At 39.0% G+C, this 60,948-nt stretch overlaps 2 protein-coding genes across 4 annotated transcripts in view; one reads left to right on the top strand and one right to left on the bottom strand.

The window, feature by feature from the left end:
• On the top strand, nt 4,724-43,459 carry ZFC3H1 (zinc finger C3H1-type containing). The gene is made up of 35 exons (XM_021385181.1): nt 4,724-5,448; nt 9,754-10,173; nt 12,564-12,628; nt 12,895-13,093; nt 13,292-13,518; nt 15,564-15,687; nt 17,298-17,398; nt 18,302-18,505; nt 19,097-19,261; nt 22,234-22,371; nt 22,760-22,878; nt 23,197-23,343; nt 24,051-24,225; nt 24,400-24,531; nt 25,233-25,781; nt 25,859-25,968; nt 26,394-26,525; nt 27,587-27,708; nt 28,096-28,197; nt 28,575-28,691; nt 29,581-29,764; nt 31,143-31,329; nt 31,780-31,971; nt 33,643-33,880; nt 35,029-35,134; nt 35,213-35,411; nt 35,885-35,979; nt 36,925-37,035; nt 37,437-37,541; nt 37,630-37,795; nt 38,497-38,597; nt 39,706-39,807; nt 40,402-40,441; nt 42,432-42,494; nt 42,620-43,459. The coding sequence occupies exons 1-35, from the start codon at nt 4,863-4,865 to the stop codon at nt 42,755-42,757; spliced, it is 5,961 nt and encodes a 1,986-aa protein (XP_021240856.1). The 5' UTR covers nt 4,724-4,862; the 3' UTR covers nt 42,758-43,459.
• LGR5 (leucine rich repeat containing G protein-coupled receptor 5) overlaps nt 60,627-60,948 on the bottom strand; it is an 89,426-nt gene continuing 89,104 nt past the window's right edge. For all 3 annotated transcript variants that reach the window (XM_021385179.1, XM_021385178.1, XM_021385180.1), the window contains one exon: nt 60,627-60,948. This exon is cut by the window's right edge and continues 3,701 nt beyond it. The gene's annotated coding sequence lies outside the window, so the exon portion shown is untranslated.

Genomic DNA, 60,948 nt, shown 5'->3' with positions numbered 1-60,948 from the left:
GAGTTCCTCAATTGTTGATCTCATGATAAAGGAATGAACATTAGGTTCTCTGGAGGCAACTGGAATTCTTTTTAGGAATATATAACTGGAAGAAGTTAACTGCTACTTGAATATGTGTATTCCATTTAAAGTTATCTGCAGTAACTATTCTCTGTTCCTAATAATAAAGCTTCTTTCAAAAGAAAAATCTTCTTGTCTACATTTAGTGAAAGGCTGAACTTGCAGCTCTCTCACCAGACACTGTTATTACCTCATGTGAAAACCTTGACATCTCCATATTTTAAATAAGTCTTCATTAGTAACTGTTAGGTAGTGAATAATTTAACAGTCCCCAAAAATAGATTTCTTGTCACTGAGTATCAATATGGCTGATTCATTTTTAATATTAATTCAGCAAAACAGGTAAAGATTATTGCCTACCCTCTGATTTGAAAAGCTTTTTTAATCTCCCGTAAATTATCTCATTTTTGTCTCATGTTTCCTAAAAATATCTTATATTTTTATCTTGTATTTTCAACTCACCCAGAGGAAAATTTCTTAAGGCATTTAACATAATTCGCTCAGATATATCTCATGGTGAAATATTTGATTTTAAGCTTTTCATGAGGCAAGCAATTTCTACCTATCATTGTGCAGCTATGTCTTCTTTTTCTCTTTTTCTCAATTTTACTATCTCCTGTGATGTATACTTCAATTTTGCATGTATTTTGAAGGTATTAATTGCGTTCAGTAAGAACTTGTTTACACTTCATGATCATTTTGAAGTTGGATGTTCCTTCTTAGGTATAAACCTCTACACCTCTTCCATCTTAGGAAGATTTCTTCACATAGGTGTCAGTTTAAATAAATAAACAAACAAACTGAAAACACACCAAACAGAAGTATGCTAGGACAGAACTACAAAGCAATGTGAAATTGTGCATTTTCCACTTTGTCAAATTGTGGATTAGTCTCACAATCCTCAGCAATTAAAATACAATTTATACAATGTTCAAATCTTTCTGCAGAATCCCTTCATCATAAAATTCAATACCCCAAATTTTATGAAAGAAATATTTAACAGCCACATACTCTTCCCTCACCCACTTCCCAAAAACCAGTTTTTAGTCAGTTCGTGTTTTCTTAAATTAGAAGAAAACCTAATCCTCATTATTTACATGGAGCCCATCATATTTAAAATTACAATTACTGAGTACCAAGAAGAAAACAATCAATCAATCACAAAGCATTGCACTCCATTCATTCCAGAAATGTTTGTTGGAAGGCCATACAGAAATTATTAGAGTTCAAACTGTCACAAGTTTGAGTAGGAAAAGCCAATGAATATGAATAAGCACTAATTAGTAACATGTGGATACACTGCACACATAGTTCATGTATCCTGCTGCACTGGGGTGACCCTGGCCAACAGCTATACACCCATACAGCTGCTCACTCACCTCCCCCCCCCCCCCCCCCGCCCCGTTGGGAAGGGTGTTTATAGGAAGAGCAAAAGCAAGAAAACTCATAGGTCATGAGGAAAACAGCTTACAAAAACAAGCAATGCAAAGGAAATCACATGCCACCTTGCATAAGCAGACCCATGTCCAGCTTGTCTTCAAGCAATGGCCAGCTTGGAAGACAAAAAGGCAAACTACTCTTCTTCTTCCTCTACTCCATTTTTTTATTGCCAAACATGATGTTATATGGTGTGGAGTATCCCTTTAGACAGTTTCTGTCACGTGTCCCTACTGGGTCCCCTCCCACTCTCCTGCCACCCCCAGCTTGCTTATGGGGAAAGGGCAGAGAGGAAAGAAACTGAGTGCCTCGACATTGTGTAAGTGCTGTTCAGCAGCAGCCGAAACACTGTGGTGTTACCAGCACCACTGTAGTATCAAATCCTAAGTTCAGCACCACACGGGCTGTGACAAAGGAACTCCATCCCAGCCAGACCCAATACATCAGGAAAATTTTCAATTTTCAGAGTGAATTAAGCTTAACTTTGGTGAGATAAAGTCTTGTATTAGTATCAGACAATTTTAATTGACACTTAGAAGGCAAAAAGAGAACAAAAATATGAATGTAAATAGCCCTAACTAAGCACTGTAGTACTAGAAGATATATAATATCCTTTATTTTTGGAAATGTGGCACAGTCCTTAAATCTCAGGTTGTGCTTCCAAAAGACAAGATTCCACTCTGCTTGTAATAATTCCATTTAATTAATATGGTAAACATGTTACCATTTTTTTACCTGAAACTTTGAAATATACATATTTTTAACATTTTGCGGACCAGAAATGAGGCATATCTAATTTGAAGCTAAAATGTCATTGGAGACCACTGATTCTAGCATTGTTTTTTTTTTTGTTGTTTTGGACAAGTAGTTTGAGATACCTACCACAAGAAAATAATAATATGGTAATGTTTTATGTCACGGATACTTAAAAATTCATGAGAAATAAGACTAGTAGGATTAGGATTGCTGCACTAATTGTCATTCTTCAGATGTGTAAAATATTCAAACAAGTCTTAGCTGCACTAAAGCTATTTAACCATCATGTGATCTTTGCTACCTTTGTTTAAATACAAAACTTGTTACCAGCTGCACAAGCTGAGTCTGACAAAGAGATCTGGATGCTATCTTTTAATTCAATCAGTCTTAGTTGCTTATGCACATAAATTTCAGTAATTCATTTTCATAAACATACTAGTTCCGCAATGCTTTTTTGGCCTTGTCTAGAGGTGCAGAAAATAAGCAGGAAATATGATAAATATTAAGACATACGCTTTCTGATGTATTAAATTGTTCCTTTTGACTTTATTGAAAATATATTCAGTATTTAAAACAAAAATGGTGCTGCAACAGCTATGTTAGATATCCTTCAAATGTATGAAGTCAAATACAGCAAACAGAAAATTTATTTATTTTGGATTTCATCTTAAATTTACAAACTGCAATAAAACCTCTCAGAAATTCTCAATCTATTACCCATGGGACAAATGTGGAAGATTCTTAATGCTTTCTTTCTGAAAGGCTGTTTTCAGATGTTTGTGTGCTCTTGTGTAAATACGTAGATACCAAACACATCAGATCAACATGTTCTTTTTACTCATGCAATTTTATTCCCTTTATAGTAGAGAACATAATCAATTGATCAGTTTATTAATAGTGATGAATACACTGGAAGAACCAGCTTCTTCCTGGAAATTTAGAAATAAAATTGTTTGCCTCATAACCCTATAATGGAGAAAAAAGCAGACAGTATCAAATAACTGAAATAAAATATCATACCACATAATACAGTGGGATCATATAACACCAGATGATATGCAAAGCCACTAGAAGATTCTCAGGAATCTTTTTTCAGATGCTAAATACCTCAGGTAGAAATTTACAATGCAGATCACATACTGGCGTTGAATAAATTTGGCTCACTTGTTGGATGAACTCTGAGCAAACAAACAGCAACAGTGAAGGGAGTGGCAACACCACATGGGGTTAACTTCCCATTGAGCTGCTACTTCTCTGCCAATTCCTTACAGTTTTGTAAGCACTTCCCTTCCCCTCTGAAAGATGCCAAAATTGGTATTTACTGCTGTGTGAAAACACTTAGAAACAGAGTTAGTTAACTGTATGCAAAGGAAAATGGAACCACATACATGCAAAGCTCTGGGATGCCCAAATAAACAAATGGCTGTTCGGAGGGAAATTTCTGCAGTTTGCAACACTAGAGGTGGTGATATTGAAACATTTGTAACCGCAGCAGATTAGATTTCAGACACAGGGAACTGAATGTTTCAGAAGTTCTACCTGACTTTAGCAGCTGCTTCAGAAAGCTCTCAGCAGGTCTTGTGCCTGTCTGCCAGCCCTTTGGAGACCTATTGACCATGATGTGTAAAGCAGTAAAACTCACCAATTAAACACGATTTCTAGAAGTTACATCCACATGAACAGAATTGACACAAAATGCACATCACTGTGTTATGATGGATGACCATCAAAAAGAAAGAGAAAAAAAAAAACACATTTGCACTTTCTTCATTCTCCTATGAAACTATTTTAATAGATTTAGTACTGTTTTAGATAGAACAGATTCCATTACTCTGAATTTGTAAAACACCACGTCACTGCAAGGGCACCTGCTCTTTGTCATGTATTTGTCCCCTTGGATCAAAAGAAGAGGATGCAAAGGGCCTTAAGCATATAGCTTTGGACTTCATAATGCACAGGCATTAACCGTTCTTCATGTCGGATCTAAACGATACATAGAGAAAGGAAAAGAAGAAATACATAGAAACAAGGAAACGTGATACTTAATTTTATTTTTCATGGCTTCCGTGTAGCACATTATTAACTGAAAAAAAATCCTAACTCACTCTTGGGAAAAAAAAAAAAACACAGAAACGCATCAGTCTTCTCCAAGATTGAGAAACGTAAGCATAATCACAGCGCGGACCACGCAGCTGCTCGGAACCGCACCACCGCCCTCCTCTTCCAGGCAACACGCTCCCCCTCAACAAGATGGCGGTCCCCTCCACCGACATGGCGGCTCGAGTCTCTATTGGCGCCCGCAATCCCGCCGCCCCGCTATTGGCTGAGCCAGGTGCTTTCCCCGCCCCTCCCGGTACCGTCCGGAGCTGGGAACTACGCTTCCCAGGATGCACCGCTCTCGGGGAGTCGCCCCCGGCCCTCGCGTTCTTTTTGTCGTTGCGTAACGGGGCAGCGGGGATAGGGTGTGGTCTCGCGAGAGGTTTGAGGTGGTCGGGGCCGTGTAGGGTGGGCGGCTGGGGAGGGGGCGAGGCGTGGGGCTTTCGTGCGCAGGAAGCGAAACCGGCCGCGCGGCTCTCGGTGTGCCGCGCCTCGCCGTTGGGTAGGGTTCCATGGCGGCCGCGGAGGCCGCACCCGCGGAGGCAGCGCTGGATTCTAGCGGGCTCTCCCCGAAGGAAGAGGGGGAGTTGGAAGACGGCGAGATCAGCGACGATGACAACAACGGCTCTGGGCCGTGCAGCGGCGGCTCCGAGCCCGGCAGCGGCCTGGCGGGCAACAGGCCCTACTCGAGGCGCCGGCCGCCTCCCGGCCTCCGCGGCGGCATCTCCCTCTCGTCCTCTCGGCGCTTCCCGCGGTCGCGGCACCAGCCCCCGCCCGACATGGGCCACCTGCACGGCCACGGCGGCTACCGGCCCAAGGACTCGTTCCGCTCACACCCGCCGCCCCTGCCCGCGCCACGGATGCCGTCGGGCCCGCACTCGGAGACCGGCCCCCGGCTCTCCTTCTGGGAGCGCAGCCACAACGCGCTGGACCGATTCCGCTTTCGAGGCCGGCCCTACAGGGGTGGATGGCGCTGGGGTAGGAGCCGGGGCGGCGGCGGCGAGCGGGGCGGCAACCCGCCGGGGAGGCCGCCCGGAGGGGGAAGCTGCGCTGGCTTCAGCGGCAGCCAGGGCTGGAGGGAACCCTCGCCTCGGAAATGTATCCTTCCTTCAGCCTGGGGTGGGTGGGGGCGGAGGGTGGGCTGCGCTGCCGGAAGGGCCCGCTGTGTCAGCGCCGCGCTACGTGGCCCAGGGCGCGGGGAGGGACGCGGCTCCTTTGGCTGTGCCTCGCGTAGCGGGAGGCTCCCCTCCCGCCGCCAGGGTTCCCGCTGGGACGGGGCTGCAGCCTGTCCGGCCCTATTAAGGTTAGAGAAAAACGTAGCCTGAAACAAAGGCCTGCTCTGTTGGACTCTAGGTGCTGCTGTGCTAGCCCGAAGTGAGCCTTGGGAAGTGGAGTCAGTGAGACAGTGTATAACTGAAGCGTCCTAGATGTAAAACTGAAATGCTAAGCTTGTTAATTTCCCGTATTGGGCAGTGAAGGATCCGCTTTTCTTTCATTTTCACTTACAGCCCTTCGAGATTGTTATGTGTAGCTAAAGCCAACCTCGAATGGGACTCTGTGCACACAGTGTATGTTACGTGGGAGTTTGGGTAACGCGGAAAGCACCGTTTCTCTGTAAAGCCACACCCAGTGGTTCTTGAAAATGTTCTCTACTGATTGCTCCTGGATGAGTTTGGTGAGGTGATCTTCATTGGTTTTAAAGTTTTCGCCCGTTAAGAGCAGAAATAGCAAAAGCAGTGGAAAAAGCTCCTCTTGTTTTCCAGAACCGCTATAGAAAAAACAAAATTGATGCCAACTGTAACTCTGCGGGACAGCATGTCACTGAGACTTGATACAGCCACATAGTTGCCTGAGAACACAGACAAATTAAAAAAAAAAAACAAGAACCTAACAAAACTTAAGCAAAAGAAATAGTGGTTAAAAGGTATTTTTCAGAATCTTACACTACTTCGTTGTCTGCTGTGTAGCTATAGTTGAAGGATGTGACTTGTTTCTTGGCTGTGCTGCTTGTCCCCAAGAACAGGGATTTTTTTTTTCTACTTGTGCTAGGTCTTAAGGCTCTGAAAGCTGCTCACTGGATCCCTGTGCTACTTTAGAGCCAAGATTATGTATCTGTGTCAGCAGGTTTTTTTTGAATGCGGAGGGAATATGTAAATTACTGATTGAAGAGCTGTTCTTAATCTTGTCTGGTGATGTTAGAGTGTTCCTGAAGTCTTCATAACTCTTCATTCAGGGATCGTTTTTTATCTTGGCGGCAGGGAATGAAGATGTGATTTGTCCAAGGTTGTGTAGTTAGACAGTCCCAGTGCTGAAAATAGATGCTATAGCTCTTCATTTGCAGTCTTGCTCAAAGTACCAGAAAATGGTTACTTTCTGTGTAATGTGTAATTTGCAGGGCAAATGTATTGGTAGTTCTCAGCTGACCTTACAGTGCTTGATACAGATACAGTCTCCTTGGATGCTTTAAGAGACCATTCGGAAGCTGATAATTCAGTTTTCAAACCAAAAATGAGCAAATGACGAAGTCTTATTGCTCATACGTAAGATGCACTCTTCTGTTTAAGCATTATCGATGATTTTCTAATGCTGTTGCCCCTTAATAGGTCACATTTGATTGTAATGGATTAATTAAGGAAGGCCCACAATTTTCTTTCTAAAATACAAATTCTGTATTTTTCATGTCTTTGCTATCTAAAAGAGTTGGCATTACAGTATACAGGGGTGCAATTAGCAAGTGACTTCAGAAGAAACCGTCACATGAACTGCTACAAGGAGGTTCATTGCATGGGTGATATTTGGAATTTCACAGAGCAAGTGAGAAATGCAAAGGTCTCCTAACAAACAATGGCTTCTTTTCTTTACCCATGTAACTGTTACTTTGTGTGCACTCTGTAGGAGCTTAAGTGTAAATGAATAGGATTAAATCAGTTGCAGTTAAACAATTATTTTTCTTTGGATATTAGCATTTCATAGGTTTATCTTTTTAATTCCTAGCGACATTAACAATGAGGTGTTGAATGAGCCTTCTGCAGAAATTCTTATGTAGAGATTTGTGGAGTTCTGGGTCTGAAACATAGGGCCATAGTGTGACTTAGTTTACTGTTGTGTTCTGACCTCTTCCCTTTTCACGTTTTTCTTCTCATCAGTTGGTCTCTTTTTGGTTGTAGTTTGAAGGCTTTCCAGTGTTGACTGAAGAACTATTGATGTAATGCATTCCTATCTGCCTCAATGGCACTACCTACTCTTGCACTCTATATCTAGTGCAAGAGCTATATATGAAAAACAACAAACCTACATCTGCAAAACAGTGTTGTGGTTTAACCTAGCAGACAGCTAAGGACCGCACTGCAGCTTGCTGTTGTCGAGTGGAATGTGACCCAGTGGGATGAGGGAGAGAATCAAGAGAGGTAAAAAGGCAAAAGCTTGTGGGTTGAGGTAAAGACGGTTTAATAAGCTGACAGAAACAGGAGAGGAAAAAGAATAGAAAAGGAAGTGATGCAAAACGTGATTGCTTGCCACCAGCTGATGCCTAGCTAGTCCTGAAGCAGCAGTAGCTCTCCCATAACCCAGGCTGGTTGCCCCCAGTTTTACTGCTGAGCACAATGCCAGGTAGCACAGAGCATCCTTTTGGCCAGTGTAGGGCAGATGACCTAGGTTCTATCCTCTCCCAGCTCCTTGCTGGCAGGACAGCTTGAGAAGCTGGAGTGTCCTTGTCTCTGTGTAAGCACTGCTCAGCAGCAACAAAAACATCCATGTGTTATCACCGCTAATTTCATCCTAAATCCAAAATAAACACAACACCAGTGACTATGGAGAAAATTAACTATCACAGCTAAAACCCCAAAACCACAACAAACACCGCATTTCTTACGAATACCTTTTTGTTTGGAAGCTCTAGCAGCTTCATTAATCCAAGCTTAAAAAAACATTTCAGAACTTTGTCTTGTGTTACCCAACTCCAGATGTCTCCAGAAACTTTCAATATGGAAATTATCAAATAATTTTTAGGTATTCTTATAAATTATGCTAAATAGCTTAATCAGCTTCAGATTTTCCTGTGACTCATGAAATTACAAGATGTTTTTTTAGAAGTAGAAATGGGTTGAAAGTGAGTTTGACAGATAGAATTCTTACATAATTTGTGGCTGTTTTTCACAAAGCTCTTGCATTTTGGATGTATTTCTAATATATTTATGAAACTCCTCCAACTTTTGATTGCCATGTGGATTTAATGTAGTTTATCTTGCTTTTGTGCTGACACTTGAGAGCATTGTTAGAGCAGGAAATGTTTTGTTATACAGATTTGTTTATGGAGGATAAATACTAAGAATCTTTGGACTTGAAGTGTAGTGAAATATCCAAGTAGTTGATATGTCCTGTGGGCTGAAGACAAAGTTGCTTTCTTCTGTAGTCAGGATTTCTGCATTCAGATGTTACCTACTTTAGCTTTTAGTTTTCCTCCAATTACTGACACCGTGTTGATGAAAAAGCATTTCACATAACTTGAGTCAGTTGTTATCACAGAGTGCTGATACTGTAAGTTGAATGAGCAGAACCTGACTCAGTAGCCTATATATTTTTTTCCTGGGGAGTAATTATTTTACTAGATGGTTCAGCTTTTAACTTTAAGAGAAAGCTTTTCAGGGTAGGAGAAACAGGAGTTGAACTCAGTGATCCTTATGGGTCTTGTCCAGCTTGGGGTATGTTATGAAAGGCAGCTGTGTGCAGAGCAAGTTTTCATGATGGGAGCCTCACTAAGATTGTTTCCATTGCCTGCCTTGAGCAACTTGACTACCTATGCCCAACGGATACAAATTTTCTTGACAATGTTTTCTAACTAATTAATAGTTCCAAATTCTCTCTTCCTGTTCTCGAGTGTTCTGATTGCAAGTCTTCAGCCAATGTTTTTTCTTCCCCACAGCTGTTGGTTATGTGATGCCTTACCTCACTTGTTAAGCTACGGTTTCTGTGGACTTTAGTTATGCAGAGGCTAGATGTTAGTGTTTTATGAACAGATAAGAGCAGTGAGAATGACTTTAACCTGTCTTTTTCAGATAATCAGCTGGGCAGACAGGACTAGAGTTAGGAGCTCTAGTAGTTCAACTTACTCTTTGTAATATGAACCTCTCAGCATTACAGCAGTTGTCCCAAGATAGAGAAGGCTTCCCAGGAATTTTATGAAATTATTTTAAGTTGATGATATGAGAAAAGTGTTTATTTAAGCTGTCCATATCTAACAATGACACGTCTTTTACATGCTGCTGTTATTTATAGATGATATTTTTCAAGCTATCCTTAAGATGAAACTAAATCAGAATTTAAGTTCTGTTTGTCATTGGTCATATCTTTGCTATGTTAAGGTTATACATGTTCTTGTCTTAGATTCCTTAACCAGTAATTCAGCCAAAGCTTTTGGAAGGTCTCCATCTAGAAAACAGAACTATTCTTCTAAAAGTGAAAACTCTGTGGAAGAAAGTTTTGAGGATCTGCTCCTGAAGTACAAGCAGATACAGCTGGAGCTTGAATACATTAATAAAGATGAAAGATTGGCTCTGAGCAACAGGGAAGAAAATGAACAACAAGATGATAATAAAACAGCGGACACTGAGGACCAAATAACTGTAGAAAATGACAGTATTAAAACAGATGCTATAAAAGAAGTTTCTCCTGAGGAGAAAAATCCGGTTATAGCCTTTCAGGCATTTGAACTGAAACCTCTCAGACAAAAACTGCCTACTCCAGCTGAGAGGAGCAGGTTAAAAAAAGTCAAAGAAGGAACAAAGCAGTCGTCGCAGAAATCTGAAGTCACAGAATCCTCCCAAGGTAAATACCTGTCAAGTTGTAGCTCTTCTGTTTTGTTGTCGTTCTTCTTGAGTGCCTTAATTTATCACTTTTATTAAGTTTTTGAAAGTATTGTACTGAATAAAATACTAGTTTCAATTAAAGTGTTAGTTTTAAGTGATACTGTAAGTACAGTAGGACTTACTCTATTGCCTTCCTCTTTTATGTAATTCATTGAAACTGTTTAGAAGCATGGTTGTGGTGTGTTGTTCTGTTTTTTTTTTTGACAGATCCAGATCTCTGGTAAAAGTCCTTGAACTTACTTTTAAGTGTAGCAAACTAAGGTAGTTAGCTTAAATTTCCTAATCTGAGCCTCCATCTAGTTCTGCTACATGATGTTTACTGTGTTGGAGGATGTGCTAATGGATGTCACTTGTCATCTTATGGTAGCTAATTTGTCAGCGTGCATAAACTATCAATTTGAGTGGGAAGAGACAAATTAGTAAATGAATGGAGTAAGGATACCAGTGAGTAATTTGTAGGAACATGAAGGAAGGTAGGACTAAAACACTGAAAGTCAGAATGATTCATTCATGTGTAACTTCGGTATAAGAATTGAGAAGAGAGAGACTGATTAAAAAAAAAAAAAAACCAGAGCTAGAGAAAACTGGGAATTACTAGATAAGCCATGCCATTCTAGGTATTTCTCCCCTTGTGTCTTTCCCATTATTTAAATAAAAATTCTGATATTCTTTAAGAAAGAATGTAATTTTTAATGGGAGGCGTGGAGGAGCAGAAACAAGAGATTTTGACTGTAAGAAAACAGTAGCTTGCAGGAAAATGTTGCAAGGAGGAATAAAAGACCTATTTCAAAAGCAGAAGTCTGCAAGGAAATCTAATTTCAAAGTTCAGAAGCACTGAGAATGAAAATACCTGATCATATGACAGGGGGAATAGGTACTGTAATATGCATACTAAGAACATCTGGATTTTTGCAAACCACTCAATCAAATGTGTGATAAAGATGATCTGAAAGCAGACAGACGATGCAAGACAGAGACCTTTATGGCAACGTAATACAGATTTCCAAAGTAGGAAAAATCTGGATTTTAATTATTGCAAATTAATGGGTATCAAGAAAGTGTATGCTACTTTATTATGCATATATTAAGACATCAGTAACGTTCATTTTTCATATCCAGTTTATTTAACACTGGTTTCCTGGATGTCTAGACCTGATAGAGTTGAAGAATTTGTCTTAAAACTGAGTAAAGCTTATGTGTTCTGGAATGAAATATCTGTAGGTTCAACTTCACTGCGCTGATAGAGGCTTTATGGCGGTATTGCCTGCTCTCTTGCTGCTCATTGATCTGTTCTGCCTGTGTCTTCCTCTTCTAGTTTACATCCCATGTCCTTATCTGCATCTCCTCATTTCCATCGTGTGGACTGAGTGGCTAGGAACTTTGTTTAATGTAATAACTTCTTGGGATTTTTTAGAATGCAGATGGGCATTAAATAATTATTTTTCTCCTTCACGTATGTGTGCTATAAAAGAAAATGCATACATGTGCAAGCATTTCCTATGCACCATTTTTATTTAGGTATAAGGTCTTGGTTAAACAACCTCTTTGTGACTTTTCATAAAAAAAACAAGAATCTCTCTGAAGAAAGGCTAATACAGGAAAGGACTGCAAAGCTTCTCTTCACAGTATATATTTTCTATTATAATTATACATAGCAATGTTAAATATACTATTGATTTTATATATATAATTATATTATTGATCATGTTAATCAGGATCAGTTACGTTCATTAAATGATATAGCAATGTGTGTGATATATGTAAAACAAATATATAATAAACAGATTCATGGCTTTTGGGCAGTCTAACAAATTAATTTGTCAATATACTAATATTTATTGGGAAAGCATTACTATTTGCTGTTCATTTTCATAGGATAATTTTTTCTTCAGTGTGAAATGAATCGAGATCTTACTGCACCTTTGAGCCTTTATTTAATTATGCAAGCAACTGACCCGTTACTCAAAATAACTGCCAGTGGAATCTGAGATGCTCAGAACAGTAACTGATACAAGATGGTGGCTTAAATGAATGGCAAGAAGCCTTATTCTCTTCTTGTTTTGTGATCTGTTCTGCTCTGCTTCCTGGGGAAGTACATATCAGCCAGAGGGTTATTAAAAAAAATTCAAATCTTGCCTTAGGTTTATACCATCTTCATGATACAAATTTCATCAGATACACCATTAATGTTTTTAATGTGCTCATATACTTAAAATTCCAATTCTGTTTTATGCAGTGTACTGATGATATTTATAAAATATTTGTATAGATTAATTTCTGTATATAATGCTGATATAGTTCTGTTGTTTCATGAGAAACAACTTGCTCAAAACCATTTTCCTTTGAAAGGTGCAGAAGATAAAGAACAAACATCAACGAGGAAGCCTAGCAGTTCAGATGCAACATCTGAAAAGGTAAGAAAATAGTCCCCTGTAAACAAGGTATAATTGCTTTACAGTGTTTCCTGTGCTTTTTTGCAAACTGTAGTCCAGAATCGTTTCATTGATAGAAGCAGTTCATTCTACAGGAACAGCTTTTTACCTTTAGAGCAGTATTTTAATCTTCTGATGAAAAAAACACAGGGACAGGCTTTTAAAAGACTTTCAAAAAAGATTTGCTTACTAAATGACTTAAGTAACACTTCTTGACTTTGTCTCATCTTTTTTTTTTTTTCCTCAAGAAACTGCTTGATGAGGAGGAGGAGATGTCTGAACTACAGCTTAGGCTTCTTGCACTTCAGTCTGCTAGTAAAAAATGGCAACAAAAAGAGCAACAGGTGATGAAGGAAAGCAAGGAAAAATTAACAAAAACCAAAACTGTGACACAGAAGGTCAAAGCTAGTGCAAAAGCACATTCAACAAAAAAAACAAGTTCTACAGGTAATAAGTTAATGTTACTGAAATGAGAAACTATGACAGGTGCTCTGAAAACAGACGTAGTATGTTGTGTGAAACAGTGGGTGATGAGCCATTAATCCTTCTGGAACAGTCTTCATCTTCTAAAAGCTCCTGAAGATTCTAGGATTTGGGAAACTATTTAGTTAAAGTAGAGTTAATCACATATCTTTTTACTTAAAGGCAAGCAAACTTTGAGGAAACAACAGACAAAGACATCGAAGAAGATACAGCAACAAAAGGAACAAGATAGGCGTCAGAAAGAGGAAGACCAGAGGAAACAAGAAGAGGAGGAGGAGAGGAGAAAGAGAGAAGAAGAAATCAGAAAAATTAGGGACCTCTCAAATCAAGAAGAGCAGTACAATCGGTTTATGAAGCTAGTTGGAGGAAAAAGGAGATCAAGAAGCAGGGTAATGAATTTGTAGTGTTGTGTGTGGTGGTATGTTGCAATTCATGACTGATTCCTGTCTTTATGCTCCTCCTGATTTCACCCTCACTGACACTTCCTTATCCCCTTAAAACTCGTAGTACATAGGTCACTCTGAAAGCAATGCCTCCTCTTTCTTTCCATGGAAACCACAACAGATTCAAAGACCACAATAACACTGTTTGATAGAGCAAATTCTCGACTACAAAGCACTTTCTCAACATGGTCATGACCATAAGCGTTTGCCACATCCATCACAATCTGCATCAGCAGAGATGCCCCACTGTTGCCATTGCTGAAACGCACCACCCACTGCCTCATTGTCCTCTAACTCACTGTTCAGTCACCATAAATGTTCAGCAAGTGGCAATGAATGTCAGTGGGTGCCATTTTTTTCTGCATGGAGGAATTTGATGATGCCCCTTTGCTTCATATGCACTTCGATGTCAGATGATATTGTGTCAGACTGCCCCTCTGCTGCTATCTGTTGCATGGCAACAAAGTGTAATCGGATATTGGTAGGAAGATTCAGCCTCTACTGCCATACCACCAGTATGCACCACTGACGATGTGGTCCAGCAGAATAAAATAGGAGGCATTATTTTTGGAGAAGCCCCTGTATTTCAGTGGTTGCAAAGCTTTAATCCCTTCTTAGATAGATATTCTCTTCAGTTTTAGTAAGATCCGATTTGTATAAATTGTACATACGAAAATATTTTATCATTAATTTGCCTCATAAAGATTTTCAGCCAAACTTTTTTTGACTTCCTTTGCTTAGTTTGCATTTTCATCTCCACATTTTGAATTTTTTTTGTCTACAACCTCAGTGACCTACTGCTTTCAAAATGTCATCCAAGGTTTAATTTCTTTGTAGTATTTTTTTAATCTATGAAGGTACTAAATACTCCCCCACAAAAATTATTACTTCAAACCTCATTACAGGATGACAGAGTTGTCAACCTTCTGAAGGACTAGAGTTACTGCATTGGTGGTCATGCTGCGCTTGTAGAATTTTTTTTCCTCTCGTCTTGCAACTTGTAAAAGGCACTTAAATCGTTCACATTCTGCCTTTAAATCATAGGTACATTGTAGAGGAAAAAAAAAGTCAGTGTTTGTTCAGTGTCAGTTCTTTCATCACAGAAGCTGCTTACAGCAACTGCATGTGTACTGAATGGTTAGTGCTACTGATGCTCTAATGCGAAATGGAACTACAGCTAGGGGATTTGTGACTCCCTGTTTGAATTCATGTTATACAAGAGTCCCATGAAATGATGGGGAAATGGAGACTTGAAGTGTTTAAACACTAAACATACTAAAAGATACCAAAATGTGTACAGTATGCCTCTGAAAGACACAAACTGAGGAGTCCTACGAAGTAACATTTACCTGTTCTGTGTCTTAATTTCTGAATATTAATTAGTACTCTGATTTATTAGTTGAATTTAAGTCTCTTGGCATGTTCTAGTGTGATATGTATCTCATGCGGGACAAGTAACGGATTCACGTCCTGAAACATCAGTCTTAGAACAACTAGAAAGTGTTTCAACTAACCGCACACGTTTTGCCTTAGTGAAGATGATCCATGTACAGTTTTGAGTTTTTTCTAATAAAAGTAGTTTAAATGGCCTTGTTAATTACTATGGCATATTTAACAAAGGATCAAGAATTTATTTCCCTTCCAGTGTTTAAGAAACATCTAACCATGACAGTTTACCAGATAAATGACTTGATAAATACTTAAAAATTGCTTCTGTGTAAGCTTCATAAGCTTTCCTCCTTTCCCCTCAAACTCTTAAGAACCCTCTTTTAAAAACTGTTTAAAATCAGCTTTAATGTCAATGCCTGCGATAGATTTGATTGAAAGTCAGTATTCAGTTTGTTTTTTTTGAGTAAGCTGAGTAAATTGTATTTATAATGTAATTAGAAGGCTGTTATAAGGGCCTGTCTCTAAAATTCTCTGTGAGTAGGCTTGCTCTAAAATAATAACATAAGAACAGTTAAATAAAATACTCTTCTTGTTGCTTTCAGTCTTCGGATACAGACTTGAGATGGTCTTTGGATAAACAGTCTACAGATAGCGCAGGAGGCATATATCAGTATGATAATTACGATGAAGTTGCTATGGATACAGATAGTGAAACTAACTCTCCAGGTAAGACTTACTTCCAGTTATTTATAAGATGATTGATTAAAAAAATAGTTAAAAGGTAGGAAATGAACAGTTATTTTGGAATATGACATAGAGTACTAGCTTACATTTAAAAAAAAAAAAAGGCATTTACTAACATGCTAATACTGACTCTTATTTCCTTTCCATCTCTGCTGTGGTGATCATTTGAAGGTCTTCAAGGTTATACTGTTCTTACGACAATACTGTGAAATCTATTTTTTTCTACATTCCAAAGCAGTTGTGTAGAGAGCAGATGCCCATGGGTGTTGACTGGATAAATAGCGGCTTTGCAGAAAAGGGCCTGGCGTCACCATGGATGTGAAGTGAAATACGAGTCAGCAGTACATCCTTGGGTGATAAAGGCAAGCTGCAGCCTGGGTTTGAGCACTGAGGCTACAATGGCTGGATGGAGTGGTCAGGATTGAGGGAAGTTCTTATTCCCCTCTCTTAAGAACTTAGGAGACTATTTGTTTTTAGTTTTCAACTACATAAAAGATAATGATGTATTGGAGTGAGTCTAGTAGAGGACCTCAAAGTTTATTGGAGACTGAAGCATACAATTTATGAGAAGGGACCAGAAGAGCTGAGTTTTCTTTAAGAAGGCTGAGGAAGGTCTTTACTGCTGTCTTCAACTACCTAGTGGGTAATTATAAAGAAGATAGAGCCTGGCTCTATCTTCTTCATAAAACTCAGCTCTTCTGTGGACTGAGCAACAGAGGGACAAAGGGAAAATGCTTAAATTGTGACAAAAGAAATTTTAGATAGAAGGGCGAATGTTCTCAAAGAGAGAACAACTGAATACTGAAACTGGTTGCCTGGAAATAGGAGAACTTAGTCCTTCAAAGATACTTGGAACTTGATTGGGCACATCACTTAGCAAACTTTAGCATAGTGTTGAACACCGCTGTTAGGGCAAATTACTTCAGGGATCTCTTCCAACCTAAAATATTTCATGACTCTGAGGTGCTTTTAAGTTATTCAGGCTTCCTTTTTCAATATGAGAATGCTGAAAAAAGTGTAGTGTTGCAAGAGCTCCATTAATCAAAATACTTAATTGATCATTTTTCTTCTTCTGCTTTTCATCTTCCGTTCTTTATTTTCCCTTTTTTTCCTGTTCTTGTTAGTCTGCGTTATACGTTAATTTGTTAAAGCAGTGCTCTGCTTTTGCTTCAGACTTACAGGCTACGTGACTCATTCCTTGATGAAGCATCTCAAACTTTAATGTTGCGTTTCAGAATTCAGTGTGAACTATATGTTTTGCCTGCCTCTGTCCTAATTTGTTCTGTGATAGAGTGTCAGGAGTCGCTCTACTGGGATACGTAGCTTAAGAATGCAGATTCGGACATATTAAATAAAATATGAGGGATAAATCATACTGAGTGATTACCTCAGTACTGTTTGAGAATACTTGCATTTCATATGTAATTTTTTTTGTGTGTGTTTAGGAATTAAATGCGTTGTCTGCATTTCATGCTGGCATACAAAGTCCTGATTATTTTAAAAGAAATAATGTGCTGTTGCAGCATTAAATCTGTTTTAGTAAAAGCATGAATTTAGTATTTCTTACACTCAGTTGTTTCTTTTTGTTACAGCTTCCTCTCCAGCACAGCCTCCTTACTTTGAGTGTCCAGTAGGATATTATCCACCTCCAACAATACCACCAATTTCCTTGCCACTGCCACCTCCAATTCCAGTAAGTAACCTTGAAAGGAATGTGTTTCTGAAGATACTAATTCTGATTTTCTCTTATTTATAATGCTAGAGTTTTATCAAACATGCATTTAATCCTGAATTATTTGATGATTTCATTTGATTATCTGATACTCCTACAGTTTCTTTTTTTTAAAAAAAGGAACTTTCTCAGCTTCTTTTTGAATGATAAAGTTTCTGTTCAATTGAAGTTTTCTGTACTGAATAAAATCTTCCTCTTGATTGTTTAGTGGCGCTACGTGGTTTCTTAGCATCAGGCAAATAAGTTTGTTACCTAGGGGGGAAAAAAAAAACTGTAGCTCATCACAGTCCTTTCACACTCTGTGTCTTTTGACTGTTGCTATCAGTCTTTGTATCACAGAGTACCCATGAAAATGGAATCCTTTGCCCACCACTTCTCTTCAGTGAGTGATTTTTGTTCTTCTTGGGAAAGCAACAGGAAAGTAGACCCTTGCTTTTCCCTGTTCTGATGGCCTCTGAACTGTTTTGAGTGAAGAAGCCTGTGATTTTGTTGCCAAGATGAACTTGTAAAACCATTTGGGGAATGTCTTTTAAGCAGTTTGATGCAATCCATTGGCATAACCTGTCAAATCAGCTGTATTTCTGTGGCTAGACTATCTCTGGCTCTGAATTTTCATTTATAAATATATAAATATTTATAGTTGTATGTCTGCACTACTTTCATCTTCCAGATGTGACTTGTTTCCATCTTTTATGGGGTTATTACAAGTGTTTAGCTACAGCCTTTGACATTAGTCTAAATCCACTGCAGTTTAAATTAATTTTAAACCATGAAATAATTTAGATAGCATAACCTCTGCGAAATAACCATAAAGAAATAGTAAGCTTCAAAAGTCTCTAACCCTTATTTTCATTTTTCTCTCAGCCTCTACCATCTATGAGCCAACTTTATATGGAGGGTATTTCTTGTGTTTCTCTTGAGCCACCCCCACCCCTTCCACCTCTTCCGCCCGAAGAACCTGAACAGCCACCAAAACCTCCGTTTGCAGATGAGGAAGAAGAAGAGGAGATGCTCTTAAGAGAAGAATTACTCAAGTCTCTAGCTAACAAACGAGCTTTCCGATCTGAGGTACTCCATTGGTTTTTAAATGTAGACCTCTAGGTGGCAATCTTGACCAAAACTTAAGTGTAATCTGCTGGGGAATAAAGGCTGCTTTTCTGATTTCTTTTAAAAATCAATTTCTGTTACCCCAAAAGAAACCGAAGTAAAATCAACTCCAGGGATACCCTTTGAAGCGCGCCTTGCAGCTTGCTGTTTATGAAGAGATTATGAAATTCTTGGGTACCAAGAACTTGAATATGTTGGAGGAAATGGGAATTTTCTGCAAAACTGTTTATTGCTTAACTTCATTTCAGACTTACAGTGAGAGGAGTTGGGAGAGGCCCGCAACTTTCAATTGATAACGTGTTTGGTGTGTGGTCTTTTTTTGAGAAGCAAGGTTTATGGTTTTGAAGATGGGGATTGTTTTAGATGTCATGCCATTTTGGCATTATTGCAGTATTACAAGCTTTATGTAATGTAGTTGGATGGTCCATTTCATGCACGTCTTGAAACTTGAAATTATAATCTAGGCAGTATAATTCATGCTTACATTTATGTCTTGTAAAATACTTACGTGTAATGCCTATTTTTATGACTATTTTTATTTTGTTTTGTTAGGAAACTTCAAGTAACAGTGGTCCTCCTTCCCCTCCTGTTCCAGATAATTTGCAATCTGTGCCAAGAAGCAATCTGTCTGCTGTCAGTATTAATACTGTATCTCAGCCACGGGTACAAAACACAAAGTTCGTTAGAGTACCAAGGCCTCCACGAGCAGTGATTACAGTAAGGAAATATTGGTGCTTTCTCTTAACTGAACTGCAAATTGGAGTTGAATTCGGTTTGGGTGAACAGCAAATAGATGAGTTTTTCTTTTACTAATGATACAGCACAGAACAGCAGAGCTTCATTTAAACATTTGAATCATTAGTAACTGTAATCCATGTGCTCTTCTAGAAATAGTTTGTTGCTGAATTAAGAATTTGACAGCTTGAGGGAGCATCAAAATGCACCCATACTCATCTGAACTAAAAAAAGCGTTTCTCTGTTTACTGTAGAAATGGTGTTCCTTTCTGTTAAACCAAACTAGTAAGTTTAGAGAGTGTGCTAGTGAAGTCTAGCTGCAGTGTTTATTACATGGAACCAGGCTAGTGTCAGTTCACTTTAAGAAGTGATCTGCAGATCTGTGCCTGTTGCTAGTGTAGGTATAGCTGATCTCTGCTAAAGCTGTGTAAATTTCAGATTTATGAAGCTTGAATTTCTAAGACTCTAGATGTAGTTCAGTTAATTCCTTTTTCAGATTAGCATAGACTGAAACAGTGTGCTCTTCGGTGGTAGCTGAGCCAGAGTGAACCCTCAGTTGCTCTTTCCCCTCAAAAGGTGGTCTTTTCTTTCTTCTGGTCAGATGGTATCTCTCTTCTTGTGAACTGTGACCTGGAGCATCATTCCTGTTCCTTATTTAACTTTCTACAGGAGTTAGAAAACTAAGCTTTGTAGGGGATGAAAAGAACATTTTCTTCTGCGGATGTGGTGGTGCGGTTGGGTAGTGTGTTTTTTTTCTTTTCACTGAACTATGTGAGGATCAGCACAAAACTGGTGGCAGGTGGCATGTCTTGAGTGGGGGTGTAAGGTGGAGAAGAGAGTGTTTTCCTCTTTCAACAGCAGCAGACTTCATTATGTTAGCTCCAGTCGTACTCTGTAACTTGAACTTCATTTGAATAGTATGTCCAGCTTCAGTTAGCATTTGATTTGTGGTGTCTGCAAACAGCTGGAAGCAAAAAATGTTTGCCTCTGCTGTGCCAAATTGAAGCCTAAGTAATATGCTGTTCTATTTTTGGCAGTGAACAGAAGTGTCTAGTTAGCAATTCCTTTAAAAACACATCTTAGAAAACTTGGCTTCTTGTACTCTTTCACATGCAGGTGCTGTAATGAGCGGTATGATTCTATCAGTGTTTGATGTCTTTGTATTTTCTTTTTTACTAAATTTGGAGGAACATGTTATCTGTGAGCCTATTACCTCCCCAACAAATTTAGCTGCAGTATACCAGCAGCTTTCTTGCTCATTAAGTATAGACTGCATGATCACCTGGTCCCTTGATTCCATAATGGAAGAGAGCTTTCAGTGGTAGAGACCTGAATGTTCCATTGTTGGATATTTTAATGCATAGTTGCTTTTCTGTAAGAAAATTGTGTTCTTTAGCTCGAATTGGATGTATTTTTTGGTTTGTATTCATCTTTTCAATCTTCTAAATTCTAGACGTAAGTAGTGTAATTGTTGTTTCTACAATCATTTTACCCTTGCTTGTTTTTGTGTTCTTATCCATGTTTAAATACTAAACCTGCAATGAAGCAAAAAACCCTTAAACAACCATTTATTCTGTTGCCCTGTGTTATATCACAAGTGAGGGGTGCTTAACTGAAGTTGCAAAAATGAGGGAGAGCATGTCACTGGGGAGCTGTCAGGCAGTTTTAGTAATGTAATAAATGTTTCATGTAAGTTGTGGTGATGAAAGGCATTGTTGTAACACCTGGAAAAAAACTGACTTTGACCCTCCCCACTGTCAACTTTTCCCTAGAAGAAAAATGAAGAGGAGATTTAGGGACAGTTTATGCTGCACTACTGTGCCAAAACCATTTTGGCAGCTTTGGTTTGTGAATTCCAAAAAGCCAGTGATGGGGAAGTGATATATTGGGCACTTGAAGATGTGGTGAAGGGTGGGATGCCCAGTTTGATCAAGTTGAATTTCCATGGAACTGCAGCCAGAGAATTATTCAGAGGGGCGAACAAGTGCTTTGTTCTGTTCTCCTGCATCACTGAAAATTGGAATCGTACTACTGTGCTGTGGTGGTGTAGATACTGCAGCTATAGTACATTCCGAAGTACTGGATATGATCCTTACGATGAGAATTGACCAGGAGGAGTATATCAGAAAGAAAGGACTTTATTTTCCCCTTAGAAGTGGAGGACTTTTTTGATGTGTGCTTTAAAAGGCGTGTGGAACTTTGGACATATCTTGTGTTAATGTAAAGGCTAAACTTAAATCTGTGTATAATTCACTTGACCTATGCTGGGAGATGGGAAAGTAAGTCCTGGAAACATGAAGTTTCTTCTTTTCCAGCTGCAGCTTCAGAACATCTGAAGCTAATTTAATCTCCTTGTTTCTACATCATTCTTTGTGCTGATTCAATTAGTAATGCTGTCAAAAAGTGATTAATCTTGAAGCCTGTGTTCTGTCTGTACAGTTGTATTCTGCCAGTTTAACTTCCTGAGCAGCTCACTGTGAGGTCAGCTGACTGTAGTAACTGTGGGTGGAACAGGAGGTATTGCAAGTGTGTGACAGAGTCCTGGTCTTGAATGTCTGCTTACAGCATTTCTAGGGTAGACTCCCTGTTACACTTCAGTTTATTCACAAAAATTGCTTGTAAGTGGCCGATAATTCTTGAAATTGAAATAATTTAGGAAATTATTAGGAGTGAGACATTTGCAATTCATGTATTATGACCATGAAGCCACAAATACGCTATAGATACTTGAGAGTAGGTTGAAAATGTTGATGTACCTTTCATGTTACAATATCAAGGATAGATGCTGGGGAGATGCACAAATTCTTAAGTTTTTTTCATTGAGCGTGGAATTAGTGCCATCTTGTGCCATAATAAGAATGGATTTTAACTTCCTTTTTCTTTTCTAGTAAATATGTGTTCAGGTATCTCTTTGTAGTTTTTTCTCTTTCATATAAGATTTTTCTTCCCTACAGCTTCCAAAACACAAGTCTGTTGTGGTTACATTAAATGATTCAGATGACAGTGAGTCTGATGGAGAGCCATCTAACTCAACAAACAGTGTATTTGGAGGACTAGAATCCATGATAAAAGAAGCAAGGAGAAATGTAGAGGTAAACTATCCATATTTAATAGGTTTATTTTGTAATTGTTTTGCTTTGTTTACAGAGCTTAAACTTCTGGAGTTGAATCAAGAAATAATTGGATTACATCAGAAAGGGGCAAGAGTAGATAGATTACTTCTGTTTGGACCATCAAATTGTAATTTGCATAAGCTAACTAAAATCTTTAATTAAGATAGCATCATGCAGTTACAACTTGTAATATTTTGATTTCATTTTTTCAGTTCTAATTGAATGCATGTTTAATTAACGGTAGAATAAACGCTTAGTTAAAAGTCTCATTAAGCTTGAACAGCTTTAAGTTTGTGCTGAAAAACAGTTAATAGCTGTATTTTAAACTTGTGTGAGAAGTACTGACTTTAAGTTTTCTTTATAAAAGGCTTCAAGAATCAAAGCCCCTCCAAAATCGGAAAAAGAAAATGATCCAATGAGAACTCCAGAGGCTCTACCAGAAGATAAGAAGATAGAATACAGACTTCTAAAGGAAGAGATTGCTAGGTACAAATGAGTTTGATTGTTGTTCAAGTAAAATGTACATTCTTTGTAGGTCTTTGGTAATGTGTGTTTGTGATTAGGAAAAAAAAAAGAAGTTTGAAGACCTTACTATTACCTGCAGTCTTCCCACCATCAGTCTTTGATGGGGCAATTGTAGGAGTCTTAGATGCTATCTGACTTGTAGTAGATGTTTGGAGTTGTGGAATGTTCTTTCTTTCAACTTGAATTCTTGCACTGCTGCTTTTTATTTTGAAGATTTTAGAGCAATTAGGAATTAATGTTGAAGCTACTGAAAATCTTTGCTTTTAATGTCTGTTTTAGTCGTGAGAAGCAACGTTTAATTAAATCTGATCCACTGAAGAACAGTTCATCCCCTGCCAATTCTGATGGTGAAGTTGATGGGATTGGGAGAATAGCGGTAGCAACAAAACAAGTTACAGAAGCAGAAGCAAAGCTGAAGAAAAACAAGTGAGTCTCTTCCACTGTCGCATGCCCTACCTCGTTTGGTTAGAACTGTGAAAGCTTTAAAGATGTGTTTATTAATGTGTAGTCACTTAAGTACAGCAAGCATTTGTGGGTTATTTGTTGTCTTGAATTGTTAAGCCTTGAATTCTGTTGCTGTGCAAAAGGAACTATGTCGAAGGGCAAGTGTGGTGTTTGGTAACTTGTAAATAGGTTTGTTCACAGTGACAGTTTTCAGCTGTTCTTACATTCAGTGACTAGAACTTTATCTGTTCTTCTTAATAACTCTGAAATAGGGAAAAATGAGTATGTTTTTCACTGCTCAGTGCACTTGGATGATAGCATGTTTCAATGGGATATGCTTGATATAAATGAATAAGTATTTCCTGCAGATTAGGTGTGCTGTTTGAAGCTTTTCCTGTACACCTTTTCTCTTTTAGCATGTCTCTTCCATGCTTCTCACCCTTACGATTTGCTGTGGCAAAGATATAGGTACTTTGCATCCTACTTTTCTGCTTTCATTTGTTACTTTATGATGTGTAGACTGGTGAAGAAACTGACTTGTGTTCAGATGTATATTGAAACATGTTCATCCCCCTTCCTTTACTTACTTCATCCGTCCAAACCGTAATCTTTGATTACTCCTATTGTCCAGTGATATCTCTGAGAGATTTCCCTGGAAAATAATTGTTACGTGTCTTGTCTTTCTCTAGACTTCTGTTGATGAAGGATGAATCTGTCTTGAAACATTTGTTGCAACAAGAAGCCAAGAAGAGAGAGAATGTTCGAATTGCTGAAAATAAAATTAACAAACTGGCTGAACAGCTACAGGCAACAGAGAAGATCTTGAACGCTAATAAGATGTTTCTCAAGAAGCTTCAGGAACAAGTAAATTCTGAATTTCTGTTAATTGTAACTAGAAAACTTGGAGTAGGAAGCTTGATTGTTTGGAGACAGTAGACTTGCTTTGGAGGAATGATTAATTCACTCCCATATATTTTCTAACTGTATTCAGTTATCTGATAATATCTGAAAACTTGCATATTATTATTTTTTTTCCAGATTCATAAAGTTCAACAACGAGTAACAGTCAAAAAAGCTCTGGCATTAAAATATGGGGAGGAGCTTGCTCGAGCAAAAGCAGTAGCAAGTAAGGAAATTGGGAAACGAAAACTGGAGCAGGAACATCTTGGAGTAAGTCTGCTGTTAAACAATGCTCTTAAACAATGTTATTCTTGAAAAGCGGTAGCAATTTTGATTAGGAAACCTCTTTCAGATGGGATTTCAGGAAAAACAGCAGAAGATTTCAAAAGCACTGGAGGAATCTTTCTAATTTGTTTCTTCTGTTTTTGGGAATTCAGTAGAGAAAAAAGCATTAAAAAAAAATTTGTTCATAGCCTACATATATTTGCCAGAGGAATGTCATTAAGGTACAGATTCTGTTATCTTTCTGTCTGAAGAATGGAAATTACTGTCTATAGGCATTAATTATCTCATTAAGCTATCTACGAAAGGCACTGAAGTGGGATTTTGTTACTTTACAAATTATGGAAGAACCAGGCCTATATACTTGACTATCTACTTCGGCAAATTTTTCTTGGTTTTATTTTTCCTGTGGATACTTGTCTTGTAGTTCAGCTTTTAAATATGATTAGAACTTCTATTGAAGCCCTTCACACAGTGTAGGGTAATCTGTATTGAAAAACCTGCATATATGCCAGTTGATTCATAGGAAACTTTGGTGGGTTTTCCTGCTGTTTTTTGACATTCTCTTGGAAAGAGTTTAAAAATATTTTTATAAACTCTTGAGTTAAATAACTTGCCCGTGTTTAATTTGCCTCTTGTCAATACATCAGTAAATGTGAAAATGAAATAAAGGGATTTTTTCTTTTCAGCCAAGCAAAATGTTGAAATTGGAGAACTCCCCTGCATCAAGTCCAAAAAAGCATTCAGCAGAACTGATTGCACTAGAGAAAAAACGACTGCAGCAACTAGAGTATGAGTATGCTCTGAAGATTCAGAAATTGAAAGAGGCCCGTGCACTTCAAACCAAGGAACAACCCGATATTGCACCTCAGGCAGAGGAGGAAGCTGAATTTGCATTACCTCAGCCATCACTTCATGATCTTACACAGGATAAATTGTCTTTGGACAGTGAAGAAAACTACTTTGATGATGAGGTGCTGTCTAATTCAAACCGAGAACGAAGGAGATCTTTCAGAGAATCTAGTTCTTACACTAAGCCAAATCTTAAACACATGGACACTCCAAAACAAGAACCTATAAACAAACTTTCTAAAAAGGCAGCAGAGGAGCCTGAGCTTTTCCTTGGGTTGAATATTGATGAACTGAAAAGACTTTATGCTAAAGCTGACAGTTTGCAAGAACTGTTAGTGAAAAGTACTGCCTTTGTAGCACCTAAGGAAGATCTCTTATGTGGTCAGGTAAGGACTTTAAATATGAATGTGGCTTTTATTAGGTCATACTGCAATTGCTATATATCTTTTTTTCTGTTTTGTAGGAAATTTCAGTGGATATGGATTTTGTTACATTGCAAAATAAACAGACGGAAACAAAACCATTTCCATTTGGGCCATATCATAGTCCTCTTCTAGTATTTAAATCCTACAGGTACGGAGACACTTAACAGCTGCTTAACTTCCGTATGTACGTGTTTTTAAAGTAGTCTACTCTGCTTTTCATTGATAACCAACACATGTATGGAAAGACGAACTGTATGAGAAACTTGACCCTCCTGAAGCAGTTTTCTCTAGCTGGGGAACTTAATGATTGAAATTATCCATGTAGCGGAGAAGAAGAGAATATTAGAGCAGAATCTGTGTAGAAATACTGTTTCGTTCCCTCTCTCTCCATCTGTTTTCCACCTACCTCTTATACTATAGGTCAGTGATGTTTTTGGTTGGTAGTAGGGTTTTGGACATACTGACATTCAGTACTAAAAAAGTAACTGCTTATTTTTTTCAAAATGTTTTCTTTAATAAAATTGCTGTCGTAGTTTGTATGCTTAGTCACAATAATTCATTATTTCGTTTTAGGTTTAGTCCGTATTTTCGAACCAAGGAAAAACTGTACCTCAGTTCAGTAACCTATAGCAATATGATTGAGCCAAAACAGTGTTTCTGCCGTTTTGATTTAACAGGCACATGTAATGATGATGACTGTCAGTGGTGAGTTCTCTTTAATTTGATTCGTGGACGTCTGATTTAAGACCAAAATAGGCAAGGTGTTCATTTCTTCAGAAGGTCTGAATTTATGATTTTAAGGACAAGGTTTAGAAAAGAAAGTTACTTTAAAATACCTTATTGCAAATACCTGGTTGGTAGTAAAAATAATTTAAAATCTTGTGTCTCAACCATGAAGAAAGAAGACTTTTTAGATACAAGTTTTTGTTATAAAAAAAAGCAGTGTAGACTGTTAGAGAATATTTTACCCTTTGTCTTGTAATGCAGATAGGGCTCTTCTTACCTAGAGCTTTGGCGTGACATTAGACCATCATGTATCTTCAGGTGGTGATGGATAGCGTTAAGCACTGTAGAAATGTATCATGCCGCAAATGGACATAAAGCACGTAGCAAATATTATATGATTATATAGGGAAATACCATTGTAACAGAGGAATTCTGTTTCTTTGGTGAAATACTGGCTAAGTTATTCTGTTTCTTTGAAGCTTGGTGTTAAATCATATTAAAAATACTTTGTTAAACAGCATTACACTGCACAGTGTAAGAAGTTGGTAGAAGAACAACTGGATATCTATTGGCCATGAGTAAATTCAATTTGAAAACTGGAAAAGTACTGTAGGAATGTACTTCAGCACTTTTCCCTTTTTGCAGTAAAAAAGCTTCTTTGGATCAGCCCACAGCTATTATCATCGAATCATATTTCAGATCCTTTAAATGCAAAGTGATGTGTTAATCGTTATAACGAACCTATTTGAACTGAAAAGTTTTAAATACTCTGTTCCTCTATTAGTGCAAAGCAAGTGTGTAGAATCTTATTCTAATGAGCAAATAATGAAGACTAGGATTAAGTTACTGATGTGTACTTCGGTTCACAGAAGGCCCAGAGAAACATGTAAGGGAAATTTCAAAACAGACTGTATTATTAAACATGGATATCATTTTCTTTATGCCTCACCCTTGCGTGTACTAGTAACAACTTTCTAATTATGGACCTTATTAAATTATTGCTATGATAAACATTTTAATTGCTTTTCTGTTTATTTTAGGCAGCACATGAAAGATTGCACTCTTAGCCGAAAGCAGCTGTTTCAGGATATTTTGTCTTACAATTTAGAACTGATTGGCTGTTCGGAGAAAAGCACTGATGAGGAAATCAGCACTGCCACAGGTTTTTAAGAATCTCTTGCTTACTTTTGTATTTGAAGATTTATTTCTAAGTGTAATAGTTTCCATTAAAAGCTCTGAGGGCAAGTACTTCTCATGTAATGCAATGTGTAAGATACTTCTCCGCTTGTCCAATTCAGTCCTCAGTAGTGGTTTACCATAGTAGTGGTTTGTGGAATGTTTCACTCAAAAATAAAAGATTTCTGTGCTTCTACAGATAGGGGCAGAATTTGGGATGAAATCTTGCCCTCTCTACTTCTTCACATGTGTTAAATTAGCATACCTCTTGAAGCAGTCATATTTCATTAATCATAGATTGTGCTAAATTGCTGGTATTACCTATCCATTTTCGTTTGTTTACCTACCTAAGACATGAATGTTCTTGTTTCAGAAAAATACGTTGAAAAACTTTTTGGTATAAACAGAGACCGTATGTCAGTAGATCAAATGGCTGTTCTTCTGGCCAGCAATGTCAACGAAAGTAAAGGTCATAGTAAGTAACTTTCTTGATAAATTAAGTAAAATAAGTTTGTTTTTATATAACATAGGTACTTTATGACTTTTCAACCAAGAATACTCTCTGTTGTGTGTCAGTTTGTTTATTTAATTATACTTGTGATAGATTCAAGAATGGAACTTGTTTTAAGGCCATAATATGATAGTTTTTGTTTTATTACTTTTTTAGTTTTAGTTTTTTCCAACTTGAAAATATGACTTAAGCACTCAAGAACCACAGGTGCATACGATTAAAAGTTATACGTTTGTATTGCTTTGGTGGAATGTTTTTATCTGAAATACTCATTGGTAAAGATATTTTAATCTTGAGTATGAAAAGTAAAAAGTAATTTCTACTGCTTTGCTTGTTTACAGCACCTCCATTTACAACATGGAAAGATAAAAGGAAATGGAGACCAAAGTACTGGAGAAAACCTCTGTTAGATAGTAGCAGCAGTGAGGAGGAACAATCTGTTGGACCTATTAAATATGGTAATTTAGAAGCATGGCATCCATTAAAAAAGAATACTGAGGAGAAAAACAGAGATCTCTTCCCAACACCCAATATTTAAAGTGATTCTTAAGAAAAGCAGTGTTTTGTTTAGCTCTTTTGACTTCTTCCTATTTCCTGTATGCAAACGTTCTTGCATTCCTTTGCATAACTTTTCTCAACAAGTTGAGCTTAATTTGTGGTACTTAACAACAACAACAAAAAAATAAACAAAACCCAGCAACAAAACAGCAACAAAAAACCCATCAGCAAACTAGTATAAAGTGTGACCGGAAGCTTAGGTGGGATTTCTACCTACCTGTTCATGAAAGGGAACATGGGAATCCCTGGAATGTTACAGCTTTGCCAAAAGATTCTGATTTTTTTTTCCAGAACTGTAAAATGTGGTAAACTTCATGTTAACTTAAATTTGTACAGCGTTGATCCTTAGTGATGAGATCAGGAGGTAAAAAGAAAAGCTGCTCTTAAACATCATTTGAGACTAGGAAGCTTGCTTGAGCATCAGTAACCTGAAATATGACTAAATATTGAAGTGGGAGCTTTGGGATTTCTTGGCAAATCCTGTATAAATGATTTTTGAGATAATCTGTTCTTTGACATAAATGTCCATTTCTTAATGCTACTTAGTTGGTGTCTTTTGGCCAAAGAAACAGTGTTTATTGCTATTTATTTCTTGCCTTCGCATGTTAAGTATAACTGGTCTTCTACTTGTTACACAGTTTTAAATTTTAAAGGTGCTGAAGTAACCATATTTTGCTCTTGTCTATGGCTAAATTTAGTGTATATGTAAATGTCACTCCTTGTATGAATTGTGCAGTGACAAGTCACTTCTGTTTTGAAAAGAAAGATGATTTTTTTTTTAATTTGCAGCCCACCCTACAGAACATAAAAAAAGAATTCCAGCTCTTGATACTGTTGTGACTCCAGATGATATCCGATATTTTACAAGTGAGACTGATGACATTTCCAACTTGGAGGCAAGCGTCCAAGAAAATCCCTGCAATGTACAGCTTTGGATTAAACTTGCATATAAGTACTTGAACCAAAATGAAGGGTAAGTCTGCTTTTTACATTTTAGTTTTGATTTTATGCTTTACCCATGCAGCTGTAATCGAGCTTCTTTTCTGATGTTAAGGAACTTTCTTCATTGAAGATATAAATAATTCATTCCTTAAAAGCAGATTAAGAGCAGCCCTCGTATTTTTTTTTTAAAGTAATGCTTCCTATTTATGTTGGCCCATGATGTCAGAGGCAGATGGTGGTGGTATGAAGCAAAGGTGTGTCATTGAATTCTTCCATGTGGAAAAAAGGCACCCAGTGATGTTCATCGATGACAAACATGTTTATGGAGACCACCACAGTGAGGTGGTGGGTGATGCATTTCAGCAGTGGTGACGGTGAGAGTGGATCACCTGAAACATGTGGGTTAGAAATGGAAAAGCCTGTGTACCAAGAAAAATACTACCAATCTGAAGAGAGCACACTTATTAAATCATAAGCATAGTAAGAAAAAGACCAGAAAAAGAGAAAGGAGAAAACACAATGGAAGATAATGTATGGTTTTTGTTAACCCATCTTCCCCAGGACCGCCTTGGTATTACTCTTAACAAACGGAGTGGTTTAGTAGTTGGCAGTGCTTTTAGGCTTTTCCTGATGTGAGCTGCTAAGAGAAGGAGTTGCAGGGAAGATTTGAGTCTTGAACATAATTAACTGTTTTAGTCTAACTTCAGAACAGGTGTTTTTATTAATGTCTGTGCAAAGTAATTTATAAAGATGCTTCTAAAATAAATGTGGTCCCGGAAGCTTTCTGTGGTCTTAAAGAGATTTAGTTATAAGTTGAAGTTTAGCTCTTTGTTTTGAGATTTAGTTGTTTTTTTTTGCTTTTCTGGTATCATTTCATGATAGTTATGTAGAAGCAAATTATACTTTTTTCTTCACATGCTTAAGAGATGAAGAATTTCAGAAACCTGGAAAAAATGCAATATGTGCTGACATAGTAAATGTAATATGTAAGAAAAATATTCTAACATGCTTTACTAAGCTTTTGAAATTTCTGCTTAGGATTTTTGAGCCTGTGTGATATGAATATATTTGTATGATTGGAACTTGAAACTTCTGCTTATAGATAAATCTTAGCTATTTTCAATTAAAATTGATTTTTCTTGGAGGGGGAGCTTTTTCCATGAACTCTAACAATTGCATGTAATAACCATTGAAGGACGAACACTTGCTGAAAGTTGAAAAACTTCGTAATAGGAAAGGACAGTACATGCTTAAAAAAGCTAAATATAGCTGCCTGTCAATTCCGTTCTAATTATAAGCATATATTTTTCAATTTTATTTTTCTATTTCTGTTGTACGAGTCTTAATACTCAAAAAGTAATAGTAGGTCTGTTTTTTTAAATATTTTTATTATCACTTAATTTTCACAGCTCATCATCAGAGTGCTTGGATTCTGCTCTAAATGTTTTGGCTCGAGCTCTTGAGAACAACAAAGAAAATCCTGAGATTTGGTGTCATTACCTCAGACTCTTTTCAAAAAGAGGAACAAAGGAGGAGATACAGGAAATGTGTGAAACAGCAGTGGAATATGCCCCATCCTATCAAATCTGGTGGACAGTAAGTAAAAAATGTCAAATGTTCGCATAGGTATGCATTTCCTTCTGTAGAAGATGTGTCAGGGAAGTACGAAAGGAAAAACTTGTATTGCACTGGCTTATTTAAGACCTTTGTGAAAGTTCTGCACTACTTACAAAGAAGTGATTCAGAGTTCTGTTTGCAGCATGTTTGTGGAAATAGTAATTATTTCCTCAGGTAATCAGTTATTTAAAATGCGGATGTCTCATCTGCTGTTTTTTTACATACATTTGCAAAATTTAAATGTTCACAAGAATATAGGAAGTTGATCATTAATATTTTAATTGTTTTCTGAGGTTTTGGTACGTGGAGAAGGGGAAAAATTGTTCATAAGGTGGTAAATTACATTATTCAAGTATGTGATTCGTGTTATTTTAAACTTAACCTTGAAGCTCTGCAAGTATTCCTTTAATATGCATTATTTTTCTCTAGTTCTTGAATTTGGAGAGTTCCTTTGATGGAAAAGACTATGTATGTGGGAGGATGCTGCAGTTCCTAATGGGAGTGACTGAAGGAGAGGAGAATCCCAATCTCTTGTCGTTCCAGCTTCTGGAGACTCTTCTCTACAGAGTTCACTTAAGCTTGTTTACAGGAAGATATCAGAATGCTCTTGTTCTGCTGCAGGTAACTTCCAAGTCACCACCCTAGGATTTGTCTTTACCTTCATCTTTCTTATGTCTGTGGCTCCAATAGTATCAACTTTAGAAGAGCTGTTGCATCTTATCTTTGTTAGAGGAATTCTCCTAGGGACTTGTGTTTTTAAAATACAATATCATTGCAAATTTGCATATACACTTAGTTTTTTTGTTGCATGTTTTCTCTTGCATTGGGTTGCTAATAGCCTAGGGTGTGCGCTGTGCCTCATAATACTGCTAGGGAATTGCTTTAGTTTGTAATCTCTGGTTAGCAGCAGAGTTCTTCTTTAGGGACCTTGGAATGTTGGCATTGTTTAGGTATTCAGATGTTTCTTGTTGCTACAGAAATGGTCAGTTTAGTTACCCTTTTTGGAAGAGCGTAGTATCATGTTATTTTGCCTTTTTACCCCTGCTTCAAAAATTGGAGACTGTTACATCAGACATCGGAGATCCTGTGAACTATAACGTTTTATCTCAGGCTTTTATTGTGACTGCAGAGAGAATTCAGGTTGCTGTTACTGTCCTGTAGTCCACAAAAAGGGGTTGAAGGTGAGATCAGCTCCCACTGAAACTTGAAACTGCTGTAATTTCTACCACGAAGTTTTCATTCCTTCCGGCAGGGGGCATTTATTGCTTGCTGTATCTTAAACATTTTTCTTGGTTGTTTTAAGGTTGTTAATGCTTTTTTTCTAGCTCAGTTTTAAATGGAAAATTATAATGCTGTGTTGACTTACTCCAGCAGCTATTCTAAAGGCAGCAGTACCAATGATTTGGTTTGTGTTGAGCTGAAATGGAAGTCTAGAGTGCATGAGGAGAGAACATGGATTGGTTTTCCTTACCTTTACTTTGAAGTATTAAACCAAAGCACGTATTTTGTAAATGTTCACCTGTAATGTGTTGCTGAAAAAGACTATAGTGAGGAGAGATTATCTAACTTTATTTAATAAGAGAAAATCTCTAGGTAAAAATGCTTCTTGAAACTGAGTGGTAATACTTCTCTTTAGAAACTTGAAAGAAAATTTTCTAAAATATTTTGAAGGGTGGATGTATGAAAACTGAAGTTTCAAAAACATTTTGCCTTTTACTCAAGAAATACCTTGCTGAATTTTGCTTAAATTTTCAAGTACTTCATTTCCTTTGAAAGTGCATTCTTAGCTCATGCTACATTTTTCCAGAAAAAAAAGTTGGCATATATCTAGCCATGACATTCTGTTCTGTTTCAGGAGCAGCTGTGTTTAGATTTTGTCTCATTGCTTGCTCTAATTATTTTATTTGAGATCTCCCAATTTAACTGGGCTGTTTTAGTTTTGCATGTGGCTGTTCAAAAAAGCGTACCGGAAATATTACCGAGAAGCAGAATACTGCTTGAAAATGTGTTGGGAGATGCAATGTTTCAAAGTCATTCTTTGTTCCCTTGGCAAAAGAAAAATCCTTAGCAGTTTTTCTAAAACAATTAGTAGAAATTATGTAGCTGTGTATTTCTGGGATATAGTCACACATTTACTTAAGCCAAAGTTAATCTTGATTGGGCATAAATTATTTTTTCTTTTCCATGGGAAAGATTTGAAACATTAGAACTTTTCCTGTTTCCTTTCCTCATTCTTAGATCTAAAAGATTCTTTGGTTAAAACGTATAATGCATTTCTTCTAACCTTTACAGGATGCTTTAAAATCAGCAAATGAAAAGATAATATCAGAACGCCTTACTTTAAGTGACCGTTGCTTGGCTTGGCTGTCTTACATACATTTAATCGAATTCAACATTCTCCCAGTCAAGTTTTATGATCCAGCTAACGTCGGTCCCTCAAGGATAATGAACAAAGAGCCATTTCTAATACCATGGCAAACAGTTCAAGATGTGAAGACTGATCCTGATACACTGTTAGCTATGTTTGAAGGTAAGGGTAAGGAAGTAAACTACTCAATACATTACTTATATTTTTTGATCTGTAAAAAGTCATACAACTTCTAAAATTTCATTGGTGGTGTGATACTGCTGCGATGTTAAACGACTGGGATTGATCCAGTGAATATTTCATCTTGATTTGAACAGAAGAATAAGGAAAGTCCATGGTTTGGATACTTAATGCACACACTTTTTCATCTGTGGTTCAAAGCTGTAGCTTTTCTTCTCTGATGTGTGATATTCTGTCAAGATGGGGAACAGTGACTTGTGACAGCATGGCATTGCTTATTTTTGGAGACAAGCTTCTGTGCTCATGATCTGTCTTCCATTCCCGCCTGATCCCCAGTGGGGTGTATCAGTTAGAAACCTATTTTACTGGAAGATTAGTACGGTTCCTTAGAAGAGGCAGAGCAAAGCCTCTGTCTTCATTTGGAGTTTAAATAAATGGGGTAACTTTTTAAAAGATATCTAATGAAGATACTGGAAGAAATTGAATTGACTTTGGTGCTGCCAAAGGGAGACTTTATACTAATGTTGTTTGAATGTCAGTACTTAGTGTGTTAGCTTCGCTAATATTGAACTGCTGCTGAGTTTAAGTATGCTGCAGATGATAATGCAGTGTGTGAATAAATATTCAAGCATAATCTCTGTAGATACACCACCTATAGGAGTGGAGGTACTCTAGCCACGATAATGCGTTGTTTAGTATTGGTATTTAGTAACTTTTGTTTTTCTTAACATTAAAAAAAAATTGCCCCTATTAGTTCTTGCCTCAACAGAGCTGATTTCAGCAGCTATGCTGAAGTTACTGCTATGTAGTTCTAAGAAGATGATGATATACTGTCATTTGTAGTATAACTTAGCAATTCACTGGTAGGATGTTTCCTGTTCTATTTCTGAGTATGTTTTGCTGTTGTGTTTAAATGAATGAGGTGGTATGTTAATTAAAAAAAAAAAACTTTTCCAACAATGGTCATCTTCCTGTTTCTAATAGCTTGCAAGAGCATTGCTCTCAGAACTTCCCATGCTTTCATATTTTTGTGATTGTTAAGGGATAATTTTTACGATGTTAAAGCTTTAAGTAACTCTTGACATTACTTGAGGTTCTAAGGTGTTGATTTTAATATTTTTGTTTTGAAGATGCAGTCAAAACATGTACTGATGAAAGCCTTGAGGCTGAGAAAAGAATAGCTATATGCTTTCCTCTCTATAGGAACATGATAGCTCTCTTGAAGCTTCTTGAGAGGTAAGATGTTTCCAGACACTTTGAATTGGGAGTGCTCAACTCTACTTTCTTAAATGTAACCTTTACCTTTTATTTAAGGTGGGAGTCTGCAGCAGAACTTTGTAGATCTTTATTGGAGCTCTGCCCTAACAACTGTCTGCTCTTGGAGAGTTTGGCCACCTTATATTTGCAGATGGAGCAGAGTGATGTTGCCTATGGAATGTGGATTGGAGCATTTGAGACAAATCCTCAGAATGCAGAAATTTTTTATCAGTTGTGTAAATTCCTTGTTTCACAGGTAATACCCCACCCCAAAACTGTTTCTGTTGGCCTGCTGGCTTTATAAGGTTTTGGGGGTTGCATGTTGTTTCAAGCACTTACGAAGATTAATCAATTTGATGTTTTTGTAATGTCTAGTTCTCCTTTATATGAATTTAATATAGAACAGTCAAGATTTTTGACAAGATTTAATGTAGCCAGAGGAATTGTATGCATGGATAAACTTATACCTCAGACTGTTTGTTCTAATCCAATGTTAATATCCTTACGCAATGCAATAATAATAGACAGTAATAGTGAGTCTTGTAATATGTTTTCCTTTTTTCCTTCTACTTGCTGACTGACTTAATTAAACGTTATTCTTGAGAGATTGAAGGTAAAGGAGAATTACAGAGATAGACAGCGCTTATTTATTGTGCTTAAGTTTTTCTTGTCAGCTTCAGCTTGATGTCTGATTTAATTTTTTCAATTTAAAAAACCAACAAAAAACAGGAAAGGTCAGGCAGTGTTCTTCCACTGTTGCAAGATTTTGTGGCAGCTTTCTTTGAGAATACCTACCAACAGCATGATTCCATGGATCTCTTAAGGTATGTTTACAGTATTATTTTCCATTTGAGGTTTGGTAATACTGACTTTTTCTTGAAAAATAGAACAGTCTGCAGTTCTTTTGCTTTTAGCTTGGCAAATTGTAGTAAAACTTAAGTGAATTATGCTTTAATAGTTTCTAAGGTTTGTACTAGTTGTTTATGCTTTCATAACTAAATTGTAAAGCCATAAGAATTTAAAGATGAAGCAGTCAGCAAATTTAATATCTGAACGTGAGGAAAAAGGGAATCTGTCAAATATGTTCTATACCAAAGTTGTTTTTTCAAAGCTGGAAGCATGAAACTTCATACCTTAAACTTGATATTTAGGGCATTTACAAAAGACCTCAATCCAGAGGTCGATGCTGTTAATGAACAGACTGTTGTTGCTGAAAAAGTGAAGGTTGGTAAGCAGTCTGCTGAAACTGTGTCTGAATTTTAGGCACCTACTTGACTATAGGAAGCTTGCATACTTGAGAACTTCAGGAAGTCTGTAAAAGAAAGCTAGCTGCCTTTGAAGGCTTTCAAAGGAAGAACTTATTTGCTAAAGCTTAAATGTAGATAAGGCCATGAAATGTTTTTACCTCGAAGTTGGGTGTTAGCTTTTTATTCCTGGTTGTGTTTGTTTACATTGACTTTAATACTGGTAATGCAGTGTGGCTGACAGTAGGTAGGCAACTGTATCCTAGGTTTTGATAGTTGCGCCAGAGAGAGAAACTTTTATCGTATCACATAATGGAATAACATGCTTTCTTTATAAACTATTTCTATGATTTTATGTAATACTTTCTTACATAAATCTTTCTGGATAGTGTTAAACTATAAAAACAGTAAATGCATCTTCTTAATGCATCTCCTGTATTGAGATTCTAAACTAAATGATATATCCATGTAGGAGTCTTCAGTATAGAGGGATGTTATCATTTATAACTGCTTTTTCTCTTTTAGATATCTCTTGAATTTTCCAATGCCAATTGAATTTACAGCACCTCTCTATAAGGAGCATCTTACAGATGACATTGTAAACCAGCAAATCCCATATCTTTGGCAGATCTACTGGTGAGGCTTTTTGAAGTACTTCTGAAAAACGGCTATTGGGTCTGAGTAAATGGAGTTTTCAGTTGCAGAACGTTATTTACTGAGGATGTGTCACTTTGGGTTTTGTCAGAGCACTCTTACTATAAGAATTAATAGAAGAAATACAGTACAAGAATGGAAGACAGTAGATATTATTTCTGTTTAAATTGTGAGTTGCATTTTAAATGTTATTCCTTATAAGCAGTTGAGATTTACCCATTTTAATATACTTTCTGATAAAATTAGTACATTGTGCTGTTGAACAAAAAAAAACCAGCTTTCAGTTTATCTCAGAAAGGAAAGTTCTTTGTTTCTGAATCTTAATATAGAAGAGTGTGCATTGTGTTAGTAACATAACTTTTTTGAACTTTTAATGTAAACAGTTTGTGCCAGTCTCTTCACGCGAGTGTTAGTGAAGCGCTGGATGCTTATGAAGCCGCTCTTGGTGCAGTGATGCAGCAGGAAATTGTTCAGAACATCTGGCTGGAGTAAGTTGTTAGGGGAGGAAGGTAATTTAATCTCCAGACTACTCAGTGAAGGCCACCAGAACTATCTTTTTTTTTTCTTTTCTTCCAGTTACCTTGTTTTTATGAATAGCAAGGTTGTTGGATCCAACAACAAAGTTCAAGAATTCAAGCTTTTTACTGACCTAGTGAACAGATGTCTGGTTACGGTCCCCACACGATACCCAATTCCTTTTAGTGCTGCTGATTATTGGACCAATTACGAGTTTCATAACAAGGTAAAAACATCTGCGTGGGCATTTTTGATCGAACAAAAAGACTGATATCCTTTTGACAGGTATTTCTAATTGTCATAATACAGCATTGGTACTATATGTACAGTGACAGCTAGGAATTAATAAAAAAGAAATATCTGAGGAGAGTATAGTGTTCCAAGCAGAAAACTGTCTAGCAGTGACTTGAATAGAGGATAAGAGAAGCTTAAATAAGTGACATGTTTTGATACTGTGTGAATACAGCTCTTAATGACAAACTATTATGTCTTTGTGAGAAGAGAAACTGTAAAGGAGAGTCTAAGAGATGGTTGAGCAAGAGGGGTCTGCAGGGCTCTAACACTGGAGGATGAAAACAGTATTTAAGCTGTCAGTTTTGATCACTGTGGTTGAGAAACAAAAGAAAACAGTAAGGGAAGGATCAAGATGAGCACTTACAATGAGTTTTGTGCTGGATCTGTAAATCCCATGTCCCATTTTGCTAACACCCAGTGCATTTCTTTTTACTTACTGAATATGAGCTGGAAGGACTGAAATATTAGTGGTATTAGCTTCTGTATGAATTGATTTCTGCACCACTGAGGGGATAAGGCTTGTGGGTGTTCAAGTATTTTAGTCACAAAGTTTGTAGTTTGCTTCTCCATTATTCTTAGCAAAATTAGCCATCTATAGAGCAGATTAATATTAATCTCATTCAAATCTTACAGGTAGTTCTCTTCTACTTGAGCTGCATTCCAAAATCTCAACATTCCAAAACCTTGGAAAGGTTTTGTTCTATCATGCCTGCTAATCCTGGACTTGCACTGAGGTATGTAGAAATACATGTAAGCAAGATGAACTGGTTAGTATCAGTACTCCTTTTTTGTACAAGATTGCAAGATGCACATGATTTGACTTCTACTAGAAAAGTGAAACCTTTTCCTCATACTGCATGTTTTTTGAGACATTGTGCCTTCTGACATCTTCTGAATCTCTTTCTAGTATTTCACAGGGTTCTAGTCTGTCTACACCGTTTATAATTACATAGGCACTGTTAATGTATCAATTTTGTACATCTGTTCAAATATCAAAATTTCAAGTATATAGAGAGGTGTTAGAGGTATATTAAGATCTTGTATTTATGATAAGTATGGTTTCAAAGTGGAGCAAAATAAAATGGATATACCGATATATAACAGTGTTACCTTGAGGCTTGATGCTTTTTAGCAAAGACAAAACACCCTTAATTTTGGGAAGATCTTATGGGAAACAAAAGCAGTTAAAGTAAACATCATGCTGTGACTGTTACATAACAATATTTCAAAACGTATTCTTCCAGGATTAGAAAATTCATATATCAGTGCATTCAGCTGCTGTGAACTCACAAACATTTTGTTGAATAAGTTTGAAAAGTCCCTGAATGCTTAGATTTGTCTTCAGTAGGGGCTCCTGAGATTTCACAGGAGGAAGTATGTTTTGGTGCAGGGAGAGAATATGACACACCTACCTTTGGTGTAGGAACGTGAATGGCTGCATTTTAAACCAAGTTGCAGTTCTGTCTAGGTGGAGCTTAGCTTCCTTAGGCCGAGTTGATACTACATGAAATGGGTGAGCAGAACTGACTGCACAGTGGCTTGTAGTTATGACTGCAGAATTAACGTGGGTTCCTTCAAATGTACAGTTGCTAAAAGTAAATCTTGTAATGTGCCAAAATCATATTTTCTCTCTGATTTTATACTATGTAGTTAGTCTCTTAATGTGCATTTTTTTCTGAAAACATTGTCAGTATTGTGTGTGATGTCGTGCCTCTTTTTCCTACCTGCAGCTCTTGGTTGATTAGGTATAAAATATTTTGTATAATGTGTTTTTATCTTTGCATTGCTTTTCTGCTTCCAGTGATTAGAGCAGTGTTCCTTTCTCACGAATGCCTTTTACAGACTACTTCTGCGATACTGGGAGGAGAGCAATATTCAAATTCTGAAACTGCAAGCCAAGATGTTTACATATAATATCCCAACATGCCTGGCCATCTGGAAAATGTAATGCTACAGTCATACATCTGTTTTCATAGATATTACTTTTGTTTGTAAGGTTTACATCACAAAGGTAAATCTGAAACATCCTTCAAATTGGGCTTGTGCTGGAAGTCTCTTTCATTATTTTATTATTTAAACAGTTACTTTGTTGCAACAGACAAGGTACTGTCATGTCTTTACAGTTACAAATGAATGGAATTTCCCTCTTGGAGAAGCTTATGTGAATGGATATTACACTGATAAAGATGAATGATGTATTTACAAGTTGCCTTTTTTAATTCAACTATTGACTTCTGTCTCCTCCTCTCTACCCTCCCCTTTATATATCACAATAGCAGTAATCTCCATTATCCAGTGATGCTGAACTGATCTTTTTCTTCAGTGTTTGTTCATAATGGGGAACCACTGAAATGTCTTGCTCTCATGTAAGATTGTTTTTAAAAAATGGCTATTTCTGTCTTTTCACTGTAGATTAATATCATTGGAAGTTAGTCAGTTTCTTCACAAGGAATTTGTAGATCCATTCCACATCAGTATTCTGCCGATAATGGCACTTAAAGTAATTCAAGAGTAAATATTTTTGTTTCTTTTTCTCAGAGCCATTGCTGCCGAGTGCTTTCTAATGGGACAAAGAGAAGTAAGTCAATGCACTTTACTAAAATGAACAGTTATAAAATTCTATAGATTTGTTTCTTTGCATTACGTAAAGCAGTGATCCTCTTAAACCCAAGTTTTTTTTTGGTAGTTGAAATATTCTGTGTATAAACAAGGATGCGCGTGCTTCAAGTGTGAGAAATACCTTTAGCAATTGAAGTAGAAAGGATTATATTTTAGTTCTTCTGCATACTATTTATATCTTTCCTCTACTGGGGAGCCTGTGTTCTGCTTTCTTTTGTTCAACCTGGAGGAGATGGCTAGCATTTCAAATACAATAGAGGGATAAAAGGCTTCTTGTGCTGGAAGATGCTAACTGCTACCATTTACACAAGTTGGAATGGTGATTCTGCCAAGCAAATGTATGTAGAGTTTAAGTAGTGATCCCCCTGAAAGCTGTCTGCTCCTTTCCTCCTAAAATAATGAACTTCTTAATATATAGCGTGTTTGTGTGGGGAGCATTTCTGAGCTAGTTCTCTGTGGTATCATGTTACATGTCATTCTTGTAGAGACTGCTTCTCAGCATCCTTCTCTTCGGTCAGTTTTTCTTTTAAAACAGTCCTAAAGCTTTAACTGACACATAATGGGTAGCACGGCTACTGTTATATTCACATATGTGAAGTCTTTTTCCTTTTTACTGTCTCTTAGCATCATTAAAAAAGAATATTCCCAAGTAGACAGTTATTTAGTTGATAAGATCAAATAGTTCAGTCAGGAGACATCAGAGGCATGGTTGTGTACTCAACCTTAATTCTGTCTCTGTATTGATGATTTTGTGTCCTCTGCAATTAAGTCATAGATCCCTGCTTCAGTCATTGTATTGAGGTCTACATTTTAAGGCGCTACATATGTACAGTAAGACTGATGACTTAAAAGGGCACTGCTTTATTTAGTTATACAATTGGAAAAATATTTCAAATGAATTCAGAAGAGGACTCTCAAAGATGTCAAAGTTCATCTCAAAGATGAACCAATCAGAAATAAGGCACATGTAAAATATTGTAGTTGGATTACACCCAGAGGAAATCTTGTGGCTTTCTTCTGCAGCCACCTAACTAACCATGCAGTGCAAAGTAAAATCACTTAAATAGGTACACGAAGTGCAGTTATTCATTTTCTTTTTAGGGACAGGAGGATGGAGGAGGGGGGAGAAATGCCCAGTTAGGAATGTAGTGAGCACATTACAACTGCACAAAACAGTGACAGTTGCAGATAACTGTAATATGTTGTAAACAATTAAAATATTGTTTGAAGAGTGGATTATGATTCAGATTGTGGATTTCCTGCCCCTAGAGAACCTGTCATTCCCTTCAGCAGCTCATTTATAGGATTGCTGAGAGAATATACAAATGGTTATGGAAGTTTTAAATGCTAACAAACCCCTCAACCAGTTATGCTCTGAGGGGTTGGTACTTGAGATAGCAGTAGTTGAAAGAGGCTTTTGTAGATGTTTGCATTAAACCTTTTTGGTTCTCTTCTTTCTAGATGTAAAATGGTTTTAAAAAAATAAACAATAAACAAAAACAGCCATTTTGTCTTGCTAGAGTTGCAGATGCATAAACTTGTTAAAACATGGATAGATAATAGAAGTCATAGGAGGAAACCTATGGAAGTTACTTTCACTGCAGGGTTGAGATTGTATGCAATAATATGCAAGACCTTGGAGTTATTTTAAATGGTGAAAGGGACAGAGTAAGCTGCTGCTTTTTCTGAGCATGTTCCATCCTGTGCGGTGAACAAGGCAAGAGTTGTGAAGAGAAATAGTTGTCTTCATGTAATTAATCGTGTGCATACAAGGGTCAGAATTAAGGTCAGACATGAACTTGCCTTTTCATTCGGTAGTAACACTACTTGAATCCAAACCTTTTAAAAACTCTGATTTAAAAAAAAAAGTATTGCATTTGATTTTTGCGTTTTAAATCAATCACTTTGCACAGCGTTCTGCTGACTTAATATTTGTTTTTATTTTACAGGTCCATCATTTATATCAGAGAGCTCTTCATAAGTTACCTCTATGTGCAACACTATGGAAAGATGTAATGTTTTCTCCTTATGATTCAGTTTGAGGTTTCATGTAAATTTTCTGCATATCCCATATCCTTAGATGTGGTGATGCTCAAGCTTTGGCTAAATCTTATATCTGCTTCCCCATCTCTTGCAGCAACTCTTGTTTGAAGCATCAGGAGGAGGTAAAACTGATAACCTGAGAAAACTAGTATCCAAGTGCCAAGAGGTTGGAGTCAGCCTAGATGAGCTTTTAAGTTTAAACACTTGCAGAACAGAATGCAAGAATCTCTGAACGCTGGGTACAGGCAGCCATAAGTTCTGTTAAATGCCAAAATCAGTTGAATGATTCTTCAGGCTGATCTATGCCTAAGATCTGCGTAAGGCAGATGAGTATTGCTGAGCATATCAAGTCTCCAGTCTGCTTTCCCTGAAGCCGGAAACAATTAACATGACCCTCCTCTCTGGAAAAATGAACTCCTGTCTGGCCTCGCTTCTGGGCCCTGCCAGATTGTCATAGCATCGTGTACGTAAGTATAGTTAATCAAAATGACAGACATTATTTTTTCATGTTTTTATTTTGTTTTCTTTGTTTTGCTGTTCCTGATTCACTTGACACTCTCACTGATGCCTGAGAGATCTGTGTTTGGGATTAATTTACTGGGCTGTGTTTACAGTAAAAAGCAAGTAGTCCACTTTGGGTTTTTCCTTTTTTAAACCTTTTTTGAGACTTTTTCATTACAGGATTTAAAACAAAAGCAGCCGCTCTTAAGGAAAGTGTAACTGCCGTGGCCACAAGTATGCTTGTTGCACTTGAAGGCTCTAAGAGGGTTGCTTACTGCCCTTTTCTGCATTGGACTCATGGCAGAGACTATTAAACTTGAAGATTAAAGAAACTATTGCAAATGCCAGTGCATCAGAACCTAAGAGTGGTCAATTATGTGCAATTTTTGTAAAGAAATTTTAATTTATAATAAAGTTTAACAGTTTAAAGAAAGTTGATGTTGATCTGTTTTGTATTGTTACATTCATGTTGCATTGGTTATTTTTACAGACACTTTCAATTTCAGTTGATACAAAAAAAATCTTTTGTTATTTTGGTCAAAAGATAAGCATGTGTGGTTGAGCTACGTGTTGTGGATATAGGATAACTACATATCACTAGGGTTTTCTTAACCTTTGCCTCAGACACACAGACGTATCTGTCCCATTTTCCTTCCAGTAATGTCATGTCAATAATGGAAAGTACACTTCACCTTTTTTTATTTTCAGCTTTAATGAAATGAGGCCCTCTTTCCACTGTCACTGCGTACATTGCAGAGGGCTCGTACCAGCCTACTGAATTTGTCGTGGGCTTGTTTGCATTGGGTTGGCTTTCTCCCCGTTCTTTTGTCTGTACAAAATTACATTTGAAAGAAGATTGGGATACCTTTTGCATGGATGACTTAAGCAGATGCTATAAAAACACAGAATAAGTGGTCTTAAACCTTAGCAAATAAGGGAAAGTGTCTTGTGACATAAAATTTTAGTAGTTTTCAGAACCTGTATCTGAAGTTACCTGTGAAGCAGCTCTCTTAAAGGAGGGGTAAGTGGGAAATACTATTTTTCATGTAAGGGAACAGATGATGATTACGCACCTTAAATAACAAAGATGTATAAAAAGATTTAAGAACAAATTATTTAATAAGTAAAACTTTAAATACCCAGGTTAATGGCCAGGTTTTCCTGCAGACTGCGAAACCAGTATGAAGAAAGCAGGCTCAAACCCATTCATTGTAGTACAGTAGTACTGAGTTCTTCAAACTACCTTAGTGATACAGTTCAGAATGAAGAAGTAGACTATAAACATGCAGTATTTAATTAAGGTTTTACCAGACAAGAAGACTTCTTAATTAAACATTGGCTTACATGTTGTCCATATTTTTTCAAATTCAACTGATAAACTGTTTGCATTTATCTTCAGCAACACCTACATGCACGCAGGTTTTTAGTGTGATACCATTTTAACTGTTCTGCTGAATGCTCTCAAGGGTTATAGAATTTTTATGCTATCTTACACATTCTATTGCCTCAGCTTTCCTTTTATGTAGGACTGTTTCTTTCTGTTACCTTTCTTGACTTGCTTTACCGTGGCTTTATAATAAAAGGCCTAGTTTTGCTTGAAATTCTCACCAGGGAGTAGTCACAGGGACTAGAGTAGGTTGCCCAGAGAGGTTGTGGAGTTCTTCTCTGGAGGTATTCAAGACCCATCTGGACATCTACCTGTGCGACCTCTTGTAGAGGGGTTGGACTTGATGATCTCCTGAGGTCTCTTCCAAGGCCGGGATTCTGTGATACTCTACCTGAAGGAGTTCTCACGTGGAGATGAAGGGAAAGACAAACAAATGTTCTCTCTTCTGCTGATCTTAATCCACGGTGTTTTGATTAAAATATTCCTGTTTACTGTTGCCTTTTGATACAATTTAAGCATGATTTGACTGTAGTTAGAAGTGGCTTACGACAGTGGGAATTGTTCATCTAGAAGCTGGGTTGAAGAAGAGTGAGGTGGGATCTCCTCCCTCAAGATCTTCAGAAGCCTCCTGGAAGTGGCCCTGGACACCCTGCTCTGGTGGCCCTGCCTGAGCAGAGGGTTAAACAACATTACCTCCACAGCTTGCTTACAAACTCAACCATTCTGTGATTGCGACACTTCTGGTGTATGTGGAATGTGTACTTTCACCATGTTTGCTTAATCAGCTCCTCCTGCCCCCTAGTTTCCCTCATTCTTTTAGTCAGTGGCAAAAAAGCATGGAGCCAGGCCAGCACTCTTTCGTGCTATCCCTAGCAAACTGTCTGGGGGCTTTACAAATTTCTTTAGTGCTTTTCTTGAGGTGTTCTACTGCACACCTTTTACATAGTACAGAGACTGTGATGGAGTCTTTCTGCCTGGCTTTGTTCTTTCTGAAGATAGCCATGGCCTTCAATGAAAAACGTATTTTACTTTTTTTGTTTATATGATTGACAGAAACAAACCAACCAACCCAGTTCTTTAAATCCAGAAGGCTGATTGTTTATCTTTAGTAGTGGTGTAGACCATGCCTCAGATGCATGTGAGTTCTACGCTGGCTTGCTTTCAAGATCCTTCAGGCATATTCCTTGTGCACCTGTTCTGTTCTGTCCTCAGTGCTCATTACCTGTTTCTCAAAGCAAGCTAACTTCCCAAAGTGGCAATATCCTGGCAAACACAGAAAATTGATGTAATCTTCAGAGGTGCTCAGGTGAAAAGAAGGAGTGAACTGTCCATCTCGTCTAACTTTCCCGAACGCATGATGCTGCCTATACAGTCTTGTTCTGTGATGCAGACTATGTATACTGTGTCCAGCTGTATGCCTGGATCCAATTTCACAACACTCAAGATTGAGATGATAGTGAAGAACCGAGTGTATTTTTGTCTTAATTGGGAAGCATTCGTTCCCTTTCTTTCTCCCCTAGGCTTTTGACTGTAAATGTCATGAAGAATCTTATACAGCTTTGAAAATTATCTGTAATTATCATCTGTGGCCTGAGATTAAAATGCTCTGAAAGGTTGATCATTGTTTTCCAGTCATAAGGATCTGAAGAATAACAACATATGTTGGTCTGAAAGTAATGCCTCTCATTTATTTCCATGGAAACTACAACAGATACAAAAAGCACAATAACACTACTTGATATAGCAAATTGTTAGCTACAAAACACTGTTTTTCAATATAGTCACTATTAGCTGTGCATTTTCACCAATAATGAACAGGAGCCTGCATGATGCACTCATAAAAACCTGCACCAGCAGAGGTGACCCACAGCAGCTGATATCAGTACTGAAATGCACTACCCGCAGCCTCACTGTGCTCACACCCACTGTTTGGACTCCATAAACATTCCGTAAGCGTCAATGAATATCAATGGGTGCCAGTTTTTCCTCATGATGAAATTAGTGCCACCCCTTTGCTTCATATGCACTTCTGTGTCAGATGCTATGGTGTCAAATGCCCCACTGCTGCTATCTGTCACTCAGCAACAACATGTAATGTGTTATTGGTGGGAACGTTCAACCTCTACTGCTACACCAACATCTGCCTCTGATATAATGGGCCAATATAAGAAAATAGGAGGCATTACTTTCAGAGCAGCCCTCACATACTGAGAAACAAATCTGACAAGGAATAGCAGCCATGTCATCCTGGCTGTCGTTTCTTCATGATTTTCCAATTTGAGGAAGAAACTGATGACTCTGGTGTGGCCTTAAGGTACACGAACTCTTCATTACTGCTGCAGATGCTCTCATGGTTGTAGCGTTCAAACTGAGGAAGCTGCAATTCTCTACAGAATTTCTTCTGAGATGCACACTTAAACTATGATTAAAATGCAGAAGTTTTTCACTCAGAGAGACTTCAGCTTCTAGTGGAGACAGGAACTATCTACTACAAGTGGGCTGCAATCACATCAGTCTTCTCCTTGAGGCAGTGAAGGAAGAAAAGCATCACAAAATAAATCCCTCTTTCATGCAGAAGTGGGCTTCTCTGTGTTCATGAGGAGCTCCTGCTCTGGCCCTCTGTTCTGCTGTTTTCTAGCAGTTTTGCATATTGACTGCTTTTGTTTTTCCTTTGGTCTGTGAGGACAACCTCAAAGTTTTGGAAATTATCAAAACAGATTATATTAAGCAAAATATTTACTAGGGCAGAACTGAATGAATTTTCTGATAGAAGAAGGAAAATGCCACCCCGATACTTGGCTTGCCCATCCCTAGATCTCTGGGACAGGTTCATGTCTACTAGGCTCCAGAGTGAGGACCTGCATCTGCCCCTGAGTAGCTTGTCAGACTGACAGCCCCTCCTCCGTGGCCCATCAATCGAGTTTATGTCCTGTGGTCTGTCACTTGGAATTACAAGGCAATGATATTGATGTATTGTTGGAACAAGTAAGGCTGACACCCGAAGTTATCATTGAATAGAATCATTGAATCACCAAGAATGGAAAAGACCTCTGAGATTCAGTCCAACTATCCACCTATCAGTAATATTTCCCACTAAACCATGTCTCAGTACAACATCTAAATGCTTCTTGAACACCTCTAGGGCGATGACTCCACCACCTCCCTGGGCAGCGCATTCCAGTGCCATGGAACAATACATCTGAGGGAATCAGTAAAATGATGAGCTCTGTAGGGTTCTGAGATTCTTTCCATGGAACCATGGAAGCACACTTGGATCAAAAAAGTTGTGACAAACATGCACATGGTCATCGCTTCCCGTGAATAATATTTCTTTGGATTTCAAATATAAGGTTCTCAAGTGACGAGTGGCTATTCAAACCAATTACAGGCTCATTTCCGTTCTCAGGTTTTATATTGACTGAGTCTGGTCACATCTCTGCTAGGTGGCTCTGTGGGATTTGCTCTGGGATCGTTTATATATCCACAGAAAATCATGGACTGTTTTACTGACAGATTTTGGTGAGATAGGAAGAATGCGTGATGTTTACTTTAATTTAGGAATACAGACTTTTTAACCAAAACAGCTGAAGCAACAGAAAATCAAGTCCATATATGTTCATGGAGTTGCCTTGTCAATTATTTCTCAAAATGTATCTTACCTTTCAGCACCTGTCCAATAGGAGTCACGTATTTCCTTGGTGTTAGCAATCTCAAAAGGAAATAACTCAAAGAACTTTGCTAGATACTGTGTCACATACTCACACCTGATAGATTGAAAAGATGGTTTCTAAATGAGTTGAATATAGGCATCTCTGTCCTGGCAGCATTTGGTTGGAAGGTAACAATCTAGTGCGTTATGTAAGTAATGAAAAAAGGTTGCTGAGTATCTGTACCTCCTTCGTGTATCATGCAAGATGTCCAGTTGTATCTCTATCCTGCAGCGGGATTGTAGATGTGGGGGTGCTCCAAGCTAGCTTGGATAGAGTACAAATGAAGATGCAGCAGCAGCAACTCCATAGTTCTTCAGCAACATTCAAATCCATTAGAAATTTGTTGCAGGTTGCAGAGGCAGTCAGACTGCATAGAAATAGATGGGACTGTATATCTTATCTGAAGCCAGCAGATGCCCTTACACGCCCTGCTATTTCACCTGAGAGCAGGAGACTCTCCTCCTTGTGGGTTTAGGAATGAGAGGAGAGCCGAAGAGGGCTTGTTTCCAGAGTATGTCAGTATTTCATGTCAGGGGTTTCTGTTGGTCTGAAGAACAGAACAGGAGTGTTATTATATCTGTATCTGCAAGGCGGCTTAATGTTTCCAAGTAAAACAAGATCTAAATTTGACTTAAAAGAGGATGTAGCTGTTAACTGCTATTTTTCTTTCTTTTTTTATTGCCTACTACAATTTGTTGCCCTACCTGAGTAGCAGATAATAAGACAGTGTGTGGCTTGTGATTGAAACTTAACCTTGTGAAATTGTTGGCAATGATGTATCTATGTGACTGTTTGCCAATAGGAGCATAAAAACCCATCATAAACTTTCAGTGCTGCACCTGGGGTACTGGCAGAACCGACTGAGTGGTAGTAAACATCACTCAATGAAATGCTTACAAAGACTAAACAGAAGTAAACCTTTCAGTGCGGGCAGCAGGGTCTGATCTGGCAGAAAACATCATAGAAGATGCAATGATGCTGTTGTAAAATGATTTGATTCAAAGAGTCTGAACTCTGGAAAATGGTGCATTTTTTGAAAATAAAATGATTTTCAATTTATTTCTCGCTGTTACCACGCACAGGACATGATGGTCGTAGGCAATCTCCTGTGAGGTGATCTGTGAGGAAGCTTTGCTCTTTGAGAAGATGGTTGAATTCTACCTTGGCTTTTTATTTCTATGACAACTGCTGATTTTACCCCTATTTGCATCCCTTTTAGTCCTTCTTCCAACCTGTTTCTGTATGCTGTGTGGCTGAGGAAGGATGGCTGGGGAACTTCTATGTACAGAACAATTATGTTTTCTCTTGTATTGACAAGAGTTCACGCACCATGAGTGGAATGGGAAAAGAAATACTCTTAAGAATTTGCGTGAAGAAGTTTTAGTTACGACAATGTGATGTGGAAACAGCCCACACACTCCAGCACAGCCCCTGCTCACTGCCATCACATCCGCCTTTCCCACCAACTTTCACCTTTCCCTCTTGAGGCTTCCTTCTCCCCCCACTCTTCCAGCGACAGAAGTGGTGAACACAAACTGGAACATGGGATGTTCCACACAAATACGAGGAAGAACTTCTTTACAGTGAGGGTGACGGAGCACTGGAACAGATTGCCCAGACAGGTTGTGGAGTCTCCTCTGAGATATACAAGACCTGTCTGGATGCCTATCTGTGCGACATACTGTAGGGAACTTCTTTAGCAGTGGGTTGGACTGCGTGATCTCCAGAGGTCCCTTTCCAAACCCTATGGATCTGTGATTCTGAGAACTTCCTTTCTCTTCTGAATGAGATGCTAGCATACCATTTTCTTCCAGAAGAGGTTGGTTAGATTTTGATGGGAATTCCGCTGCTTGGAAGGTCACCACCAGGACCTGCACTGTTCAGATCTCAGGAAAGTCAAGAAAAGACAGACTTCATCTAATCTCTTGTGGGAAGAACGGGAAAGAGTGATGACATATTCCCTGGGGGAATGTCTAGGGGGACTGGCATGTGGCACTTGTACACCAACAGCGGAGCAGTTTTGGCTTGGAGAGCAGAAAGTCCTGCTTTGTGTGCTTCCTGGTTGTAAAGCCTCATTATAATTTGAGGGATTGTCTGCAGAATAGTGGGGAGACACGAAGATATTGCACTGTAAACAATATAAGTGGATATATAATTGCACGAGAGGAGATAATAATATAACCAGTGTAATTCCTCTGGAAGGTAAAAAGTCAATGTTTTTGCCTGAGATCAGCATGTGAGTGGGTCAATGTCTATAAAGTGCCAATGAACACAAAGCCTGTGTTTGTACCGCTTAATTCAGCACAATCCTCCTGGAGTGCTATGTTGAGTCGTTTCTGTAGGCCCTGTGCCAGAGCTTTATCAGATCAACATAGATCAAAGGTTAGGCTTGATTATTATGTTTGTTTATCTTTCTGCTTTTTTTTTTCTGCCCAGTTCTACTAAGCAGTCCAGAGGCTTTAAGCTATGAAAAGCTTTTGTTGAAACAGAGTAATGAAAACATCTGTTTCGTTGTGGCCTCCTCTTGCCCAATGTGTTGCCGGGTGGAGAGCAGGGAGGCTCCTGCATGGCTCAGCCTTGGGTTCTGCTGTGGTGGGAGTCCTAGGCCACAACTGGGGTGAGTGGCTGCATGGAGAATTGCCTGGAGAAACTTCTTTGGGTCAAGAAGATCCATTGCAATCGCAAAGTGCCTCCTGATGGGCAACCGGACCTCATCCCAAATTTAATTTTGCATCTGCTGGATCTCAGAGGAATTAGATACTGGAGGGGCTGGAAAACTTCAAAGACAAGGCAGAAATCCACTCAGGTGTCTGGAATACAGTGCTTCCAGACCTGCCAGGACACTGATGGGACCCTGAACCTGGGCCCGATCTGTCTAGAGCATCAGATTCATGACAGAAACTCCAGAAACATCGGCTGGATCAATGAGATGGGGCAGGATATGGGCTTAAGCACAGACTGACAAACCAACACGCTGTTAGCAGACTCCCCAGCATGGTTTTCGCCCAAGCAATATCTGTCTTGCTATTTGGTGAATTGATGTGGACCAGACACTGTTCCTCATATGTTTTATGGCCAAGACCACTCTATTTAGAGGAAAAGAAGGAGTGGAGGGAGCATGAGCACAAGGGCCAGGGTTATGGACTGAGGGCAGGGGGATAGCCCTGCTCCACTGAATTCACAGCACAGGCCTCTGTGCCTAGAGGCATGGACCAGGCCATGTGCCAGAGCTCCGGAGAGCACAGCCAGCAGGAGCCAGAGCCTCCTGGCTTCTTGCTGCATGGAACTTGGGCGTTGGTGGCCCTGAGTGCCCCAAGGGCTGCAGACAAGGCCCCAGCTCCTCTGCCTGGGGACAGCAAGAGACAGCAGCTAGGCTTCTGGCTCCATCTCCCACATGGGATTCCACAGTGCAGTGCTCATTGCTTTTTCCTCAGGTCCCCTGAGTCAGCATGAAATGCTGGCCTTCTCAGGGCTGCTTCTCAGTGAATAAGAACAAGTAAATAACTACTCAGCATGAAAGAGGAGATGCTCACTTAGTAAAGCGACTGTATTTCCATATGGCTTTATAGAAACTGTGGTGGTGATGGCCATTAACACTCCAGCTTGAACGAGCAGTCAAATGTGAGCAGACTGTCATATATTTCCAGGACATTTTCACTTTTGAAGTGAAGTCTCTTCTTGTGTCCCTGCTGTTATGCCCCACCTGCAGGGCTGCAGGATTTGGGCTGTACAAGTAGGCTTAGAGGCAGGCACGAGCACACATCAAAGTGGGCTGCAGTATTGGCTGTTTTCTTGGGTTTCCTTCCTAATGTCCCACCTGCTTTAAGATTTTGAAATCAGGAACTGTAACACTCCAGCAGGTTCAGGACATTGCTGCCCAGATCTCCAGCCTTCCAAGCACCCGGAGTTTACAGCTTACACTTTCAGATAGCTGAAGCAAACAGGCACTCAGTTTTTAATGTATTTTGTAATAGAATGATGAATGCAAAGATTTAAAAGAAATATATTTTCCAGAGGACTTCATTTTCTCAGTTTCCTGACCACTTTTCTGCACAGACCTCAGAGTCTCTATGCACAATTTCCCATTCCCCACATTCACCCTGAAAAAGACCTGTGTGGTGGGGCTCTGTTTTCTGTGTCCTTGGCTTTCCTGCCGTCATTTTGGCCAGAGTGACTGGTCAGATGCTTTTCTCCTATGATGTTAGTGCCCTTTAATCAGCATTATCAGTTGATCTCTTCGTTGATTATTTCCTTTCTGCAGGTTGGAGTGGTTTGCCGTGGCTGGCATCCATCTTCCTGATCAAGGATGCTGTGTTTTTGATGGAAAACCACCGGAGTCTATGAGGATCCCATCACCAGCCCTGTGCCCGTCTCCTTCACCACCAAAGTAGGAGAGTCTGGGAGTGTCCCCTCTGCCAGAATTCCCCAAATCTACATAGACAGTCTCCTCACACATCCCTTATGCAGTTTCTGGATGAGAGGTGACACACCGAACCAGAACCTGGGAAGGTGAATGGTAGATGTTTCACAACAGCATGTATGGGCATGGTGGCACAGTGTGCGGGGCCAAACAAGGCTTCTCCAGCTGGCCCCGTCTGCCTGTTACTCAAGACTGTATCCCCGATGGGAGTGGCAATGCCATCGCACCGCAGGACAGAGGAAGACGTCGGGGTTTCTGTTGGGAAATCTGGGAATGCTCTCTTAACAAGTGTCTTCCTCTGTCTGTCATCTGCTGTGCAGTCCTGCTTCTGGTCATGTTACACCCGCCAGTCCCTTGGGGCCAACCTTTCCTGGAACGCTCTCTTGTGTCTCCCTTGCAAATAAAACCAGGCCACATTCCTGCTACCTTGTTAAAAGATCCATGACATAGTTATCTAAAATCTTGTTCACATTAAAAGGAATTATTAGGTTTTTAAAAGGTGATGGCTTAATTTTCAGCATGGCTCCCTCTTCAGAATCCTTTAATGGCTGGTTAATATCACATTGGCAGCCGAAACTTCTGAGTCATAAATGTGAAAGTTCTAAATTTTTTCCTTATGACAGAAATATTTGGGGTAGAAAATCTGAATGACACGAAAGAGAAATTTGCCAGGGAGCTCTAAGAGGGGAAATAGAGCTGAACAATCTTTTTCTAATTATCCTAATGGAGTGCCATTATCAGGAATTCTCCGTGTTCCATTGGGAAGGAAAGTTATGTTAATAGAGAACAAAGATATTTGATCCTTCGTAGATCAAAGCACTTTTATGATGCTGCTCTCATTATGAAAGGCCCTTGGTGTAAGAATTGTACTATCTGGACAATGGCACTATTGTTTGTCACTTATTTACCTTTAAAAAAAAATCAGACCTAGGGTATCCATTTATGAGGACCCAGGCTTGATGAGAAATTCTTCGCTCTACCATAAAGCAACAACTTTTAAGACTGTGCTGTTCACTGCCTACAAACATGAGAAGTTCCTCTGTGCAGAGAGGAGTATTTGGTGCAGAAATAGAAGTTTGCTGAAAAGCACTGAAGTGCAGAAGGTCCTCGCAAAGCCTCTGCATTCCACGCTGGAAAAGCCTGTGGACTTTCTTGCCTATTTTCCCCATCTGTTCACGCTGACTTGTGTTGAGAGCTTAGCACTGATCTCCCAGCAATATTTTTCCTTCTGACTTTATACAGCGCTTAGAGCAGAGGGATGTGGTCCATGGCCAAAGCTCCTGAGGGCTCTCCTGACATGGATAATAATGGATGTAGAGAACGATCGATACTGTGAACAGTTCTCTTATGGCTTACAAAATGGATTTCTTAGAGCTGTAAATCCCTCCAAGAAGAGAACGAGGGTTTAAAGACCTGGAAAGCTCTACCTATACAGCAGCATCGTGTAGAGCTCAATGTCAGGAGTATGGGCAATGGAGAGAGGATGTTTTACAAAAAAAAAACACCTGGCAGCTCTTGTGGATAGAAAAGGAGTACTTAGGGATAGAACTAAATTATGAACGCCGGCGATTTGTTGTGCCCTGTATAGAATCATAGAATCACCAAGGTTGGAAAAGACCTCCAAGATCATTCAGTCCAATCGACCACCTGCCACCAATATTTCCCACTAAACCATGTCCCTCAGTACAACACCCAAATGTTTCTTTAACAAAAAGAAACACAAACACTGTATTTCAGTTCCGTACAAGCACATACACTGAGTCCTATTTAAGTGAACAGAAGGAAAATATTTGAATTTTGAACAGCTTGTAACACCCGATGAACCCAACTAACCACAGTGATTCATTGTTTTGTTTGTTTTCTACTGATGCTTGTGTAAAGGTGAAGTATTTTTCAGGCATTTCTCATTTCAAGTATTTCTGTATTGAGTTTTTATATTCTTTCTGATGCCCTGCTGATACCTGTGGATGAACATATGTCTTTGTGTTTAAGGCCAGAGATCTTTCTTTCCCCAGCAACACCAGTGGAGTATTGTCCAGTCCTCTCTTAGGCCTGGTGTGAGTGCACACGTGCAGCCACCTCTGCCATTTCACTTTCTCTTTGCTGCTTTTGGGAACGAAGCCCTTTGCGACTATGAGAATTTTTAACTGCTTTTGCTTCATCTTCTTCAACAGTTATCTTTTCTTGTATTTCTTCCAAGGGTTGAATGCCACCTTCCAACCTTTATATAACACCTCCGTCTTTGCTTTCTTTCTAGAGTTGGGCCAGTTTTATATACAGAATCACAGAAACGGTTTGGGTTGGAAGGGACCCAGTTCGCACTCCCCTGCCATGGGCTGGTTGCTGCCTACCAGCTCAGGCTGCCCAGGGCCCCATCCAATGTGGCTTTGAGCGCCTTGGGGATGGGGCATCCACAGCTTCTCTTGGCAGCCTGTGCCAGGGCCTCACCACCCTCTGGGTAAAGAGTTTCCTCCTAATAACTAACCTAAATCTCCCCTCTTCAAGTTTAAAACCATTCCCCATTGTCCCATCACTGTTAGAACTTATAAAAAGTTGGTCTCCCTCCTGTGTATGTGTTCCTTTCAAGTACTGGAAGGCCTAGAGCAAGGAGTACTGGTGACTTCCAGTGGCACAGCCGCTCATTCAGGAGCAGAAAGGCTGCACCTGGCCCAGGGGTGGCACTGTCAGGATCAGATGTTTCGGCACCGTGCACTGCTCAGACAAGAGCCCCCAGCTGCAGTGCTGGGGCTGCAGAGCCAGGGCATGTTCTCTAAAGTGTACTCCAAAAATAACACGTCTCTGACTTGCGGTCTCCACTTTCCTAAGGGAATCACATGAACTTTCTGACCCTTGGTGACATTACAGAGTTTCCAGTCTGTTCTGACTTCACCTCCTGGCCAATTATTACAGTGAAATGGTGTTTTTCTCTAGCAGAACATACTGCCTCTTTGTCTTTGTGATAAGGAGCACACACCAGCTGTGCCGCAGGTGTTCCTAGGTGTGCTTCCACCTCATGCATGTTATTGCCTTTCATCACCCCAGCAAGATTGTTGCTGTCCCTCTGACTCAAGGAGCTCCCTCACAGTGTCTCAGGGCTAGTGCTGTTAGCAGGATATGTCCTTGGGATGGAGCCAGATGTGGTCACGGCTGCACGGCTGGAGATGGTGCCAGGCTCTCTCCTCACAGCCCACGGGGACAGCAAGGACCTGGGAGAGCTGTGAAGCAAGGGGAAGGAGGCCAGCCAGGGGCAGGGCATTTGTGCCTTCTGCTGAGGTGCTTCACCTCTGCCAGTGAAGAGAAGGCACTGAGGGACATGGTTAGTGGGCATAGTGGTGCTGGGTTGATGGTTGGACTAGAAGATCTTGGAGGTCTTTTCCAACCTTAGTGATTCTATGATTCGTTTAATCAAATAAAATAATTATCCTCCCACCTGATGAATTAAGATGCCAATGGCTGGCTCGTCCTCTTGGTTGGTATGCCATGGTTTAGACATCCTCTTATCAGTCTCTCTCGCGTACTCCTTGGAGCAATGATTTTGGCTCCTCTTTTATTTGCTGACCGATGAGTGTGTTCAAGGAAGGAAGTGCTGAGGCACTTACTGCTGCGGAATTCAGACCAATTTCAGATCCCAGTATTCATTCTCTGACCATATGAAATCTTCTGGATTTCACATTCATAGCTAACCAGAAAAAGAGACCTGGGAGGATTTCACAATAGACGGTGTTTCTTCCTACAGGAGATTAAACCTGTTTCTAGTAGACCAATCTCCCAAATTACTTTTTTTTTTAGAAGACCGGGAGAGCTTCTTCTTCAAGGAAGAAGTTCATTAATTGGAAATGCTGATGATAACTGCACTGAAATCTAAAGATAGTGAGATTGAGTTCTCATTATGCATGGAACAAAATTAATAACTGTGGACACCTGTCAAAACAATGATTACATATCAAGAATGACTCCAGGTGAAAAAGGAGATGTTTGAAACTTCCTTCAAGTATTAGTTTTGGAGTCCTGAGACTTTCAAAGCCAGCTGAAGACCCTTGATATGTGCATGCATAATACTTAATGGAAGTCTTGAGTCCCACAGATGGACAGTTTTTTTCCCTTGCTAATGAAGGCATTTCTTTTTTGCTTGACAAGTGGAAAATGTTGCCACCTGTGAAAAGATTAAATGGGGATTCTGAGTGGACTCTTTGTCTGTGACTGAGTCTTTCAGAATTCCTGGCTGTGGGCCAGCTCTCAAGAGGAATATTCCTAATGTTTGTTTTTAACTATAGCTGAGATTGGATCCTTAGATAATTTTATCAATGCCACAACAAATTGTTTTATGGAATATACTCATGTTTCCTATGTCTCTAGACTCACTGGAGCAGAAGTCTGTGATTCTCGTTATGGTAACAAGATGTTCTTAATGTTGATACTGCATTTCCTTTCCAGCATGTTTGTGTTAGGTATAGAGAGTTGGAATTCCTTTATTTATTTATTATCACGGGTAAATCTGCATTCTTCTGTAAAACTTCAAATCTCTTGGAGCTGGGATCTGTTCTAGCAAAGACGGGTGATATGCGCTGAATCAATTTCCTGAGCTTAGTTTAGATAATGCACAATAACATCCCATTACTTTTAACAATAACATTGTTGGAGAGTGATACATTCATCCCGTGCAGAATTATTGTTGGCACGCTACTGAAAGAGAACACGGGGTGATTGGTGATTATTGTGGTTGGTGAAGATGCTGGTCCATCCTTTGCTGGTGGAAGGGTGCAGCTCTTCTGGAGGCTGAGGGCTGTGTTCTCCTGTAGCACCTGAGCTTTTGTGCAATTATTATGCCCCATAGATCTGCAAAATATTTTCTAACAAAGTTGTTGCTGCTGTGATCCTAGTTCAGATCTTTCATTGTTAGCCTTCCTGTATTCATGTCCTTACTCCTTTATCTCTGCTTTTGTGACTTCCAGTGCTTTCCTGGAGGATGCACATTAATTTTGCTACACAACAATTTAAGATTTTCCTTAAGTGGTTGACTAATGAGGTTTTCAGCAAGTCTTTAACTTTCATACTGTGACCTAAACTGATGATAGAGAAATGCCTGATTATGAGATTATTGTTGCAGTGTTTCATTCAACACCCAGAGGAAATAACTGATGCCAGTGCTGTATAGCTGAAATTCCTTTTACAGAGGATACAGATAGGAGACAGTTTGGGTGTAGCAGCAGCTTTCTTGCTGGCTTGTATATGCAGGTCACTAGGCCAGAATGCAAACCTGGAGCAGAAGCAGCAGGGACTGCACAGAGTGGGTCTCCATTTGAGGCAAAGAATGACTACGAGGTTATCAAGGGCTGTTCTCTGGGCTTCTCCTCCACTGGAGTCTGCTAAAGCATGGCCTTTATCAATTTCTGCTTTTCTTGTAGGTGTTGCAGATGGAAACATCTACACTATGCACTTCACTCATAAGAGAGAAGCAGGAATATATTTATTGATATAATATAATGTAGTGATTTAACAGCAACTTAGCAAGATTTGAGATGGCTGGATACACTTATTTACTGCATAGAGGGGAGCATTAAACACACAGATAGAGGAGCCCCTTCTGTTGAATCACGAGATTCAGAGTGGACCTCCTTGCTTTCTAAACTCCTTGATCCACAGAGGTAAGTAGCCCAGGTGTGGCTGAATCCACTCCTACTCCCAGATTTGGTCAATGGTTTATGTCTAAGGGATCATATGTGCACAATCAATCTATGTGCACAACAGTCTTAGCAAATCTAACAAAACTGAAAACAATCAGGCACATACAGAAGTTCCTTATTGGCATGGTTCCTTGACGTCAAGATGTAAGGGATATCTGTGCAGGCATGACCATGAGAGGCGTCCCTGCTCGAGGGTAGATCCTGTCATGCAGCCCGCTGCTATGCAGGAGAGCTCAAGGGGCTCTTGGGCTGCTCGCTGTTTGTGGTGTAAAATAATTGACTTAATCATAGGTTGTTTTTAGGTGCATTCTTAATTGGCCATTGGCTGTTGAACCAGGTATCGTCTGTTTCAGTTTGAGACAGATTTGTGGTCATTAATCTGTCTTAATGAGAGTGCTATCAGTACCGTTGCTCATTGTCTTTTTGAGCAAGGCCTCATGTGCAAGACCAGGCCAAAGAAGGGAGTTGGGAGAAAGAAAGAAGGGGAGGAGGGAGCACACTGTCACAACAGATGATCCCATCTTCTTTATGGCTTTCACTCGTGCGTTTGACTAGCTTTTCTTTGGCCAAATCTGCGTCTTCCCTGAGGACTTTCTGAGCTCTTAAATAACACTTAGTATTGGATCCAGCGTGCAATAGGGAGCAGGTGGCATGCTCTATCTATCTGCTACCTCAATAACTTGTCACCTGAGATTGTGGTAAGCTCTCCTTCAGTTGTTATCAGTAGTAACACTTCTGAGGCACAAGTGTTTGAAGGCAGAAGTCATCTGTGCTCATGTGTGTTTACAGATTACCCAGAAAACTGAAGATGAACACAGGCCCTACTGCTCACTGTTTGACAGATAAGTCAATAAAGTCTATCTTCCGTGCTCCAGAACGTACAACTTTGATTATTCTTTTTCCACTCTCCATCAAGGGTTTCGTCAAACCACCCCATTCTTCCTCTGTAGTTTCTGTCTCTCACAGGAGAGAGTGTGATCAGGATGCAGTATTTCCTTCCTCAAATAGCACACCTTCCTTCTTCTCCCACATGGCCCCCAGCTCTGATACTGTCTGGAGCACATAAGTGCATGTGAAAACCTCTTCACTGCCTGTTTTTTCTTATGATTTCAGTCTCCTCAGCCATCACACCATTTCCATCTATTAATTCTGAGCTCTTCATGCATCACAAAACTCTGCTACTCTTAACATCCCATCAAATTCTGCTCCTGCTTGCTTCCTGTCTCTTAAAGTCCTCTTTCCTCCCTGAGTTGTGCACCCCCCTGTGCTCTGCCTGTGTCTGATTTTTCCACCTAGGGGTAATTAATGCCCTCTCACCACCACTCACTGCTGGTTCTGTTCCATCTTAACATGACTGTCCCCAGACTCACCCATCAGAAGACTTATTTTTCACTGGCCTTCCTAGCTGGATGTCCCTGTACATTCTGACTTTCTTATTTGTTCTGAGAACCTGCACACTCCCTGATAAAATCTATTTGCAACTGGGATAGTATTTATTTTTTTATCTTTGTAGTTTGTTACTTCCCATGTGGGCTGAATTCCTGCCTAAATGACTGTCTGTTTTCTCAGTGTTTGTACTTCATTGGTACACTATCTCTTTCAGGTTCTTCCCAGAAAGGACCCACACTCACAGTCTCTGAAAAAACAAGCACATAGCACTGTTCTGTGCTGCAGTCCCTCCCAACATGAATGCATCTGCCACCACTTTTCCTCGATACCTAAAGGATGACTTGAGCGTTCAGCTGCTGCCTGCCTTTGGTCCAACAGAGCTGCCCCACTTGTGCAGCTGAGTCTTATGACTTTTGCTAAGTCCCACATTTTGTGCCCTAGCATCCACTTACCCTGAGCATCTGCACCCTACGCTTCTTGTATGTGATGCTGCTACTGCCCCTCTGCTGTGTATTGCATGAGCTTTGCCAGACAAATTACCAGCTCTGTGTGACATATGGCACTGGAGAGAAAATGAAGATGTATGTAGGAGAATTTGCTGTCCTGCATATGCCAGCAGCCAGTGCAGCAGCCCCTCATGTCCCGTGTGACCCACGGAGGTTGGAAGTCTGCCAGGCAACCCGTGGACCTTCACTATGTGGCTTGGTGCATGCCCATGTCACACAGTCTGAGCTGAGATGGCAGCCGTGAGCAGTTGTCACTGAGATATAGACAGTATCTGCAGGGAGCAGAACCTGTTTTCTGTAGAAGATTCAGTCTGTGTTGGAATGAAACACTGTTTTTCAATATTTTTTTGCTCCCCAGGGAATATAGTCAGAGCATACAACCTGTAAGTTATACTTGGCCAAGAATTTTGGACATCTGGAGATGTTAAATATTAGAATAACTTGGGAAGGATTAACTGAGGATGCACACAGTGTTGTAAGGTGTTAAGCCCTGATTAAACGCTCTTTACTGTGTAGTCACATTTTATTACAACTCACATACGTTTGGAACACTGGTAGAAAAGAAAGCACATCATCTATTTACAATCACTACACATTTACATTATATTATTTACAGATAATGGATTTAGTAATATATTTGAGCAAGAAAATATAGCAAATATCAATATGAAACTGTACAGGGCTTAATCTCATGTCCTATAGTGGAGTTGCATTTCACTGTAATAATAAATACAGTTCTATATTTACAAATTTTACTTTAAAATCTATTAAATGAATTTTAACAATTTCAAGTTTAAAATATTTGATCAAAATATTTCAAACATGC

Source organism: Numida meleagris, chromosome 1 (genome assembly GCF_002078875.1).
Source record: "Numida meleagris isolate 19003 breed g44 Domestic line chromosome 1, NumMel1.0, whole genome shotgun sequence".
NCBI classification, from domain to species: domain Eukaryota; kingdom Metazoa; phylum Chordata; class Aves; order Galliformes; family Numididae; genus Numida; species Numida meleagris.
The sequence above is the reverse complement of the archived record's forward strand: the minus strand, read 5'-3'. Positions and strand labels throughout refer to the sequence as shown.

Bases quoted from the DNA above. Each gene is read 5' to 3' on its own strand.
- ZFC3H1 (XM_021385181.1), top strand. From the start codon at position 4,863: ATGGCGGCCGCGGAGGCCGCACCCGCGGAGGCAGCGCTGGATTCTAGC. The intron at 35,412-35,884 runs GTAATACCCCAC...AACAAAAAACAG, and splicing joins GTAAATTCCTTGTTTCACAG to GAAAGGTCAGGCAGTGTTCT. The intron at 40,442-42,431 runs GTAAGTCAATGC...TTTATTTTACAG, and splicing joins TTCTAATGGGACAAAGAGAA to GTCCATCATTTATATCAGAG.